This window comes from Bos grunniens, chromosome 12 (genome assembly GCF_055505025.1).
Source record: "Bos grunniens cultivar Pamir isolate PY7600 chromosome 12, Bosgru_T2T1.0, whole genome shotgun sequence".
Classification (NCBI taxonomy): Eukaryota; Metazoa; Chordata; class Mammalia; order Artiodactyla; family Bovidae; genus Bos; species Bos grunniens.
The window spans coordinates 18,337,991-18,410,079 of record NC_141176.1 but is presented as its reverse complement, the minus strand read 5'-3'; the positions used below and the strand labels follow the sequence as shown (position 1 = coordinate 18,410,079).

Sequence of the window (72,089 nt, the reverse complement as noted above, 5' to 3'; positions counted from 1 at the left end):
TTCACATATAAGTGCTGAGCTTCCAGAGATGTCTCAAAGGAAGAACAACTAGTTGAGCTAATAGCAGGGGCTTTCATCCTAAAGACTGTAACTAAGAATTTCCAGTGGTTGAAAAGATTAACTCTTGGTTTCTAAAGCCCCAATTCCTATTAAATTTCTTACACTGAAAGCTTGAGAAGTGATTGTCCTATTTCAAAACTATAAGATAGGACAATGTACCATATATTAACTGTCAGATCTCTAAAATGAATGGGCAAGAGACTCTGACAGGTACTCCTAAGTAAAGAGTTTGATGTAATTACTGAACTTCAAGTCAGGATACCTGGGTTTGCCTCTGATGCCCATATAACTCCTCTCCTGTTTTCTCCTCTTCTGGACCATGTTTTTCCAGTAAACCTGATTTCTTCATGTTGAACTATCTGTTCAGAGACTCCAAAATAGCAGTGTTCACCCCCATGTGTCGTCTACACCTGTACACTTCTTTCCCCATTGTCACCTCCCCTGCAAAATCATACCCCATGGGGTCCAGTTTTTACCACTTACAAAGCTCTTTTAAAAATGTTTTATTTGTGTTTGTTTGTTTATTTGCTTGCCCAGGTCTTAGCTGCTTCAGGCAGGATCTTCAGTTGCATCATCTGAACTCTTAGTTGCAGCATGTGGGATCTAGTTCCCCTTGGAGGGATCGAACCTGGGCCCCCTGCTTTGGTAGTGCCGAGTCCTAGCCACTGGACCACTAGGGAAGCCCCACAAAGCTCTTTCATGTATAGTGATTCACTTCTCTCAATAATTCAATGCTATGTGTTTTATTAAACCCTTTTTACAGTTGATTTGAGGGCTCCCCTGATGGCTCAAAAAACTGCCTGCGATATAGGTGACCTGGGTTTGATCCCTGGGTTGGGAAGATCCTCTGGGGAAGGAAATGGCAACCCACTATAGTATTCTTGCCTGGAGAATGCCATGGACAGAGGAGCCTGATGGGCTACAGTGCATGGGGTTGCAAAGAGTCAGACAAGACTGAGTGACTAACACTTACAGTTGATTTGAAACTGAATTTGAAGAGGTTAAGAGATTGTCCAGGGTCACACATCTATTTATGGCAAAGCCAGAAATTCAACCTGGATTGTGATTTCATGTCTAACATTCTTGTTTTCTCACCTCAGATAAAATTCCAGTTTCAGTGGTCTATAAAGTGTCCTTCCTGAATATGCTAGAAAAACAGGAAATCCCATGGAGTCAGTATGAATATCATAATGAAAACAAAAGAGATGTTGGATTTTCATCTATTTTCTTTCTTTTTCCTCTTGACTCTCTCTTCCAGTTAGAAAGAGGATTTCTCAACCCTTCTTTCCTATTTCCTTTTTTATTCCCCCAAACATCTTTTATTCTCCTGCTAGTTCAGTAGAGACCCACATCTCACTCAGATCTGCTTCTCAACTGCAAAACTAGGTTAGGGGATACTATTAATAAAAGTAATGGTTTCACTTTTAGCTCCCAAACCCAGCTGTGTTAGAAATAATAACTTTATTTTCCTCTGAACTATTTTCTAGTTAGAGTCCCCACCCTCTAAGTGGCAAAAATTTAAATTTAGTCAACATACATCCAAGACATATATCTAATTTCTGGGGTGCATGTGGAGTGTCAAAGCATTGGGTATTGTGACATCTTTGGCTTGGCTTCCATTTAGCCATCCATCATCTGGTTTCATCTTTGTTTACTGGACATATAAGGCGATCACTGCATCATCCCCATGAGCCCATTAAAAAGGCCCCTGCAGGTTTGACAATTATTCTTTTAACTTCTATACAGACTCTAGGGTGCAAAAAAACTCATTTCAGTGCCAGGCTGAGTCAAGGAAACTGTGGGGTGCTCCCTGAAACCCCATCCACTCCTGTGGCACTCTCAGGCCACAGAACCAGCCATCTACCACACTGCATCAGATGGGACTCTATAAGCTGTCCCACACTTTAGACTTGTCACACAGCCCTTCAGCCTCTGAAATCTTGGGTCTCCTTGGGCCTCTTTCTAAGAACACATGTAGATTGCCTCTCCTCTTGGATCCCATAAACTTACCCGATGTTTCTGTCATTCTGCTCCTCCCCACTGGGAACAGGATCAGTCTGTCTTCAGTGACCCATAGAGCAAGTTCTTCTCTTGTTCTATTTGCCATCTGGACTTTCCCTTTCCTCTCAACCCAAACGATCTTTAATTTTCTCTGATTCATTAACTGAAGCTTTTCTCTGATTCATTATCTTCTTCTACTTAATTGCTTATGCCCTGAGTCCTCTCAGGGTTTATGAAAATTCCATGAGACAAGTAAAAAAGTGTTAACTGGGGAAATGAGTTGGGACTTCCCTGGTGGTTCAGCGGCTAAGACACTGCACTCCCAGTGTGAGAGGCCTGGGTTCAAAACCTGGGCAGGGAACCAGATCCCACATTCACCCCTGAAAGATTCCACATGTGGAAGGAGGTCCCACGTGTGGCAGAGCACAGCCCATGAGCCACAACTAAGACCCAATGCAGCCAAACAAGGTTTTTTTAAGAATGAGTTAAAATTGGCCATAATAGAAGGTTAAGTCATAGGGACTTTTTTAAAATTAATGTTAATTTTTTAAAAAATTGTATTATTTTATTTTAGCTGCCCTGAGCAGCACCTGGGATCTTACTTCACGGCCCAGGGGTTGACTTGTACTCCTTGCAGTGGATGCGCAGAGTCCTAACTACCAGGAAGTACTCCTTCACGGACTTTTTAATCCAGAGAAGCTTTCGAAAATAAATTTTCCATTAAAAAGGTGCTTCCTGAATCTGTCATCTTTCCATTCTGAATAGTAACTTTTATTTACTTTATTACTCTATTTAGTCACAGTTAGCATGGCTTTTATTTCTACTAGCTAGAGTACAGGTTTACCTTCTTGTTACAGCCTTCATTTTCCTTTGTCATGTCAAGAAATATAATTTTAGAATGTACAGTTTTGTAATAACTTCTCCTAAGGATTAGTTCATTTTCTTTCCCTTTTCAATTTAACTTCTCTTTCTGAAAGCAATTGAGAAAAAATTTGTTAAGTCCCTCTTTATGCACAGGTATGGGAAGAATATAAAGAAGAAAACCTATAAACTCTCTCCTCAAGCAGCCTATGATCTTTTAATAAAGCAAAATCCATAAGTGAAAGTTAAATAGCAAGAGAAGGGTATGAGTGAAAAACATGCCTTTAGAAGATCGTTCCAAGTTGTCTGAGTTTTTATTAGAATCTCTAGGAATTAGACTTTTGAGAAATTTACAATTCTTAAAGAAGGGCTACGTTATTTTTTGATTGACATTTTTTAACAGAAGGGGCTAGTTAACAGATCTCACTAAATAAAGAAAAAAGGAGGGAAAAGTATTTTTGTATATTTCAAGAAGCCAAAGTTCTAAACCTACCTTTGCCATCTGTATGCTGTGTGTATGAATACGTGTGTGTGTGTGTGTGTGTCCACGCTTGCTTTGGTATTTTGAGTGGGCCAGAGGGGAAAAGAGAGAGACTTAAGAGAAAGAACTAGAGGAGAAGCCAGGCACCCACTCCTGCAGCTGTCTAGTGTCTGCATGTCATATGCAAGAAAAGATTCATCACAAATGTGATAGAACTGTGTATTCACCAGCTGGTGAGGCCTTCAAGAGTAACTTTCCCATATTTTTTTTGTTAATTTATTCATCCAGTAAATATTTACCAAGCCCCTACCATGTGGATACTCAGAGGGGGAGCCTTTATAGGCCGAGATTCTGCCTTCATGAATCTTACCAGCTGATTGGGAGGAAGACATTAAAAATTACTCAGATTTATAATTACAGACTAGGAAGGAATGGGATGTAGGGTAAAAGGTAAAATGAGGGAATTCATCGGGGGACAGAAGGGCAGCTTTCCTGAGAAAGTCACATTTGAACTGAGCTCTGAAAGATGAGTGGGAATCAATAAATTAAAGAATCAAAGAGAATGGCATGTGGAAAGCCCTCAAGGCAGAAGGGAGCGTGGCATATGAAGAACTAAAAGAAAATTGGAGCACAGCACAGGAGGAAGGTGGCGTGGGATAGAATTGGAGAGGTTGGCACGGGTGTACAGGGCCTTTGCAGGCCACAGTGTGGGAGACAGGAAGGGATTTTAAATAAAGGAAGGACACAGTCAAATTTCCTGACTGCTGGGTGGAGACTTGAAAAGAGGAAAATAACAGACAGGAGGAGGTCATTTAGGAAGTCATTGCATTAGTGCCTGATGTGATAAGAGCATCCTACTGTTCTTTTGTCTGGGCCTCCAAGCTCAAGGCCCGAATGAAAGAGGAGAAGCCTTTCAGAAGATCCTTCCATCCCCAGGTCAGTCCTTGTCCACAAGTCTTTCAAGACAGTGAAGTCCCCTAGTGCACCCAGAGCTCTGATGATCTGTGTGGGGCAAGAGTTCTGCAAATGGATTGCAGGAAGCACAGTGCCAAAGACAGAATGGGTCGAGGTAAGAGAGACAGGGAGCTCTGCCTTTGGAGCTAGGGCCATTTGACAGAGACAGACTGAGCCTCCTGTGGATGAATGGGCTGCATTCACTCACTCCTGGGTGTCAGATTTAGGGGAAAGAATCCTCAGAGACGGAGGGGTAGGGATGTCAGGCTTGAGTACTTGAGATCTGGATAAAGGAAACTTGAACTGATGTCAGGCTTTCACTGCAGCTGGTTTTATTGCCGGGTTCAATTAGGGAAGTTGCTGCCACTGCTGTGGGTGAGATCCATGAATCACTCCTTTGCCTTTCTTTTTTAGTATTATTTTAATTGGAGAAGAATTGTTTTACAGTGTTGTTTTAGTTTCTGCTGTACAACAACGTGGATCAGCTATCATGAATTAATCTTGAAACTACTCACATAGTAAAGTCTGTGGTAATCTCTTTTTGTGTCCGGGAGATGAAAGTTATAGAACTGTGGTGAATATAAGCATGGAATGTTTACCAGCTCTGGTGGATCACTAAACTCCTGAAAACCCTATGTAAAGGGCTCTATCGGGAACTCTAGTTATTTCATAGGAAACCAACAGTCTTCATTTCACTCCAACAAAAGGCTGATTGTGAGACTTTGACCACAGCTGTAGGATGCAGGGCCACCTGTCAGCTAAATAAAGGAATCTGGGAGTGGCAAACTGCTCAAGACTCTACATAAGGTTTGGCTGATGGCAGAACAGCCAAGAAGTCTTGCATCAGAACTGTGGGGCCTGCGGACAAGTCTTTTCTTTGTGCCAACATGGAATTTTTCCAGCCTATACGGTGGCTAGATATGTGATTAGCTTCTCCATTATTTTAGTGGGGAGAAACCTAGGAGTTGGCAGCGTAAGTCCTAGGAAGAAGCAGGAGCTGGCAGCATGGAAGGCAACTATCACAGACAGAGGCAAGTAGCAAGTTCAGTCTATTGTCCAAGAAGCAGAGGAGATAAGTACTGCAGAATGCTCTGGGCAAAGGTCAATAATCAACACAGAGCTATTCCAATTTTCCATAGTCATTCCAAGTTCAACTGAATTAAGTGCTTTAACAGTAGGCATTTTGAAAAATAAAACACATCAGGGCCTCCCTGGTGGTCCAGTGATTAAGACTCCCCCTTGCAATGTAGAGGACACAGTTTCATCCCTGCTTGGAGAAATAAGATCCTACATGCCGTGCAGTAACTAAGCCTAACTGTTGAACCTGAGCTCTGGAGCCTACACTCCACACCTAAGGAGTCCAGAAGATCCTGCAGCAAAAAATCCCGCATGATGCAACTAAGACCTGACCCAGCCAAATAAGTAATAAATGAGTAAAAATTTAAAAAATAGAACACATCCATTTAGTGGGTATTTAGACAAAACTCAAAATCTAGACAAGAGATCAAAACCTTTCTAATATCCCACACACTAGCATTACTTTGCTAGCGTGTAAGATGAGTGCAATTGTGCGGTAGTTTGAACATTTTTTTGGAGAAGGAAACGGCAACCCACTCCAGTATTCATGCCTGGAAAATCCCATGGACCGAGGAGCCTGGTGGGCTACAATCCATGGGGTCGCAAAGAGTCGGACACGACTGAGTGACTTCTGTGTGTGTGTGTTGAACATTTTTTGGCATTGCCTTTCTTTGGGATTGGAATGAAAGCTGGAATGGGAAGTCAAGTGGGCCTTAGGAAGCATCACTAGGAAAAAAGTTAGTGGAGGTGATGGAATTCCAGTTCAGCTATTTCAAATCCTAAAAGATGATGCAGTGAAAGTACTGCACTCAATATGCCAGCAAATTTGGAAAACTCAGCAGTGGTCACAGGACTGGAAAAGGTCAGTTTTCATTCAAATCCCAAAGAAAGGCAATGTCAAAGAATGCTCAAATTATTGCACAATTGCACTCATCTCACACGCTAGTAAAGTAATGCTCAAAATTCTCCAAGCCAGGCTTCAACAATATGTGAACCGTAAACTTCCAGATGTTCAAGCTGGTTTTAGAAAAGGCAGAGGAACCAGAGATCAAATTGCCATCTGTTGGATCATCGAAGCAGCAACAGAGTTCCAGAAAAACATCTGCTGCTGCTTTATTGACTATGCTAAAGCCTTTGACTGTTTGGATCACAACAGACTGTGGAAAATTCTTCAAGAGATGGGAATACCAGACCACCTGACCAGCCTCCAGAGAAATCTGTATGCAGGTCAGGAAGCAACAGTTAGAACTGGACATGGAACAACAGACAGGTTCCAAAATCAGGAAAGGAGTACGTCAAGGCTGTATATTGTCACCCTGCTTATTTAAGTTCTATGCAGAGTACATCATGAGAAACGCTGGGCTGGAGGAAGCACAAGCTGGAATCAAGATTGCCAGGATAAATATCAATAACCTCAGATATGCAGATGACACCACCCTTATGGCAGAAAGTGAAGAACAACTAAGGAGCCTCTTGATGAAAGTGAAAGACGAGAGTGAAGAAGTTGGCTTAAAACTCAACATTCAGCTCTTTGGGCCGTGCTCTGCAGCAGACCGCCGCCATGGGCCGCGTGATCCATGGGCAGAGGAAGGGCGCCGGCTCCGTGTTCCGCGCACATGTGAAGCACAGAAACGGCGCTGCGCGCTTACGCGCCGTGGATTTCGCCGAGCGACACGGATATATCAAGGGCATCGTGAAGGACGTCATCCACGACCCGGGCCGCGGAGCACCCCTTGCCAAAGTGGTTTCCCGGGATCCGTACCGTTTTAAGAAGCGGACAGAGCTGTTCATCGCTGCTGAGGGCATCCACACCGGCCAGTCTGGGTACTGTGGCAAGAAGGCCCAGCTCAACATCGGCAACGTGCTCCCGGTGGGCACCATGCCTGAGGGCACCATCGTGTGTTGTCTGGAGGAGAAGCCTGGTGACCGAGGCAAGCTGGCAAGAGCCTCCGGAAACTATGCCACAGTCATCTCCCACAGCCCTGAGACAAAGAAGACGCGAGTGAAGCTGCCTTCGGGCTCCAAAAAGGTCATCTCCTCTGCCAACAGAGCTGTGGTCGGTGTGGTGGCTGGAGGTGGCCGCATTGACAAGCCCATTCTGAAGGCCGGCTGTGCCTACCACAAGTATAAGGCAAAGAGGAACTGCTGGCCACTGGTGCAGGGTGTGGCCATGAACCCTGTCGAGCATCCCTTCGGAGGTGGCAACCACCAGCACATCGGCAAACCCTCTACTATCCGCAGAGATGCCCCTGCTGGCCGGAAAGTGGGTCTCATTGCTGCCCGCTGGACTGGCCGTCTCCGGGGAACCAAGACTGTGCAGGAGAAGGAGAACTAGGGCTGTGGCTCAATAAAACTGGTTTCTTTTCACACACACACACACACAAAACTCAACATTCAGAAAACTAAGATCATGGCATCTAGTCCCATCACTTCATGGCAAATAGATGGGGAAACAATGGAAACAGTGAGAGACTTTATTTTTCTGGGCTCCAAAATCACCGCAGATGGTGACTGCAGCCATGAAATTAAAAGACGCTTGCTCCTTGGAAGAAAAGCTATGACCAACCTAGGCCGCATATTAAAAAGCAGAGACATTATTTTGCCGATAAAGGTTTGTCTAGTCAAAGCTATGCCTTTTCCAGTAGTCATGTATGGATTTGACAGTTGGACTATAAATAAAGCTGAGTGGTGAGGAACTGATGCTTTTGAACTGTGGTGTTGTAGAAGACTCTTGAGAGTCCCTTGGACTGCAAGGAGATCCAAGGAGTCCATCTTAAGGAAATCAGTCCTGAATATTCATTGGAAGGACTGATGTTGAAGCCGAAACTCCAATACATTGGCCACCTGATATGAAGAGCTGACTCATTTGAAAAGACCTTGATGCTGGTAAAGATTGAGGACAGGAGGAGAAGAGGACAACAGAGGATGAGAAGGCTGAATGGCATAACCAACTCAATGGACATGAGTTTGGATAAACTCCGGGAGTTGGTGATGGACAGGGAGGCCTGGTGTGCTGCAGTCCACGGGGTCACAAAGAGTCAGACACGACTGAGCCACTGAACTGAACTGAACATCTCACTTGTTATTGGGGACTCAATCAGATTTAAAACGAAGAAAAGGGGATGGAATAGATAAGGCAATGAACTCTTATTTCCACTATCCTTCTCTGGGCTCCTTCAAGGTTCTTTTGTACTCCTTCATGCATGCCACATTTGAATCAGCTTCTGCTAAGTCACTTCAGTCGTGTCCGACTCTGTGAGACCCCAGAGACAGCAGCCCACCCGGCTCCACTGTCCCCGGGACTCTCCAGGCAAGAACACTGGAGTGGGTTGCCATTTCCTTCTCCAATGCATGAAAGCAAAAAGTGAAAGTGAAGTCGCTCAGTCGTGTCCGACTTCTAGCGACCCCATGGACCGCAGCCCACCAGGCTCCTCTGTCCATGGGATTTTCCAGGCAAGAGTACTGGAGTGGGGTGCCATTGCCTTCTCCCGAATCAGCTTCTATATTTATGTATTTATATGGCCCTTCATTCAGCTATCCCATGCATGCATACATGCTAAGTTGCTTCAGTCATGTGGGACTTTGCCACCCTACGGACTATAGCTGCTAGGCTCCTCTGTCCATGGGATTCTCCAGGCAAGGGTACTGGAGTGGGTTGCCATGCCCTGATCGAACCCGTGGATCTTACGTCTTCTGCATTGGCACGCAGGTTCTTTACCACTAGTGCCACCTGGGGAGCCCTAAGCTATCCCATAAGTCAATGCTAAATTTTAAGATTCTAGTTGCTTTTTTTGGCAAATGTCTAGCCTGCAGATTTTTAATTAGAGGCTAGAGGGAGATAAAGCACCTTTCAATTTTCCCTTCCACAAAGACCATAGATTGACTTGCAGCTATGTGCATTCTGATTTCAATGACTGTCTAACAAATAGCATATATATGTACTATATATAGTAGTGGACATTTATTAAGTCTATATTTATGTGTTTAATTTTTAGATTACACGTCTGTTATTTAAAATAACCTTAGTAGTATTAAAATAATAGCATACATGCTATTGTTTTTGAATTTGATAAAAGTTAGCCAAATTTTTCCTAAATCTTCAAAGCAATATGACAAGCTGTTTATAAAATTTATATGGAAATGAAAAGGGACAAGACATGTTCAGATATTTTTGAAGAAGGCAACTGTGGAAAGACTTGATTTACTAGGTGTTCAGTTCAGTTCAGTTCAGTCGCTCAGTTGTGTCCAACTCTTTGCGACCCCATGAATCGCAGCACACCAGGCCTCCCTGTCCATCACCAACTCCCGGAGTTTACCCCGACTCATGTCCATCAAGTCGGTGATCCCGACTTGGATGAGATCCATCCATCTCATCCTCTGTTGTCCCCTTCTCCTCCTGCCCCCAATCCCTCCCAGCATCAGGGTCTTTTCCAATGAGTCAACTCTTCGCATGAGGTGGCCAAGGTATTGGAGTTTCAGCTTCAGCATCAGTCCTTCCAATGAACACCCAGGACTGATCTCCTTTAGGATGGACTGGTTGGATCTCTTTGCAGTCCAAGGGACTCTCAACAGTCTTCTCCAACACCACAGTTCAAAAGCATCAATTCTTCGGTGCTGAGCTTTCTTCACAGTCCAACTCTCACATCCATACATGACCACTGGAAAAAAACATAGCCTTGACAAGACAGACCTTTGTTGGCAAAGTAATGTCTCTGCTTTTGAATATGCTATCTAGGTTGGTCATAACTTTCCTTCCAAGGAGTAAGTGTCTTTTAATTTCATGGCTGCAATCACCATCTGCTAGGTGTTAAAGATTACAAAGTTAAAATAACTATAACAGTGTGGTATTGGCACAGGAATGAATAAAAGGACAAATGAAACAGAATAGAGATCCCAGAAATAATCCAAACATGTATGGATATTTGATATGTGACAGAGGTGGGACTGCAGAGCAGGGAGAGAGGGAAGGGTGTGTGTGTGTGTTAGAGAGAGAAGAGAGAGGGAGAGAGTGGGAGAAGAGACTAACTAACTTCAAAAAGCAGTGTTTATAGAAGAATTATATGATACTAAAGATTTGCTTCAAAATAATCTACAGGAAGGAGAAAAAGATAAGACATGATCGCTTGTTTCATAATTGTTTAAAATGAATATTTAATTTATGAAGGTTTATTATAGTGTTTTCTTTCCTTTTCATATGTTTGAAATCTTTTACAATCAGAACTTAAATAAGGAGATGATCTGAATGTCAGGGTGAGGAGTTCTACAGACCTGCTCTCTAGTGAAACAATCCTCAATGGTAAAAAATTATATATATATTTAAAAAAAAAATTAAAAATCTCTGTAAATTGTCCTAAAGTCATACAGCAAATGAAATGTTTACTCAAGAAAATCTACTAAACCTCAGTAAAAACAGTCAGAGTGTATGGGACTTGAGTGACAACCCACTCCCCTCTTCACCCCTCTCCAGTTCAGTATAAAGAAATTCACTCTGAGCAGATGTGGCCATGAATCAAGATTCAACTATATACTATTTACAAGGTACTTCTGATTCAAGATACAAAGAAGTTGAAAGTAAAAGTATTAAAAAAGATATGTAAATAAGCATAAGAAAGCTGGAGCAGCTATATTAATATCAGACAAAAGACACTTTAAAATTATTTGCTATTGATAAAGAGTTTTATGATGATTAAAGTGTTAATATATTAGGAAGATGTAATAATTTTAAACATGTATACTTCTAACAACAAAGCCCCAAAATGCATGAAGCAAAACCCGGCAGAATTTAAGGGAGAAATAGTCAATTCAAAAATAATAGTGGGAGAATTCAATATCCCCTTTCTATATGGATAAAACAACTAGATTGAAGGTCAGCATGAAAACAGAAGACTTCATGGACTTTGTAAACCAACTAGTCCTAACACATCTATAGATCAACTCTACCCAACAAAAACAGAAAATACATTCTTCTTAAGTACACATAGAACATTCTCCAGAACAGATATCTGCTAGGCCTTAATACAAACTCAATAAAATTAAAATGATTGAAATCTCACAAAGTATGTTTTCTAACCACAGTGGAATGAAAATAGATATCGATATAGAAAGAAATTTGGGATACTAAAAATTATGTGAAAATTAACAGTGTACTCCTATATTACCAGTAAAAGAGGAAATCACAAGAAAAACTAGAAAATACTTTGAAGGATCTCCCTGGTGGTCCAGTGTTTAAGACTCTGCGCTTCTATTGCAGGGGGCATGGGTTTGATCTCTGTTTGAGAGACTAAGACCCCACAAGCTAGAAATAATACCCAATTCAGTAGCAATGAGCATGTTTTGTACCCTAGATTTTCATCTCCAAATTTCTCAGTAAAACGAATTAGAGATCCTTAGAAACTGGCCAATTCTTGATCTGGAGAAGAAAATATTAATAAAAGAAGCCTGGAATAGCTTATCGTTCCAGAAAGCAAGAAAGCTATCAAAGATTAATATGACTATTTCAAAAGGAATCAAGAGTCAAATTGAGAAGTCTCCCACTGAAAATATGTGACAACTTGAGCACAAATAAAATTAATAACTAAAATGAATTGAGATACATCAACCATTTTTTTCCCATTGAATTCATGGTGTCCTTGGACTTCCCTGGTGGCTCAGAAGGTAAAGAATCCATCTCCAATGCAGGAGACCCAGATTCAGTCCCTGGGTTGGGAAGATTCCCTGGAGGAAGAAATGGCAACCCACTCCAGTATTCTTGCCTGGAGAATTCCATGGACAGAGGAGCCTGGCGGGCTACAGTCCATGGGGTCGCAAAGAGTTGGACATAATTGAGCGACTAACATTTTCACTTTCATTTTCATGATGTGCTTATAGTAAAACAAAAAAGAAAACATATTTTTCACTATTGGAGGTTACTAAGGAAGTAACTCATTTTGAAAATTGTTAAATTAAGGGAAAGAATCAAATATTTATCCTATTTATGAACTCTAAGATAGTTAATTAATTGATGATGATAAGTTTCTCTAAACAGAATTTTTCCAATAAATAAGAAAAGGGAGTGAGAGAGTTAAAATATCACTTTTTTGGTAACCTTAATCAATGAGTGGAAGTGAAAGTCGCTCAGTCGTGTCTGACTCTTTGCCAGCCCATGAACTCTACAGTCCATGGGATTCTCCAGGCCAGAATACTGGAGTGGTTAGCCTTTCCCTTCTCCAGGAGATCTTCCTGACTCAGGGGGATTCTTTACCAACTGAGCTATCAGGGAAGCCCTTTATGAATGAATAGATCCTGGTAATTATTGTTCAGTGGTGACTACCATCACATCAGAAAGGATACCAGATAATATGTGTCTCCTGATGTGTTTATATCATCTGTGAAGTATTCTTGCTAAAAAAAGAGAAAGAAACCAGAATCAAATCACATCTTTAGAGTGAGCTACCAACTTAAGGGAAATGCAGTGAAGAGAAACAGGGAAACTTGTTAAACGAAACTACAAGGGTTCTAGTAACAAAACCCAGCCTGTGGGACAAACAACTCAGTTTCTTCAACAAATAAATTGCAGGAGAGGAAATGAAAGCGATAGGCAGAGGATAGCAAAAGAAGAAAGTGAAGGATCTATGGATTAAAAGAATTTTAAGACTTTTACTTTACACCAAATACAAAGATTAACTAAAAGTGGGTGAAAGACCTAAATGTAAGAGCTAAAACTGTAAAAACTCTTAAAGGAAAACATAGGGGGAAAGCTTCATGACCTTGAATTTGGCAATGGTTTGTTGGATACGATACCAAAAGCACAGACAACAAAAGTGAAAGTAAATTGGAATACATCAACATTTTAAACTTCTACAACATCAAAGTGAAAGTCACTCAGTCGTGTCCGACTCTTTGCGAACCCACGGACTATACAGTCCATGGAATTCTCCAGGCCAGAATCCTGGAGTGGGTAGCCTTTCCCTTCTCCAAGGGATCTTCCCAACCCAGGGATTGAACTCAGGTCTCCTGCATTGCAGGTGGATTCTTTACCAGCTGAGCCACCAGGGAAGCCATCAAAAGACACAATTAAATTGAAAATTTAACGTATGCAATGGAGGAAAATATTTGCAAATCATGTATCTGAAAAGGGATTCATATTTAGAATATATAAAGAACTCCTACAACTTAACCGCAAAAAACAAACTATTTTAAAAATGGGCAAAGGACTTGAATAGATATTTCTTCAAAGAAGATGTACAAAAGGCCAAAAAGCAAGTGAAAGGATGCTTACAATTAGTTATTATGGAAGTACTGATCAAAACCACAATGGGTTACCACTTCATGCCCATTAGGATGGCTACAGTCTAAAAAAAAAAAAAAAAAAGAAAATCAGAAGATAACAAGAGTTGGCAAAGATGTAGAGAACTTGGAACCCTTGTGCGTCATTGCTGGAATGTAAAGTGGTGCGGCCCCTAAGGAAAATGGTATGGTGGTCCCTGAAAAGAAAAAAAAGTAGAATTACCATAAGATCCAATAATTCCTTTTCTGGGTATATATCCAAAAGAATTTAAAGCAAGGTCTGGAAGATATTTGCCCACCCATGTTCATGGAAGCATTATTCACAATAGCAAAGAGGTGGAAGCAACCCTAGTGTTCATCAACAGATGAACAGATAGATGAAATGTGGTATATGCATACAATAGAATGGTATTGAGCCTTGAAAAGGAATAAAATTCTGATACATACCACAACATGGATGAACCTTGTGACCATTATATTAAGTGCAATAAGCCAGCCACAAAAAGACAAATGTTGTATGATTGCACTTATTTGAGATACCTAGAGTAGTTGAATTCATAGAGACAGAAAGTAGAATGATGGTTGCCAACCAAGGGAACAGGGAGTGGGGAGTGCTGGTGTAATGAACATAGAGTTTCAGTTATGCAAGATGAAAAGAGTTCTGGAGATGGATGGTGATGATGGTGGTATAACAAGATGAATACACTAATACTACAGAACTGCACATTTAAAAATGGTTAAGATGGTAAATTTTATGTTTTGTGTATTTTACCACAATTAAAATTTTTTAATTTTAATTTAAAAAATATTTAAGAAACAGCCAACTGCAATGTATGGATCTTACTTGGATTCTGTTCCATACATATGAACTTAAAACAAAGGAGGAGGGATTCCCTGGTGGTCCAATGGTTAGCACTCAGCTCTTTCACTATTGGGGTCCCAGGTTCCATCCCTGGTTGGGGAACTAAGATCTCACAAATATAATGGGGAAAAAAGTAATGAAAAAGATCTCACAAGCTGTGCAGCCAAAAAAAGAAAAAAATTTCAATAGTAACTGTATATTTAATGAATTTTTATTATCCAATTTTTAGATGAGATATAGTATTATGGTTGCTTTTTAAAAAAAGAGTTCCTGTCTTGTAGAGATAGGTGCTAACATATTTATGGATAAAATAATTTGATGTCTGGAATATGCTTTAATACAGTGAAGGCAAGGGAATAGCTGGGGACAAAATAGATCAGCTAAGAGTCGATAATTGTTGAAGTTAGTTGATAGGTACATCAGTGTTCCTTCTCCCCCATTATGTATTTTTTTTAAATACTTCTTTGAGTTGAATGTTGGTGGTAGTTGATATTATTCTTTACTACTGGATATACATATAGGAAGGATACTACATTTATGCCAATTTATTCTCAGCCTTACAATGACAGGCTTGTTTTCAATCTCGTCTAGCAAATCTGTTCCCTTCTGTCAAATGCTGTGGAACTAAATAGTTCCCCACATTCCAATTTCTTAGAAGCCAGAATAAATAGCTATATACCACATGGCACCACCAGTCCCTGTTCACAGTCTAGAAATATCATTAGAAAATGGGGAAGTAACGCACGTCTGTCAGCTGACGGTACCATGTGAGCCACAGTGTCAAAAACCTGTGGACTGATCATTGCCCTACACACAGGACAGCGCTGGAGACGCCAAGACTGATTTTCAGGTTAAATTTATCCATGAAGGAAACAGAGAGGCGATGTTTATACAAAATGGTAGGAAACTGGATATGAAACACATCATCTAGCTGCTTCAAACCATTGTCCCAAGAGCTTGTTATTGAGTGAACAATTAGTTATTTCCTGCCATTTATTTTTAACTTTCATGTTTGCATTTTAAAGTATAGCATAATAAAATATTTTTGCTTCAGTTTTCCCTAATGAGTTTTACATTTTTATATTTTTCTATATTTCAGTATTTCTAGAATATGATACATAATATTACAAACAAACTTATATTCTTCTACTTTTATTTGGGAATTAAAATGGCTGTAAAAGGCACATTTATTTAAACTTTTCCTGCAGAGGATTAAAGAAACTACAAAAAAAATATAATCATAGCCTTATTTAAATATGTTTTATCTCCCTGTCTGAAGTCCTTCTTTGTATCCTGGTCCTCAGCTTACACAATAGTAGGAAGCCATTCTTGGCACATGTTTTTGCAACTGTAGGACACTTCAGAATCCGGTAAAACCAGTGCCCACCCCAAGTGTAAGGAAAAGATTGTTCAAGCATTTCCTTCAGTTCATAGAGGGAAAAATTTTCAAAATGGGTTAAACTCACATAATGGTGATCGACCATTTTGCCTTTTTGCATTTCTTTTTCTTGGGTATGGTCTTGATCACTGCCAAAGATCTGAGTTCAAATCATGACTTGATATCAAAGCAGTTGAGACTGTTTGCCAAGTCCAAGCTTGCTCTACTTGCCCCACACAGGCCAGTAACATCCAAGAGACAAGGTGCTGAGGCACGGAATATGAGTTTATTCAGAAAGCTAGCTGACTGAGAAGATGGTAGACTAGTGGTCTCAAAATAACCATCTTATCAGGGTCTGGATGCCAGCATCCTTCCTAGAACAGAGAGGGGGAGAGGTGAGGTAAAGCAGAAAGGGGCATTAATCTTACAAATATCTCCTGAAATGGCTAGTCTTGGGGAGGGGATGTGTTAATTTTGTCCTTCCTGTAGCCACCTAGAAGTGGACAGGGTCCTGAACAAAGGCATTTTGGTTTAACACTCAGATAGAGAAGCAGGGTTCCCTGAGGCAGGCCTTCATGTATTGACGATGTCCTTTTAGTAAACAAAAGCAAGGAGAAGCAAAGGTTAAAGTAAAAGAAACAGATGCAACAAGGAGTCAGTTCTTCCCTGTAACAGAGTGACCCGAGGAAAGTCACTGAACCCATTGCGGCTTTAGCCTCTTTGTTATATATTAAGAATGTTCCAGAAGATCAGCTTTAAAATACCATCCAGTTCTAAAATTCTGTGCTTTGAATTAAACCATGCAACAGGTTATATATTATATATGACAAGATTTATAGATGACCCCAAACCCAGTCTCCCCCATCACAGATTTTTATCCACTTTTCCATTCTTTTCACCTACTTTAAGTTAAAGACTATCATGAGAAAAGATGAGTGTTACTCACTCAGTCGTGTCCAACTCTTTGCGACCCCATGGACTGGGGCTTGCCAGGCTCTTCTGTCCATGGCATTCTTCAGGCAAGAATACTGGAGTGGGTTGCCATTTCCTTCTCCAAAAGATCTTCCCAACCCAGGGATCAAACCCAGATCTCCAGCATTGCAGGCAGACTCTTTACCATCTGAGCTACCAGGGAAGCTCAAGAAAAGCAAGAAATAATAAAGATGAAGAACACAGAAAACATGTAAAACTTTTTTCTAATCTCTGAGAAATGGAAAACTTTCTGCACTTTGTTTCTGTATGCCTAAATGGGTTTGCCTTACTAAAGATCAGATAAAATCTCTCAAACATGTTAAGCAATGATTATATTTTATTGTGCCCATCAAGTACATATTTAACTGACTAGATAGAATGGCCCTGTTTGATATCAGTATCACAAAATTGAGGAAGGAAATGAATGTTTGGACTTTGGATTTGAATCAGAAGACTTCAAGAGTCTGGGCTCAGAGTTAAAGATTCCAGGAAGCCTGAGTGTCAATCTCCTCTTTAGTTAAATGGGAGTATAACATTAACACCTCTCTTCACAAGGTCATTGTGACAATAAGTAAAAAATAATGTAGAGAACACCAGCTGAGAGCGGACAGGAGTACCTGATCAGAGGAAAAGAGTATAATGAACCACGCAAAACTCGGTAGCACGAAGGAACTCGGGGGAGAAATAGGAGTGTTAATAGGACTTGACCTGCTCTCAGTGGGTCAGAGAACTGAAGCAGGGGTCGGATTCCCACATTGGGGCAATTACTTGAGTCAGAGGAGAAACATTTAAGGCTGAGTGAAACAGCTGATCTGTGGCAGCCTAAATAGAATGAGAATCAGGCAGTCCTTGCCACAGCCATACCTACCCCGGACAGGGACGCAGAGTTTGGGGATTGTGGAGCCATCCCAGGGCGAGGGCTGCTGTTGACTGTGGAGAGACGGATCAAAAGGAAGTGAGGGAGGAGACTGTGGTGGGAAATGCCTGTGGAGGAAAGCTGTGCAGCCATGGAAGCAAAGCGATACTGCTGAGTCACGCGTAAGGGGTGGAGCCATCACCATAGCCTCTCTCTCCCCACAGCCAGTATCAGCAGCTGAACAAGAAAGGCTGGCCCATCAAACGCCTGATGCACTGAACTACAGAGTAGGACCCCAGCCAGGGGGTGCCCTCTGTGTGCCTGACTTGCTGAACAATAGAGAAGGACCCCAGGCAAGGGAGCCCTCTAAGTACCTGAACAGGTGGAGCACAGAAAAAGACTGAGGAAAGAAGCCTTCTGATTGCCAACTACAAGAGGCTTGAAAAAAGACTCTGATAGGGCCATAACTCCTGCGGCGGAGGCAGTCCATGTCCCTGCACACTTGGCGCCACCAGGGTCCACGCAAGTCAAGCAGATGCCCCACCTTCATGCTCAATTCTCACTGGGGCAGAGCTGCCACAGGCAAAAACAGTCTTGGATCTATGCGCACAGGGTCACTTCAGTAGTGTCTGACTCTTTGCAACCCTGTAGACTGTGGCCTGCCGGGCTTCTCTGTCAGGGAGGGGTTCTCCAGGCAAGAATACTGAAGCATATTGGCCAATACGGGTTGCCATACCCTTCTAGAGCACCCTTCTTCTGCTGCCCTGGCCACCAACTCCCGTGAGTATCTGGTGCTGCCAGAACCCCTGCGACCTAAGCAGCTGCACCACCTCCACACCTGGCCCTCACAGGGGCAAACCCCAGTGGACAGCCCATATCCAGAGGTGGAAATAAAACCACAATTGAAACCCAGGAGCAGTGTGGCTAAGGAAGAAGACCCAAAACCTTCCCACCAGCTGTACAAGCTGCAGATTAAATCCACATGATCAACTAGGCAGACTCTGTGTCTATAGAATATATAAAATGTCATTGAAAGCTCCCACAAAAGAAAATGCACTAGTTCTGATAGCTGTGGACATTGGAGGCAAGAACACATAGGAGTAGGAACAGATGAGAATCTGAGCTGCCCCCACAGAAGGTCCAGAGATGGGCGCAGTGTTGGCGGTCACCCTAGGGAAGGGAGGTGGACTGTGACTCCCGGTGAGGGAGATTCTGACAGCAGTGACTCCAGAAAAACACTTATTATTCTTATGTTTTGACTTGTTCTGTAGATTCTTCTGGATTTTTTTTCCTTTTTTTTCTTTTTTTACCCCCTCTGTTGTAGTTGTTGATTTTATTGGAACTATGAAATCTAATTAAGCTTTCGAGCTTTTTTATTTCAGTCACCTTTTTTATTGTTGTTATAAACCTCTGCCTCTACGTTGAGCTTTTGCAGCTCTGTGGAGGTTTTTTTTTCTTTCTTTCTTTTAGTTTTAATTTTTTAAACCTATTACTATTTTTTCTACATTTATCCCTTTGTTTGTTTTTCCTACTGTTCTTTTCCCCTTGCAGTTAATCTAATATATATAAATCTTCTTTATCTACCTCTATGTAACTTTGCATATCTATGCTTTCTTTCTTTCCTTTCCTCTCAACGTATTAGTCAGTTTTATTTTCATTGCTTTATTCCCCACTTGGCACCTTGCTTTCGTTTTATTTTCCAGTTTGTGCTTAGTTAGTTTTGTTCTAGTAGATATAATTTTTGGTTTCCTTTGTTTGTCGGGTCAATCTATAGTACTTTATTTTTGTTGGACTGTTTTGATTTTGCTTATGGGTGTATATGTATATGTGTATATTCAGTCACACTTTTTATTGTTGCTATAAACCTCTGCCTCTACATTGGGCTTTCGCAGTTCTGTGGAGTTTTCCTTTTCTTTCCTTTTTTCTTTCTTCTTCCATCTTTTTTTTTCCTCTTTTTGATATTTAAATTAAAAAATTTTTTAAACCTAGTATACTTTTTCTACATTTATTCCTTTGTTTGCCTTTCCTATTGTTATTTTCCCCTTGCAGTTAATCTTTAATGTATGTAAATCTTCTTCATCTACCTCTGTTTAACTTTGCATATCTATTCTTTCTTTTCTTTCCTCTCAACATATTTGTTAGTTTTGTTTTCATTGCTTTATTCTCCACTTGGCACCTTGCTTTAGTTTTGTTTTCCACTTTGTGCTTTAGTTTTGTTCATAACTGGTAAATATAATTTTTTATTTACTTTGTTGGCTGAATCAATCTACTGTACTTTATTTTTGTTGCACTGTTTTTACTTTGCTCATGGGTGTATATGTATATATATTACATATGTATATGTAGTGTATTTTCCATTATTTTAAACTTGCCTGATTTTGTAAATGCCATTTGTCTTAGGTTCATCTTTGGCTTCTCGTTTTTGGATATTTGTTTTAATCTCACTTAATGCCAAGCCAGGCTTCAGAAATACGTGAACTGTGAACTTCCAGATGTTCAAGCTGGTTTTAGAAAAGGCAGAGGAACCAGAGATCAAATTGCTAACATCCGCTGGATCATCGAAAAAGCAAGAGAGTTCCAGAAAAACATCTATTTCTGCTTTATTGACTATGCCAAAGCCTTTGACTGTGGATCACCAAAAACTGTGGAAAATTCTGAAAGAGATGGGAATACCAGACCACCTGACCTGCCTCTTGAGAAACCTATATGCAGGTCAGGAAGCAACAGTTAGAACTGGACATGGAACAACAGACTGGTTCCAAATAGGAAAAGGAGTGCATCAAGGCTGTATATTGTCACCCTGCTTATTTAACTTCTATGCAGAGTACATCATGAGAAACGCTGGGCTGGAGGAAGCACAAGCTGGAATCAAGATTGCCAGGATAAATATCAATAATCTCAGATATGCCCATGACACCACCCTTATGGCAGAAAGTGAAGAAGAACTAAAGAACCTCTTGATGAAAGTGAAAGAGGAGAGTGAAAAAGTTGGCTTAAAGCTCAACATTCAGAAAACGAAGATCATGGCATCCGGTCCCATCACTTCATGGCAAAGAGATGGGGAAACAGTGGACACAGTGGCTGACTTTATTTTTCTGGGCTCCACTATCACTGCAGATGGTGATTGCAGCCATGAAATTAAAAGACGCTTGCTCCTTGGAAGGAAAGTTATGACCAATCTGCTGCTGCTGCTGCTGCTAAGTCGCTTCAGTCGTGTCCGACTCTGTGCAACCCCATGGACTGTAGCCCACCAGGATCCTCCATCCATGGGATTTTCCAGGCAAGAGTACTGGAGTGGGGTGCCATTGCCTTCTCCAGAACTAACCCTAGGGAGTATCGAATAGTGAGAACTCACACAAAGGAAACCACTGTAATACAACACCTGGCATCACCCAACCACCAGTAGCACCCCATGCAGGACGCCTCGTCTAAACAACAAACAAAACAAAAATACAAACCAAATCACCAGTATACAGGATTACCACCTCACTCAATCTTGTCCATCAGAGAAAAAACAAACAAAGAAAAACTCAGCACAAATCTCACCCTATACGAAGCTTACAGAAACCACTGGACCAACCTTAGGAGGGCAAAAGTCAAAAGGAAGAAAGAATTCAACCTTGAAGCCTGGGAAAAAGAAACCTCAAACATAAGTTAAAAAAAAAAATAAAGGCAGAAAAATACTACACAAATGAAGGAACAAACTAGAAACAGAGAAGTCCAAATAAATGAAGAGGAAATAGGAACTACCTGAAAAAGAATTCAGAATAATGATACTAAAGATGATCAAAAACCTTGAAAACAAAATGCAGAAAATGAAAAATCAATTAACAAAGACCTATAAGAATTAAAGAATAAACATACAGAGACAACACAATTACTGAAATTAAAAATACTCTAGAAGGAATCAATAGCAGAATATCTGAAGCAGAAGAATGAATCAGTGAGCTGGAAGATAAAATGGTGTAAATAACTTCTGAAGAGCAGAATAAAGTAAAAAGAATGAAAACTGAAGATAGTCTCAGAGACCACTGGGACAAAATCAGATGCACCAACATTCAAATTACTGGGGTCCCAGAACAAGAGGAGAGAAAGAAAGCATATCTGAAAATTTTTGAAGAGATTATAGTTGAAAATTTCCCCAACATGAAAAAGGAAATAGTTGATCAAGTCCAAGAGGTGCAAAGACTCCCATACAGGATAAACCCAAGGAGAAACATACCAAGACACATACTAATCAAACTAATGAAGACTAAACACAAAGAAAGAAAATTAAAAGCAGCAAGGGAGAAGCAGCAAGTAGCATAGGAGGGAAACCCCATGTGCTTAACAGCTGATCTTTCAGCAGAAACTCTGCTGGCCAGAGAGAATGGCAGGATATATTTAAAGTACTGCATGGGAAAAATCTACAATCAAGGTTACAGTACCCAGCAAGGATCTCATTCAAAATTGATGGAGAAATTAAAAGCTTTTCAGACAAGCAAAAGTTAAGAGAATTCAGTACCACAAACCAGCTTTACAACAAATGTTAAAAGGACTTATATAGTCAAGAAATACAACAGAAGAAAAAAAGATCTATATAATCAACCCCAAACAATTAAGAAAATGGCAATAGGAACAGATATATCAATAATTACTTTAAATGTAAGTGGATTAAATGCTCCAACCAAAAGACACAGACTGGCTGAATGGGTACAAAAGCAAGACCCATATATATGCTGTCTACAAGAAACCCACTTCAGACCTCAAGACACATATAGACTGAAAGTGAGAGGATGGAAAAACATATTCCATGAAAATGGGAAGCAAAAGAAAGCTGGAGTAGCAACCCTCAGATCAGACAAAATAGACCTTAAAATAAAGAATATTACAAGAGATAAGGAAGGACCCTACATAATGATCAAGGGATCAATCCAAGAAGAAGACATGACAATTGTAAATATCTATGCACCCAACTCAGGAGCACCTCAATACATAAAACAAACACTTACACATAAAAGGAAAAATTGAGAGTAACACAATAACAGTAGGAGACTTTAACACCCCACTCACACCAATGGACAGATCATCAAAACAGAAAATTAATAAGAAAACACTGAGTGCTATAAAACTGAAAATATTTGGCTAGAAAAAATTCCTTAGTAAGAAAATAAATATTCAGAATAATAGTTTCATATAACATTAGGTCACATATAACATTAGGTTGGGGCTTCCCTTGTGGCTCAGCTGGTAAAGAATCTGCCCACAATGTGGGAGACCTTTGGTTCGATCCCAGAGTTGGCAAGATCCCCTGGAGAAAGGAAAGGCTACCCACTCCAGTATTCTGGCCTGGAGAATTCCATGGACTGAGTCTATGTGGTTGCAAAGAGTCAGACATGACTGAGCGACTTTCACTTCACTTCACTTCAACATTAGGTTTTGCTTAAAGAAACATCAAGTTTATCTAAAATTCAGACTGGATAGAAGGCAAGAGAGGAAAGTGCTTTAACTGTAATTTAAAATGTAGGTTATAAACATTTTTCCAAATTTAGAAGATATTTGGCTAAATGGTAAGTTCATAGAACATATGCTCTAAAGGGCTGGGCAGGAAAAACAAAATAGGTTTTGATGGGAAGTTGTTTAAGTATACTGGTAAATATATTTTGTTTTTTCACCTGAGAAAAAAAAAAAGAAAACACAAGTCTTAAATGATACATTAGATGAGATGGATCTCATTGTTTTCTTCAGGGCATTCCATCCAAATGCAGAAGAATACATCTTCTTCTCAAATGCACATGAAACATTCTCCAGGATAGACCGTATCTTGGGTCATAGACCAAACCTCAGTAAATTTAAGAAAATTGAAATCGTATCAAGCATCTTCTCCAACCACAACACTATGAGACTAGATATCAATTACAAGAAAAAATCTGTAAGAATCACAAACACATGGAGATTAAACAACACGTTTCTAAATAACCAACAGGTTACTGAAGAAATCAAAAGGGAAATAAAAAAATTTCTAGAAACAAGTGACATTGAGAACACGACAACTCAAAAAAAAAGAAAAAAATCTATGGGCTGCAACCAAAGCAGTCCTAAGAGGACATCGAATAGACAACCCAACTTTATACCTAAATAGACAAAGCAGTCCTAAGAAAAACATCGAATAGACAACCCAACTTTATACCTAAAACAACTGGAAAAAGAAAAAAAAAAAAAACCCAAAACTGATAGAAGGAAGGAAATCATAAAGATCTGAGCAGAATTAAATGAAAAAGAAATGAAAGAAACAATAGTAAAGATTAATAATACTAAAAAAGTGGTTCTTTGAGAAGATAAACAAAATTGACAAACCTTTGGCCAGACTCATCAGGAAAAAAAGAGAGAAGAATGAAATCAGCAAAATTAGAAATGAAAAAGGAGAGGTTACAACAGACAATGCAGAAATATAAAGGATTATTAGAGACTATTATGAACAACCATATGGCAATAAAATGGATAACCTGGAAGAATTGGACAGATTCTTAGAAAAGTTCAATCTTCCAAGACTGAACCAGGAAGAAACAGAAATTATGAACAACCCAGTTACAAGCACTGAAATTGAAGCTATGATCAAAAATCCCCCAAAAACCAAAGCCCAGGACCAGACGACTTCACGGGAGAATTCTATCAAACATTTAGAGAAGAGCTAATGCCTATCCTTCTAAAACTCTTTCAAAAAAATTGCAGAGGAAGGAACACTTCTAAACTCATTCTATGAGGCCACCATCACCCTGATACCAAAACCAAAGACAACACACAAAAAAGAAAACTACAGCCCAGTATCACTGATGAACATAGACACAAAAATCTTCAACAAAATTTTAGCAAACAGAATTCAGCAACACATCAAAAAGCTCATACACCATGATCAAGTTGGGTTTATTCCAGTAATGCAAGGATTGTTCAGTATATGCAAATAAATCAATGTGATACACCATATCAACAAATTGAAAAATAAAAACCATATGATCATCTCCATAGATGCAGAAAAAGCCTTTGACAAAATTCAGCACCCATTTATGATTAAAACTCTTCAAAAAATGGGCATAGAAGGAACCTACCTGAACATAGTAAAGACCATATATAATAAGCCTACAGCAAACATTATTCTCAATGGTTTGAGAATAATGAAAGCATTCCCTCTAACATCAGGAACAAGACAAGGGTGCCCACCTTCACCACTATTATTCAACATAGTTCTGGAAGTCCTAGCTACAGCAATCAGAAAAGAAAAGGAAATAAAAGGAATCCAGATCGAAAAAGAAGAAGTAAAGCTCTCACTGTTTGCAGATGACATGATACCGTACAATACCGTACGTAGAAAACCCTAAAGATAGTATCAGAAAATTACTAGAGCTAATCAGTGAATTCAGCGAAGTTGTAGGATACAAAATCAATACACAGAAATCACTTGCATTTCTATATACTAACAATAAAAAATCAGAAAAATTAAGGAATCAATCCCATTCACCATTGCAACAAAAAGAATCAAATATCTCGGAATAAACTTACCTAAGGAGACAAAAGAACTGTACACAGAAAATTATAAGACACTAATGAAAGAAATCAAAGATGACATAAACAGATGGAGGGATATTCCATGTTCCTGGGTAGGAAGAATCAATATTGTGAAAATGACTATACTACCAAATGTAATCTACAGATTCAGTGTGATCCCTATCAAATTACCAATGGCATTTTTCACAGAACTAGAACAAAAAATTTCACAATTCATATGGAAACACAGAAGACCCCGGATAGACAAAGCAGTCTTGAGGAAGAAGAATGGAGCTGGAGGAATCAACCTTCCTGACTTCAGATTATACTACAAAGCTACAGTCATCAGGACAGTATGGTACTGGGACAAAAACAGAAATAGAGACCAATGGAACAAGATAGAAAGCCCATAAATAAACCCATGCACCTATGGGTGCCTTATATTTGACAAAGGAGGCAAGAATACACAATGGGGCAAAGACAGCCTCTTCAATAAAAGGTGCTGGGAAAACTGGACAGCTACATGTAAAAGAATGAAATTAGAACACTTCCTAACACCATACACAAAGATAAATTCAAAATGATTAAAGACCTAAATGTAAGACCAGAAACTATAAAACTCTTAGAGGAAAACATAGGCAGAACACTCAATAACATAAATCAAAGCAAGATCCTCTATGACCCACCTCCTAGAATAATGGAAATGAACACAAAAGTAAACAAGTGGGACCTGATTCAACTTAAAAGCTTTTGCACAGCAAAGGAAACCATAAGTAAGGTGAAAAGACAACCCTCAGAATGGGAGAAAATAATAGCAAATGAAACAACTGACAAAGGATTAATTTCCAAAATATACAAGCAGCTCATACAACTCAATGTCAGAAAAACAAACAACCCAATCGAAAAGTGGGGAAAAGACCTAAACAGACATTTCTCCAAAGAAGACTTACAGATGACTAACAAACACATGAAAAGATTCTCAACATTGCTCATTATTAGAGAAATGCCCATCAAAACTGCAATGAGATATCACCTCACTCCAGTCAGAATGGCCAGCATCAAAAAGTCTACAAACAATAAATGCTGGAGAGGGTGTGGAGAAAAGGGAACACTCTTGCACTGTTGATGGGAATGTAAATTGATACAGCCACTATGGAAGATGGTATGGAGATTCCTTAAAAAAACTAGGAATAAAACCACCATATGACCCAGCAGCCCTACTCCTAGGCATATACCCTGAGGAAACCAAAATTGAAAAAGACACATGTATCCCATTGCTCATTGCAGCACTATTTACAATAGCTAGAATATGGAAGCAACTTATATGCTCATCAACAGATGAATGGATAAAGAAGCTGTGGTGCTTGCTTAGTCACTCTAGTCGTGTCCGACTCTCTGTGACCCCATGGACCATGGCCTACCAGGTTCCTCTGTCCATAGGATTCTCCAGGCAAGAATACTGGAGTGGGCTGCCATTTCCTTCTCCAGTGAGAAAGTATGAAGTGAGTGAAGTTAGTGAATTGAAGTTGCTCAGTCGTGTCCAACTCTTTGCGACCCCACGGACTGTAGCCTACCAGGCTCCTCTGTCCATGGGATTTTCCAGGCAAGAGTACTGGAGTGGGTTGCCATTTCCTTCTCTGAAAGAAGCTGTGGTACATATACACAATAGAATATTACTCAGTCATAAAAAGGAACACATTTGAGTCAGTTCTGATGAGGTGGATGAACCTAGAACCTATTACACAGAGTGAAGTGAATCAGAAAGAGAAGGATAAATATCATATTCTAATGCATATATATGGAATCTAGAAAAATGGTACTGAAGAATTTATTTACAGGGCAGCAATGGAGAAACAGACATAGAGAATAGACTTACGGACATGGGGAGAGGGGAGGAGATGGTGAGATGTATGGAAAGAATAACATGGAAACTTATATTACCATATGTAAAATAGATAGCCAACGGGAATTTGCTGTATGGCTCAGGAAACTCAAACAGGGGCTCTGTATCAATCTAGAGGGGTGGGATGGGGCAGGAGATGGGAGGGAGGTTCAAAAGGGAGGGGATATATGTATACCTGCAGCTGATTCATGCTGGGGTTTGACAGAAAACAACAAAATTCTGTAAAGCAGTTATCCTTCAATAAAAAAATAATGTAAAAGCACTGCTACATAGCAGGTGCTCAGACTACACTCTTCCTGCCTTCCTTTCTTCTTTCTAATATCATTCACAATAATAATAATAGGTATCCCAAAATATTTGTTAACTGAAGAATTTATTGGATGATATTTTAAAAGGCAGCATAAGACTAATAGGGAAAGAAGGGAAAAACTTTCAAGACTGATCAAACAGAAAAAACTTAGAAAGACATATGCCAAATGTAAATGGTAGTCTTCTTTAGATTGTGGGAATGCACTTATTTTTTATTTTCATATTTATTGCCATCTGTATTTTCTAATTGTTCCACAGGGAATGTATTATATCATAATTAAGAATTTTAAAAGAGTTTTATTTAAAATAAAGAATTTTAAATAAAACAAGATTTTAATTAAAAATCTACCTGAACCCATCAGTCAAGCTGATCATCACTTCCTATTGACATGATGTTATAGGAAGATTACAGCACAGCCAATGAAATGCTCTTGCCAAAATAAGTAACCTGAATTTAATTCCTCATCCAAATCTAACTCAGTTTACAAAAAATACAAGAGATACAGGAGAATTTTAAATGATTTCATGGACATGCAATCAGAGAAGTCCAAAATTTAAGAAATACTACAGGACACTTGACCCAACTTTTCAATCAATGAATGTTAGGAGAGTGGAGAAGGGAAGATGAAATCATATATTAAAAGAGATGTAAAGGATATAACAGTTATTGCACAGCAGAAACCAGCACAACATTATAAAGCAATTATCCTCCAATTAAAAAGTTTTAAAAAGGATATACCAATTAAATGCAAAGTATGGACCTTGCTTAAATCCCAGTTCAAACAAACCAACTATCAAAAGCCATAGATTTAAACATACATTAGTTGATTAAAAAATAACATTAATTTTGTTGAGGATGTTGATTTTTGCTAAAAAAAGAAAAAAGATAGTATTGATGGGTAAAATGATACTTGTTTGAGATTTACTAAAATACTCCAACAGAAATAAAAGTAAAACAAGGGAGGGATAGATGAAATGATAAAGAAAATATTGCTAACAGGTGGTGCTGGAGAAGACTCTTTCAAGTCCCTTGAACTGCAAGGAGATCCAACCAGTCCATCCTAAAGATCAGTCCTGGGTGTTCATTGGAAGGACTGATGCTAAGGCTTAAACCAATACTTTGGCCACCTTATGCGAAGAGTTGACTCATTGGAAAAGACTTTGATGCTGGGAGGGATTGGGGGCAGGAGGAGAAGGGGACAATAGAGGATGAGATGGCTGGATGGCATCACCGACTTGATGGACGTGAGTTTGGGTGAACTCCGGGAGTTGATGCTGGACAGGGAGGCCTGGCGTGCTGCGATTCATGGGGTCGCAAAGAGTCGGACACGACTGAGCAACTGAACTGAACTGAACTGAAAGCTCAGTGATGAGCTCATGAGAATTTATTATACTTTTGTTTCTATCTTTGTATCTGTACTGGAAATTTTTCATAATTAAAAGTCAAAGATGAAGACTTCCCTGGTGGTCCAGTGGCTGAGACTCCAAATTCCCAATGTAGGGGGTCCGGGTTCAATCCCTGGTCACGGCGCTAGATCCCACATGCTACAACTGAAGATCCCACATGCCTCAATGAAAATTAAAGATCCTGCGTGCTGCAACTAAGACCAAGCACAGCCAAAAAAGTCAAAGATGTATGTGATATTTAAAAGACAAAAAAGTAGTGGTCAACAGCAAAATGTCTCTTCTGTTCCTGCTCTTTCCTTGCTGTTCTCTCAGCTTGGTCTTCTGGTCCAGTCACATAGCATGTGGCCGTACAATCTGTATGTCTAAGAAGGGATGGCTGGGTCAATAATATTGAAAACTGAGTTTCAAAGTCATTTCCAAGAGATCTTAGATTTTTAAAGTCATTCCAGGAAGCCTGTGACTTCTGGGTAAAGGTATGACTTACAGAGAAAAGGAGCTTCCATTTTCTAAAGATTGATTCTTTGTGAAATAACTGGTCAACAAGTCATACCTGGTCTCAAGCTCATCTTTCTAAGTGAACTGCATTGACAGTCATCAACTTTGAAACAAAGAAGTTTCTACCAATTAGCTTGTGTTTTCCTCGTGGGTTTTTGTTTAATTGTATGTTTTGTTTAGGGTTTTTTTCTGGTCTGAACTCTTTCACCCTGTGATTTTTCTGCTCTGGTTTAAGTTCTCCCCACCTGCAATGCCTTGTTTGTGTGGCTCTGTGACCAAATAGAGCCAGCACTCTTAATCCTTGGCCAGACCCCTCTGCCTAGAGTTAATCTATTCCAGACTTGTTTAATTTAGCAAAGTCCTTCACAGAAACCACATAAATATTTGACTTTGCACTTTCAGTTTTTATATGTACATGGCTTCTTAAAAAGCCGATTACTCTGTTTTCCATATTTATTATTTCTGACCAGAATTTGGTGTGGAATGCCCTTTTCTTACAAAAGCCATAGTAACCATCTTCCTGACCATGGTCTCCGAGTATCTGGGGAAGATGAGTCAGGTATACAAGATTCACTACCCTCCCAGACACGAGATCCACCCTTGGCTCCAAACTGAGCTGATACACCATCGAAGTGATATTATATCACTCTCATGCTGCTGCTGCTGCTAAGTCGTTTCAGTCGTGTCCGACTCTGTGCGACCCCATAGACGGCAGCCCACCAGGCTCCCCTGTCCCTGGGATTCTCCAGGCAAGAACACTGGAGTGGGTTGCCATTTCCTTCTCCAATCACTCTCATAAATCCTATCAAAATCTGCAAAACAAATTTTAGCTGTTTCTGAAATACAAAAAGAGATGATCTATAAAACAGTTTTATTAGTCAACATCTTTTCTTCTGCTGGAAACAGTGAGACTTATAGGGAAAGAGAGGGAAGCTTATCATGCTCCTTTCAACCAGTACCTCCAGGCAGACAGAAATTGCATACTCCTTTAGGTCAGAGCTTAGTGCTGTAATCTGCACACAAGAGTGCTCACGAATGTACTTATTTTCCACCAGGGATTTGGATTTTCTGGGTCATCTAGCAAAAATAGTTTACTATAGAGGCACTGTTGACTTAAAAAAATAGACCACAAGTAGGATTACATATTTGAAGGGAGTCTCTGTTATACTAGACCCTTGATAAAATTATATGTTGGACTGAATCGATGAGCAGTTACGGTTTCTGTTTTGAGTCTCCATACCACTCACACTCATTCAGACCCCAGAATATTCAGAGTTGAATAAGCAGGACCTTTCTCAGAATGTTGCTTCCAAGAGGCCTTTCACTTGTCAATTGGACTGAACTTCAGCCTTTTATTGTCCAATGTGATTCAGCCTTATCACATTCAAGGGATCCCTAGATTAGAGGCAATTTGAACTTTAGACATTAAATAAGAAAATAAATTTTCTTATACTCTGGCTGCTGAAGACACAGTATCCAGCTCACTGTCCTAACATGGCAACAAAACCAGGGCCAAGTCTGAGGTGTACGTGGCTTGCATTCCCATGGTCATGAAAAGAAAGTGTTAGTCGGTCAGTCATGTCCGACTCCTTGCGACCCCATGGACTGTAGCCCGCCAGGCTCCTCAGTCCAAGGGATTCCCCAGGCAAGAATACTGGAGTGGGTTGCCATGCCCTTCTCCAGGACCCAGGAATCAAACCTGGGTATCCTGCATTGCAGACAGATTCTTTATCGTCTGAACCACCAAGGAAGCCCATTCCAACCCCTAAATGACACTCTGAAACTCAAAGGGAAGAAAAAAGCCAAAAGAGAGGTTTGGTTTGACAATAATAGCTGCTAAAGTCTTTACAATGATACCAAATTTGGGGGGAGACTACATAGAATGATGTTAAATGCACTGAACAAAATTCATTCAGTAAATCTTTATTATTTACGATGTGCCAGCTGCCATTCTAGGTACTGGGGAGGGGATATAGCATGAACAAAAAGAGTCGAGTCTCTGTTGTCAGGGAACTTAACATTTCACTTGGGGAAACAAGCAACAAATACGCATAAAAATAAAGATATAATAGGTTGGGTGATAATAAGAATCATGGAAAAAGTAGCATTATGGTAACTCATGGCTTCTAAGAGGACAGACCAGAAAACTCTTAGACCCTGTGGAGTGCAGGCAGAGATAAAAGGAGATTATCAAAGCCACAAAGTCACCCACGCACAAGGCCCTGATGATTGGTCTCACTGTGCAGCAGCATGATAAGACAGGTGGTTTCCAGCTGCTGGATGCCGGGGGGTGAGGGGAGGCGGGGAAGGCAAAGCCCGCAGTTCTGTGCTCCTCGACCCGAGTCAACACTCCAGGTGGCCTGAGCGGACCACAGAATCCCAGAGGAGCTTCCATGAGAAAACAGGGGAGGCTGTAGAGAGTGTTCCTAACCACTTTTTAAAAAATAAATTTTCCTTTTTAATATTTATTTATATTTGGCTGCTCCAGGTCTTAGCCGTGGCATGAGGGATTTAGTTCCCTGACCCAGTCTCCCTGCACTGGGAGCTCCAGGGAAGTCCCCCCAGTCACTTTCTTACTGCTTTCTTCTTTACATTACTTATTGGCTGTTTTAAGAGCGTTGAGTCAAGTTCTTGTCATCATTTTTGCCCTTCCTTTAACTGGAAGCAGTCTTCGTGGTCTGGCCTGGGTTGGGCTAAGAACACAGTACAAATTGACATTGCTGGTGTTGAGGGTGGAGGTGGGATTCACTTTAGAAAAGGTGCTCAGACCAGACCTATCCAATGAAGTGACGCTGAGGAAAGACATGGATAAAGTAAGGCAGTGAGCCTTGGGCTGTATGTAGGGGCTGGAGGTAGGAAGAGTGGAATTCCTGACCCAGAAATAGCAAGTGTTAAAGTTCTGAGGCAGGATTGCTCCAGGTAGTTTAAAGAAAGGCGAGGCAGCCTCGTGACGAGAGGAGCAAGAAAGGGGAGAGAGAGCCAGTGAAGGGGAGGTCAGGGGATTACTTCTGGCCTTGCAGAACATGTGAGAACTTTGACTTTTATTCTGAATGAAAATGGATTGCGGTGACTGACGTTAAGCGAGACTGGGGAAGGACCACTCTAGCTGCCCTGTTTGGCAGGGACAAAGGCTCTAGGGACCAAAGACAGAAGCAGCAAGACTGCTTAGGAGGCTGCTTCACTGATCCAAGCAAGAGCTGACAGTGGCTCTGACCAGCATGTTAGCAGTAGGGAGTGAGAAGGGGCTGGCTTCCTGACAGTCTGTATTTTGAGGATAGAGCACGCCAGATTTGCTCCTTGATTAGGTGTGAGGTTTCTGAAAAAGAGAGGTATCAAGGATGAAGACACATTTTTAGCTTGAGCAATTGAGAAAAGAGTTGACACGAGAATATGGAAGGGCTAGATTATTATTTTTTTTGCAGAGGTGGGTGGGGCGGATAAAATTTTCCTTTGAATATGCTGAATCTGGTATGCCTACTGGACACATAAAATGAGGATGTGAAAAGATAGCGACTATGGCTTTGGTGCTGTTTAGTTGCTACATCATGTCCGACTCTTTGTAACCCCATGGACTGCAGCACACCTGGCCTCCCCATCCCTCACTATGGGCCAAGTTCATGAATCGGTGATGCTATCCAACCTTTAGCTTAGGGGGGATTTAAATGAGAAGTTTCCCAAATGACAGATGTTTATTTGAAGGGATAAGTTATGTACTTGCCTTGGCCTTCAGTTTCAAAACAATCGGAAACTAAAATTTATAAGTTGTTTTTAGTGTTTATGATATAAATCTAATACTGGGACTGCTATATTTTCACTCCCCCTCCCCATCCAGATGTGAGGTTTACAATAAAGATACTTTCACAATGAAAACATTAAACAAAGATTTTAAAACATGAGCTATCCACAAAGAACTATGCATGAATGCTCGTTCCAACTTTATCCGTAATAGCCAAGCATTGGAAATAACTCCATATGCAGGAGAAATGATAAATTATAGTATTTATTAAAAAGTAGAATTGTTGTTCAGTTGCTAAGTCATGTCCAACTCTTTGGCAACCTCATGGATTGTAGCCTGCCAGGCTCCTCTGTCCATAGAATTCTCCAGGCAAGAACACTGAAGTGGGTTGCCACTTCCTCCTCCAGGGGATCTTCCCAAGCCAGGGATTGAACCCGTGTCTCCTGCTTTGGCAGGTGAATTCTTTACCACTGCACAGCCTGGGAAGCCCCTAGCAATTAAAAAGAAACTACTCAGCAACTAAAAAGAAACACTGATTCATGCAACAACGTGGATGTCAAAAATATCGAGTGAAAAAAGCCAGACTAAACGATTACAAGTTCTATGACTCAAGTAAATTTCAAGAACAACCAAAAACTAATCTAGGGTCATAGAATTCAGCAAGTAGTTGCATCAGATGGAGGAAAAATTGATTGGAAAGGAGTACGAGGAAACTCTCTGGGGTAATGAAGTTGTTCTGATAATTGTTAACCCAGACATAGAAAATTGTCATAATTCACTGTATTGAATACATGTACATTTTATTAAATGTAAATTCTATCTAGAATACACAACAGGACATAAGCCAACTACTGAAAGGGTTATATACTACTGAAAAACCTGGGCAGAAAGCAATTAATCTAACTGAGCACAAACTGGGAGCTCTGAGTTTTCCAGCAATCAAAGCAAAAGGGAAGCATTATTTAGCTCTATTATCTAGTATCAGCATGTATAAAATAAAAAAATTTTCCTATCACTACATTTTAAAGAATATCCAGGGGCATTCCCTGGCAGTCCAGTGGTTAAGACTCAGCACTTTCAATGCAGAGGGTATGAGCTCCATTCCTACTCCGGGAACTGAGATCCAGCATGCCAAAGTGCAGTCAAAAAACAAAAAAGACTATTTAGATAAAAATATATTACAATTTTTTTGCAATAAAACCTTCATAAAAGTTGAAGAAACATTCCAGGCTCATTTTTATTTCTGTGAGTCCTCAACAGAAGGAAGAGAATATTAAGTTATGGGTCCATGAAGGAGGGCCTCCCTGGTGGCTCAGTGGTAAAGAATCTGCCTGCAATGCGGGTGACATGGGTTCGATTTTTGGGTCAGGAAGATCCCCCAGAGAAGGGAACGGCTACCCACTCCAGTATTCTTGCCTGGAGGATTCCACGGGCAAAGAGAGCCTGGCAGACTACAGTGCATAGGGTTGCAAAAAGTCGGACACTGAGCAACTTTCACTATGAAGGAATTTCTATGGGAAACCTGAAGGAGGCATTCAAGGTAGCTTTCTAGACTGCCACCTAGCTGCAAGGATATAATCTAGGGACTCATTCTTGAGAAATAAAGGATTCTCAGATTTCATAAGCTCACTTTTCTGCATGCCTCAGCTGGGTTTGTGACAGGAGTTGGATATCAGATAATTAGGGGTTAACTAAAGTGGAATGTTCTCTGGAGTTGGTTAAAACCATATATGTGGAGTTCAGCTACTGAACTTGTATCTGGTTAATTATATGTTTAAGAACCTTTCTGGGACGTCCCTCGTGGTCCAGTGGTTAAGACTTTGACTTTCAATGCAGGGGTACAGGCTGGATCCCTGGTCAGAGGAGCTTAGATCCCACATGCCTCTCAGCCAAAGAACCAAAACATGGAAACAGTATTGTAACAAATACAATAAAGGCTTTAAAAATGGTCCATTAAAAAAAAAAAAAAAAGCCTTAAAAGAAAAAAAGTTCTAAGAAGCTGCCATATTCACACCCACATAGAAAACCATGCCTGGGTCTGCTTCGTTGGGACTTAATCGATAACTTCATCTCTGGCATTTAGGTACCTCTTCTGCAACTCCTTCCTGTGCTTCCCAGCAGCGCTGTAATTGACAAAATTAGGCAGGAAGTACTTTGTTAGGGCTTTCATGGTGGCTCAGCTGGTAAAGAATCTGCCTGCCAATGCAGGAGACAGTAAGAGATCCAGGTTCAGTCCCTAGATTGGGAAGACCGACTAGAGGAGGAAATGGCAACCCACTCTAGTATTCTTGCCTGGGGAATCCCACAGACAGAGGAGTCTGGCGGGCGACAGTCCGTGGCGTCACAGAGTCGGACATGACTGAGCACGCACACACACACAGTACTTTGTTCAGGACTCCCAGCTTTTAACACATTTAGCATCCTTGACTCCACTCAGGAAGTACAAGTAGCATCCATAGCCTTAAGACAACCAAACAGTCCTGCTCTGTTTTTAAACTTAGCATCACCCCTTTCAGTAAACACTGGGGCTTAAAACAAAGTTGGTATCCTTTTGAATGTGGAAGAGCATCTGATCCCAAATTCAGTGGAATCACATGACACAGAAAAAGATATAAGCTTGGTTTAGGGGAAACATTTGGGGGACATATAATATCAGTTATCCACGTCTGTCATACAAAAACTTGAATACAGTTCTCACAGAGCATTTTACTTAGAACAAGGCTATGTCTTTACATGATGAGCCTACCAGGATGAAACAGCAAGTAAAATCCTCAGCAGCTGAATTAGTTGAACCCACAAAATGTTGCTCATTCATTCAATAAATATTAATTGAACTGTCCATTCGAATGAAGATTATCTGCCCCAAATACTTTGGTTATAATAAAATTGATGTTAAAACTTTTTGTTTTCTAGATACAACTGATCAGGAAGTTACTTTATTCCTTCATTCAGTGTTAAGACCTATTACCCGCCAAGCAGAGAGGACACAGTGGTAAGCTTTGCTGATAGTCTACTAGAAGGTTTCAGGGAAATAGATAATAAATACAGAAATTATTAATATTAGAATTAAAGAGTTATAGTGACTTTTCCTGAGGAAATTTTAAAATTGAGATATAAAGGATGAATAGAAATTAAATGTTTTGTTTGTGGGGATCAGGAGGGGTTTAGGGAGAGAGAAAATTGTTTTAGGCAGGGGCACCAGATTATACAATAGCCAGAACAGGTTAGCATGAACACAGAAAAGTGGTGCAGACAAATCTAGTGAGTGCAGAATGTTAGGGCTTGGAAGATTTCGACCTTTCTCCTAAGTGTAGCAAAACACCATCATAAAATTTAACAACAAAAAAGACACGATCAGACTTACGTTTAACCCAACTCATTCAGATCCAGAATGGATAGATTGGAGAAAGCCAACTTAGATTTTGGAAGTGACAGCTAGACAACTGGGTGGGCAACGTTATTACGTAGTAAAGGTGATGGTGGGCAAGACAAGGGAATGAAGGTGGAACAGGGAGGAATGATTGATTCACTGAGTAAGTAATTAAGAGCTCCAACTATATGCCAGCGGCCTGTTAAGATACTGACGAGTCCAGTGGGGGAAATAAGCAAGAATAACAAAACAAACTTTCAATCATAGTACCATAAAGGAGAAATACGTGATACTATGAAGTCGTGAAACTTTTCCTAACGTTTCAGGTCTCTTTTGAGAAAGGGAACTAGATTCTGCAGATTGACTAGAAGTCAACTACAGGGCATGGTGAAGAATGAATAGGAATAATTTTCAAGGGAGGAAAAACAGCATTTACACTGTAAGGAAGCCAGTGTGAGAGACTCCAAAGAGCAAAAGGGGAGTTTGATGAAGACGAGGTTGCAGAGGTGGGATAGCACTGTATTATGCAGCAGTAAGGAATCTGTCCTTTATTCTAAGAGCTAGGGAAAGCCTTGAACATGTTTTAAAGCCGCGTGTATTATTATTAAAACACACATACACACACATCAAATTTGCGTCTTGAAGAGATTGTTGTGGCTGCAGTATGAAGAATAGATTGCGGGGGTGAAGTGGATATTAAGCCATCTCTGCAAAAACCATGAAGATGCTGGGAGGTGAAGGACTTGGTGACTGGGGAAAGGATGGGGTTTCTGGGTTGGGCTTCTAAAAATACGCTCCCAGTTCATGACAAGTAAGAGCACATCATCTGACTAGAAGTTTTTTTTTTTTTTTTTTAATATTTATTTGGCTATGTCTTAGCTGTGGCATGCAGGATCTTCCGTCTTTGCTGAATCATTTGTTGCAACATGTGGGGTCTAGTTCCCTGACCAGGGATGGAACCCGGGCCCCCTGCACTGGGAGTGTGGAGTCTCAGCCACTGGACCACCAGGGAAGTCCCTGTTCTCACCTTCTTACTCACTAGGGCAAGAATTACATCTTGCCCTGGTCATCTAAAAATTACACGCTACATTCGCATTCAACTGTCAACAATGGTGGGAATGGGACTAAAAAGGATGGTAGAAAGAGGGGCGCATTCGCTTTTTACATCAACATTTCTATATAACACGACTTTTACAATAAAAACGTGAATACAAATGTAAGCTGAAAATTGAATATAGAAACCCCATCAAATTATTTACACATATAAGCAAGAAAGCTAGGATTACCTTGTTTTATGCCACTTAGAAATGGATTTTGAGCTCTCAAAAGCCCACTCCCACCCATCTGCTTCTTGGGACTCATCTGCAATAGAAGACTGGAGGGATTGAGTCCACACCAAATAAAGCCTACAGTATACGCAGGAGATGCAAGGTACGCAAGTTCAATCGCTGGGTCAGGAACATCCCCTGGAGAAGGAAATGGCAACCCACTCCTGTATTCATGCCTGGAGAATCCCATGGACAGAGGAGCCTGGCGGGCTATAGTCCATGGGGTCGCAGAGTCAGACACGACTGAGTACACATACGTATTTTTTAAATCTTAAATTGTGATTAATATTTTGTCAGTAAGATAAAAGCCTAACAATAATCAATAGTGAGAGAGCAGACTAGACTATGACTAGGGAAAAGACTAGACTTTTCCCTCACGTAATATTTGAATGAGAAAGACCCAGAGAGAAGACAGCTACCCCTGACTTTGGACAAGACATTTAACCAACTGACAGCTCTGTAGTTTTGTGGAGCTGAAACGATGTCCTTTTTATACACACATACACATGAAGTCCTCACCTGGGAAGCTGAACCCCAAAGAGTTAAACATGCAAGGACTGGTGCCCATCATTCAGAGCAGGATTCATATAATTCCAGCCAACAAACTCCTCTCTAGGTGGGAAGGAGGTGTCCAATGAACTATTAAATGTGCACTTAGCAGGATGTTAGCCATTCAGCCAGCATTAACTCATAACCGCATTCAAATGTGGAATCTGGACTTTTTCCTTCCAATAATCCATTTGCTTCTTGTTTTATTATTAAACTGCCTTTGAGTTTCTTTATAGTCTACACCCCACTTCCGCTGTTTGAGATGAATACCCTTGAGAACACTGTTTTGTTTTGCTTTGTTTTTGCATCCTACTTATTTTAACATGGATGTGGAGAATCTAAAATGGACACAGCAAAAGCAGAAAATTTAAAAACATGCACTGAAAAACAGGATCAGTGTTTACTTGCTAACACGTACCAGTGACGGGGGTTCCCAAAAACCTAGATAGGGGTTGCCAACAACTAGACGGCCCTGTACAAAGCTTTCACATTTATTATTTTGTTCCATCTTCTGCCACAGTGATCGGACCAGAGACCTAACGACGTGCAGAGATTTTAATCTTCTGACGTGTGCTCTTTATTCAGCCATGCAATAGGATGTTTCTGGAAGGGAGCTGGATTAGAGCAATCGTAGATAAACAGGCACATATACAAGACGGAGAGCCTCAGGGAAGTCAAGGGGAGGGAAGCATGTATGAGTCTCCCCCGCCCCCCCAGGAAACTGGGCAGTCCTCTCTGCCTGGCTAGTTCGGTCATCTTCTCACTCACTTCCTCTGCCTTCTGCTTTCCCCAAGCTCATGACCACACCACGACTGTAGTCTCAGGCATGGCATATGAGGGTACATATGCCATGTATGGCGTATGGCATGTATGGCATTCAAAGGGTACAACCCTGAATCTCAGCTGGAGCTCCAAAATTCCTGGGCCACATCTGACTGACCAAGCTTGGGCGAGAGGGACACCTCTGGTCAACTGACTCTAAATAAGGGATACACAACTCAGCATTTTTAATGGCAAAAATGTCATCCATTACCGAAATGTCCAACAAGAGAGCACTTACTAGAAAGTTACACCACACCCACAATAAATATAATGCACCCTTTAAGATGCACAGTGTTCAATGACCTGGCAAAGTGCTTACGTTAAGTGGAGGAAAAGACTACAAAAGAGTGAAGACACAGAAGTGCATACACCAAAATAACAACAAAAAACATAGTCAGTTCTTGGTAGGGAATAATTTCCCCTTTTCCTTGTGTTTCTATGTATTTTCCAAATCTACAAAGAGCATGCTGCTATTACAGTAAGATGATACAGTTTTCAATATACACTCGATTCCTTATTATGATTATTGCTGGGTAATGGAATTACAGAGGATCTTTATTTTCTTATGAGTTTTTTTTTTTCTTTCATTCATTTGAACTGTCCACTCGTGGTAAAAAAAAAAAAAAAAGACAACGCTTTGTGTTCAGCACATCATTTTGGTCCTCTTCCTGGCCACACCTGATGACTACATTCCCCACCTCCCTTACCACTGGCCTGAGGTCATAGGGCTGGGTTCTGGCCAATGGAAATGGGGAAAAGTGATGCGTACCCTAGCAGGCCCGCCCATAAACCCCTGCAGGATCTACCACTCCCCAGCTCCTCTTCTTCCAGGGCAAGTCTGAGGATTCAAAGCTGGCACTGTCACAAGATGGGCAAGTCTGGGTCCCTGGGAACCTTTTTGCCACATTCAAGTAATGATGAAAACAGACCAAAGTCCTGCTGTCCGAAATCACTGAGATGCTGGAATTGTTACAGCAGTTCATCTATCCTATTATCCTAAAAACTAAGATGCTCCATCCAGAACACAAACCTTCACTATCAGTCCATGATCTGTTAGAAAGAAGTCCTCAGGATGGCAGAAACGGCCACCATAACCTGGTCTCATGCACTTCACATCCCAAAAATCTCACTGACCCTTCTATGCTAAGTCACTTCAGTCGTGTCCGACTCTGTGTTGACCCCACAGACGGCAGCCCACCAGGCTCCCCCGTCCCTGGGATTCTCCAGTCCATGGGATTCTCCAAGCAAGAACACTGGAGTGGGTTGCCATTTCCTTCTCCAATGCATGAAAGTGAGAAGTGAAAGTGAAGTCGCTCAGTCATGTCCGACTCTTAGCGACCCCATGGACTGCAGCCCACCAGGCTCCTCCATCCATGGGATTTTCCAGGCAAAAGTACTGGAGTGGGGTGCCAAGGCTTCTAAAACGTCTGGACCCAATCTTCCCCTATTCCAGCACCAATCACAACTGTGTTACAATTAGTTGGTTATTAATCAACTAGTTCCTTTCATGAGACTGACAGTCTCTACTAAGGCGCAGTTGTCTTTGTTTTTCACAGGTATAACTTTAACACTTAATGCCATGTGCTGGGCATATAAAGGATGCGACGTATCTGCTCAATGGATTAATAATGTGTTCCTAAGTGTTCATAGCCCCTAAAAACCATGAAATTTTAGTGTCTTGGAGGCAGGGAAAAGCAATTCTCATTTCATCAGAATATATTCTCTTCTAAAACAAATTTCAATCCCCAAGTATCTGTCTACCAGCCTAAAGCTTTTACAGTATTACTGAAAGGAAACCAAGAGCCAGGACTCAAAATAATATCCTTGTTAGCCTAGTACTGGTTCCTAGACTAAATCCTTTATGGGTTTGTAAAGCTTTAAAAAGTCTGACTTCTTAAATTCAGAATTGGAATTTGTCTGAAGAATTTACAGTGAAATTACTCTTAGATATTTTAAATAGAGGTGGATTCTAAATTATTTCAGATAGGAAACAAACTTAGAAATATAAGAATCACCACTGTAACTCAAAATGCTCCGTTTGTGAGGAGATATTCCCAGGAAAGCACTTTAGTTTATGCTCCTTGGAAAGTTTAGGTTTAATGACAGCCCTTTCATTAAATACAAAAACATTCCTTCAAAATGTTTAAACAACATCTTGAGTCTTAGATGTTACTTGAACAGTATCCATGAAGAATATAGTTATAAAACCTATGACTTTACCCACTGTATATAGAGAACTGGATTTTTAAGAAATAGTTTCTTCTTTAATATGGATTACCTCAAGATATGAAGAACCAAATTACTCTTTGGTTTTATTATATGGGAAAAACAACACACAGTCCTTTAGTCAAACAACTTTGTGATATTTATATTCCATTGCACAGGTAGAGATTATACAAATTAGTAATACAAGTTATTTCCTTAAATTCCAAACAGTTTCTAAAATATCATTACACCAGATGCCTAGAATATTAAAACATCGAGGTGGAAATCATATTCTAAGTAGTTAAATATGACACTGAAAATATTACACATTTTAATTAGAGGAGAAAATTAAAATGTGTGCTAAAATGCTCTAACAAACTAAGTAGCAGGGCAACAGCTACAAGTAAGTCCCCGTGGTCCATTTTTACGTATGCATATATGTGATTATTAGAGAACCTCTCTTCTTGAAAATGCATAATTAAAACAAAAAAATCTGGATACATGGATTAATGAAATTTAAACATTTCCTAATACCTAAGCTCTATGATGAAGTGTACTATTACCTATGACTTCATATAACTAATTCAAGAGAAAAGACACCACACTTGGAAAGAAAAAAAGATTTTTAAAGATAATGGTTTTAATTGAGTTAATGAGATGAAAAAATCGTGAAGCCCTATGTGCTACTTACATGAAAGAAGATTTTTTAAAAAATAATCACTGCACAAAATACAAAGGGTGGGGTTATGCTGTGGTATTAAATTTCTCTCCATTATGTTTTTCTTGACTGTTCAAGGGCAAATTAAAGTTTCCACGGCAAATCTGTTCTCAAAATGCCGAATTGTAACACAGACATCAGCTGAACGTTTCTGAATACCTGTTTGAAAAGAAAAGTTTTTAAAATTTCTGGTTCTTTGGTAATAAATATTCGTATTAATCTTCACAACTATTATTCAGACATATACAAATATTTTACTCTATCTGTAGTCCATTAACTTCTGTAGTTTGATTTAATATGGCAGAAAATAATTTCTGCTCTTTTCTAAACTAAGTATCTTTACAGAGGTTGATAACAGTAACAATGCCATACATACAAATTTGTGACCTTGAAGGTAACAGAAACATTCTATATCTTGATATGGTGGTGACCTGTTGAAATTCAGAACTACACACTAAAAAAGGGTGAATTTTATTATACGTAAAATTATGGCTTTAAAAAAATTATGAACCATGAAGTTCATTTCACAATGTAAGACGTCAAGCCTCAGGTTTCAGGTAACTCATCATCAAAGTATCATCAAACAGCAGATCAGAATCATCAAAAGTGCCAACAAAAAGCCAGGAATGCATTTAACCAGGTGCCACAATTTCAAAGAAATCACATCATAGTGTATCTGCGTGGCATGTCTTACTTTCTAAAGCTCCGTCACCTGTACTTTCATTGTATTTTTTGAATGATCTTGAAAAGAAATGAGGAGATAACATCATCACATGAGAAAACAAAGGTTAAGCGATTTGGCAAAGCTACCGTAGTTGTGTCAATGCTTTTAATTCTTCAGTCCAGTTCCTTTCTAAACCACCTGACTGATTATCTTCAATGTGATCCAAAAGGCACACTCTGCTTAGAACCTGAGTGCACACCTGAGAGCTACTTTAGAGACTCTTTGGGTAAGCAGAGCTTGCATAGTGTGGCTGAACCAAAGTGGGAGGGTGGAAAGGCAGACAGGGGGACCATATGGAAAGTGAACTAATAGCACATCTAGGAAATGAATTTCACATTCACCTATGCTCTACATCTGAAAAGACGAGATTTAGAATTAAGATGATTCTTCAGCAATCTAGAAATATACAGTGTACAATATAGTTTTATTTCTTACTCATGGCCAATGTATTGGTAACAATGACAAGCTTACAACTAAATCTAACTTAACACAATGAAGTGAAACAAACTTTTCTGCCAACACTCTAACATTCAAAAGTATTACCTTTAATGGTTTCTCTGCGTTGCAGTTTATAAGTTTCCTTATCATGGCACAGTCGATAAATATAGAAACCCAGGTGATCAATGTTTTCAATGCGATCAGTGATGACCATGTGTTCATGAATCAGATATGACTGAGGCAAGTAGGTCCCAGCCTACATTTGGAAAAGAATTACATTACATGGATATCTCAAAACATACATTGAACAGACAAGGAAAACAAACAAAATTTTTAGAGATTGTAATACAAAACAGAGATTGGCAAACTATTATCCACCATCTGTTTCTATACAGTTTAACTGGGGACTTCTCCGATGAGCCAGTGGTTAAGAATCTGCCTGCCAATGCAGGGGACACAGTTCGATCCCTGCTCTGGGAAGATTCCATATGCCATAGGAAAACGAGGCCCAAGAGCCATAACTACTGAAGCCCATGCACCCTAGAGCCCATGCTCTGCAACAAGAGAGAGCCTGCACACTGCAACAAAGACCCAAGTGCAGCCAAAAATACATAAATCAATAACTTTTTAAAAGTTTTATTGGCGTATAGTTGTGCCCATCTGTTTACATATTGTCTATGGTATCAAAATTGGATAGCTGCAACACTGACCTTATTTCTTTAAAGCCTACTATTTATTCTCTGGCCCTATGATGTAATTTAAGAAATCACATTTTAATTTCAATAAATAAAATATTAAAAGAGACAAGGGAAAAAAAACCCAAACCACCAGTCTCAGTTACTTGTCATAAGATGGTTATTAGCTATACTGTCATTAAGATAGGCTCCTATAGGGCTAATTTCTCAATAAGGAATTCCAAGATCCTATAACAGCATCAATAAGAAGAAGTATCTGAAAGTTTTATACCTTTATGTTAATAAGTAGCTCCAATAGGTTCTTGGGTGGCATGACAATGGAGGTGTTCAGAGGAATCACATAGCACTTATCCAGGTTAAGATCCAAATAGGCGGTAAGTTTCTGGGAAGAAAAAGATGATATTTTTGTTAGATTGATGTATAAATATTACAAATATACAAACAGGCAGCAACTGGATTTTTAAGAACAATTTGTACCATTAAAATGGGTTGGCTTTACAATGTGTCAATCACTTGCATTTCAACAAATCAAGAATTTGGTAGGATAGGAATGGAAGTAGTAAGGGGAGAGGAAATTCTGCTACTAGTCAGTATTTACATACTGATCAGGTAATAACAAACTATTAAAACTAACTCCAATACCCTATCATCTGATTAAGAGACTTAGTCCCTGCACTTATAAACCATCATGCCCTCCAAGGCATCCATCTATTGTATATAAAAATTAACTTCTCTCTGATGCATCTAGAAACTATTGGCTAGTTACTACCATCCACCAGAGAACTGGATGAAACTGACTGAAATAAGTCAATTGAATAACTCTGTTCTTGTGGTTCAAATGAGAAACCATGATTGAGAAAGACTAACTCAACAGGATGGTTCTAAGGATTAAAATGAGTTAAACCAAAACATGTAAATATTTAGATTTCTAAAAGCAATTTAACAGCAGAGAAGGAACAGCATCTGGTGTGCATTAAGACAGACAAGGAAAGGGGAAGAAAAAGTAGGTTCCCTGAGGGTTGGCCTCAGACAAAGAGCCCATCAAATGTTGGAGTTTTTCTTGTAGGGCAGAAAAAACCCAAGGCCTTTTTAAAAACTTTCTTTTCAAACAGTAAACCGTAAATAGAATAAATTAGCCAATATTAAAATTAAAACTACAAAAGCATCCATCAAGGGACCTGCATTCTTTTTACAGTTCAGGGCACCTGGCTCACCTTGTTGAAGTCATGAACGATATTGGCAGGGTCACTATCTGCAAACTCTGGGACAGGCACGCTGATGAATTCAACCTCGTCTTCCTCAAAGATCTTGATATTTTCCTCAATGGTCTGGTAGCGAGAGGCTGGGGCGTCTGCAGAAGGCTCATTTAAGACGACATCATCTTTGATGTACTTTATTCCACAGTAGTAGACGTCATCTGGCTATAGAGAGTTTAAACACTATTTCAGCAATGCAGTGGGAGACAGGTTTTTAAATGTTAAGTATTACTTAAGCTGCCACCTTTATCTAAATAGCATTTTGCTTGCAAACTCCTACTTTTAGATGACAAGTCAGACAGTTTAATTACAAAGTGAACACATTCTTTAAGATCAGGTGTTGAAGTATTGTAAAAAAAAAACCAGTTTCAGAAGGAAAAAAGCAGTTGATTTCTCCTTTACTTTTTGTATTTGATTAAAAATAGACTATAAAAGCAATTATCCATCTGGTGACAAGTAAATTTGAAGAAACACACACCTCTTTCTACCTGCAGACCTTAATTTTATAAAAGGAATATATTCAGAAACCAGGAATATTTTTCTTAAAGAATATACTTTTAATTTTGCTGTGATTCACTGATTACATGATTTTTCTCTTATTAGCCAAAAAAGGGATGGTTTTTCTGTCACTTCTACAGGCAGCTCTCATTTTTCCTTAAAATATACCACAATTAAATGGAAAATATCAGATTACAGCAAATCATTATAAAGATTTTTTTTAATTAGGCATATATAATAAAGATTATGAGTATATAACAAAAAGATAGATCAACAAATATCTCTTGACAGTGGAAGTGCAATGACTTTTTATGTCGAAAATACATTTCTTATAAAAAACTACATTAAGAAAGATGACTTGTATTTCACTAATGTCTATCACCATGCTATTATCTCAAACATACAGAAAATGAGCACAAAACTTATACATGCACTATAGAATGTTTCATTATTTTAATAAAATCTATTTGTCAACAGTTTCTCCAAATTCTGGTATATTAAATGAAATAAACCTACTGGATTAAATCCAGAGAAATAAGTCACAAAAGAGAAATCATAAATCTTAATAATTGTAATCAGAAGAAAAAAAACTATGTCTCAATCCACTGGGATTCCTATTCTATAATAAATTACAAACAACTTTCATCCTAAATTACATCAGCATTATTGCCAAAGTCCCAATTCTTACGATAACCCAATGGCTAAGAAAGAGGCAGAGAGAAATGCAACAAGTGTACTCTGGGCCCAGAAGCAAAAAGCTACTGTGGGGAAGCCCAAAATGTCGATGCAATAAACTATAGTTTTTCAACATGACATCTGAGGCTGGTATATTTATTCAATTGGCAACTGAAAAATCCTATAACTTAGCTATTAATTATGGTAGGAAAACTGAGGGTTAGTCAGTTTTGAAAAATCATCCAGCAATCTATATCTTTCAGTCAGCAGCATTTCAAAACAATGTTATTCTGCTTTTAATGACTGTCTACTAGGTTCAGCGAACTTATGCTCAGGGAATTTTTGAACATAACCAAAAACAGAACCACCACTCTGGCTAAAAGGCCACGGACAAAAAGCACAGGCTTAGAGTAAGTTTGGGCCAATCTTCTAGTACAGGTGACAGAAAGGCAGAAGTGTCCTTAGCATTCTCCCACTTACTTGAAATGCAAAGTATTTGTACAGGTACGCTCCCCCCAGAATGACACCTGCGAGCATAAACGCCAGTCCAAAGCACATGCACCAACACCAAGCTCTTCTTTGGCCAACCGGAACCACTTCATCTGGGTCCTGAAACGTGAAAGACTGAGGGTCAGTATCTTATCTCCAGTCAGAACCACAGAAATGTCAGGCCTGAAAGAAACCTTAAGAATTAACACTTTGTAAACAAAAATACAAAAGACCAAAGAAGTCAGATCGCTACTCACAATTCACCAGGAATGATTCAGTGGTGGCACTGGGCCCCAGCACGATGCCTCCTGAGCTGAGACACCAGGCCCTTGGGAGAGTTTTCTTCTGACGTTTAGCATCCCACCTGCCACCCATACCTCTAGAGCAATCAGTAACATACTCAACAATTTCTACTTTCTGTGCATAATTTTTGTGGTTAAAATATCTTCTAATATTTAAAAATTCAGAAAAGGCTACAACTTTGTCATGCAAAATTATGGTGCTGAGTCATGTGTATCGGGCTTCTCCTATGGCTCAGTGGTAAAGAATCTGCCTGCCAATGCAGGAGATTCAGGTTAGTCCTTGGGTCGAGAAGGTCCCCTGGAGAAGGAGATGGCAACCCACTCCAGTATCCTTGCTTGGAAAATGTCATGGACAGAGGAGCCTGGCAGGCTATAGTCCATGGGGCCACAAAAAGTCATACGTGACCAAGCACGCATGCACATCTTGTGTATTACAACTTCAGGGTATGTGAGGTTATTCATAAAATTATATGTCAGCCTGCTGCAGGTAGTTAATATTTCACACTAGGTACAAAGCCATTCCTAACCAAACACAAGAAAAATTAACAGGAAAACTGGGACAGACCAAATAATATTAAACAGATTCTTTAAATAATCCGAATCTCAAAGAAGTAGGACAAATATATTCAGAAATAATTCCATTAATGCATTGCTCTACCCTAAAGAATCCCAGTTTAAGAAAGTTTTTCACTTTAAAGATAGAAGCAGTAGAAAATTGAGGAAAGACTCAGTAGGAAAAACTTAATGATTAAGAGACATACAACTAGTATGCAATTGTTAGAATTCTGATTCCGACCCATTCAAGGAGGTAATTTAGCCCTGAAACATCACATCACCAAGGATCAGGATATGAACAGTCCTTAGATACACTTGCCTTCTAACTCAGTCCTTCCACCCTGCCACGTCAAAGTTGCAGCTAACTTATCTGTACCCAGGTTTATGTGCAAAGAGCTAACAAAAAAATGAGATTAGCTGCTGGTGTTATATAACAAGTGGCTCAAAAAACAGTACAGACAGCAAAAGAGAGGCTCCAATGGACTTGGAACCAACATAATAAAAGATGACCTAGTAAGTAGGATGTGTGTGCAGCCTCTCAAGTACTATACATAACTCTGACCTTTACTTGGAAAACTCACTATTGGATGGGTTAAAGGACAAAGTAGACTTGATCCCACAATTACATAGATAAATAGGATATAACTTATAAGTTAGGAATGAAAACTGTATGAACGATGCTGGAGGGAATTCTCTGGTGGTCCAGTGATTGTGACTCCCAACTTTCAATGCCTTGGTCCGGGATCAATCCCTGGTTGGGGAACAGGGATCCTGCAAGTCACGTGGCACAGCCAAAACAAAACAACACAACAAAAAAAACAACACTGGATATAGTTGAAGCAAGAGCTCAGAGAGGAAAGAATGAAAGCTAAAGCTACGTTTTCAATTCTAAGATGAGGAATCTTAACTTGCTATCACTCGGGAAAAGCCCAAGCCCATGTAACCCAGCCAACCAAGGACAATTTTAAGGCACCTGGGTTGGTTTAAGTTTAAACACTGTAGAAAAAATGTCTCTAATTCTAGGGATTAACTCAGATGCTGTGAGATCATCACACTTTGCTGTGGTAGGTGTACCTGTCAACAGACTGTATGTATACTTACAGAGGACGACAAGTGCATTGCAAGAAGTAGTGTGTACCAGAGAATACACCTAAGGAATATATCAGCTCAGGTAAGACATCCCATCTGTGAACAGAATTCCATGGAGTCATCAGGCATTATGAAACCCGAATACCAAAGAACATACAGTGTTTTGCTTGAGCCCTTGTCTGACACCAATATCTAAGAAGACAGGAAACAGTTCCAAGGATAATTAATTTTAGGGTGGAGGCAGGGTGGGGAGATGCAAATGACAGATGGACAACAGTGAATTCTACATATTTGGTATCAGCTGCTGAGACCGTCAGATGTGTGTGTAACAGCCCCCTGTTTTGGCAGGCCCTCTTCAGTAGCAGCACTTCAAGGAGCAGCCAGAGAGCACGCGCAGACCCTCGTACAGGAATACGCAGTCCCAACTGTTAATCTGATGACAAGTTTCCAGGCCTTTTGCTCCATCATTTCTAACGAGTCAACAAGCAATATTTTCAAGACTAAATTATAAATGTCCACTATGGGCCAAGTGCTATGGGTATATAGCCACGGCCAAGAAAGAGAGCATTCAGGTCAGCCTGGAAAATCAATCTACAAAAAAGAACATAAATATGATACAAGCTCTAATAGGAGAAGGTAGAGAACACAGGAGGACTGATTTGGGAAAGACTTCTCAGGGGAGAAAATACTGGAGTGGAATGAAGGACAAATACTCATTAACGCAGAAGGTGGAGTTAAAGGGCATCATATGTAGGGCAAAGAATGAATAACCAGAACGCGCTACTTCTCCAGAGCCCCCTGGGGTATGGCTAGAGTGCCCAACGTGGTGGCAACTGATGCAGAGATGAGAATGGACAAGCTACTGGGGCAGCTCACAAAGGTACTTTATGCAACATGCTATCTCTTGTTCATTCAAAAATCACATTTCAGGACTACGGCAATAAAAATTTAAATTTCCCCAAAGAATCTAACTTCTACAATCATTTATTTCTTAAAAGAGGTACCAGGTCTTCAAAGTCTAACTAATCTCTTGTTTTCTCTAAATTCCTGTAAGGTTAGTATGGTAGCACCAACCCAACCTTGGCATTTAGTGGGCACTCAGTAAGTAATTGATGAGTGGATAAAATTTAAAAGCTTTAAAACTTGGTTATTTTTTAATGACCCCCAAAGTTACATCAACAGCCAGCATGGTAATGAAAGGTGGGGGCAACATAAGAATTTATTAACCCACAAGAGACTGTGGCTCTTTAGCGAAGAATAGTAGCCCTAAGTGGGAGAAGGCAATGGCAACCCACTCCAGTGTTCTTGCCTGGAGAATCCCAGGGACGGCAGAGCCTGGTGGGCTGCCATCTATGGGGTCGCACAGAGTCAGACATGACTGAAGCGACTTAGCAGTAGCAGCAGCAGTAGCCCTAAGTACTTAGCCCAGCTCAACATTAAGGGCCTGTTACTTGCAACGTGCTGTGCTACATCCTGTGGGAAATTCAAATGTGATTAAGACATGGCTGAGACCTTAAGCAATTTACAGTTAAAATTAACAGTATGCATGACAGTTAAATGATGTTCCTTTATTACAGTCTCAGTCATGGAGAAGAGATGAAAATATACTCAAGATAGAAGAGTTTTTAACCTAAGTGACTTAAAAATGTATTTTAAATAACTAAATTTTAAAACTTGAAAGAGTAAGCTCAGAGGGAAAAAAAAGCCACATATAAGATTAAAGAAAAGCCCCATGACCATCTCAAAATACGTAGGAAATGCATTTGATAAACTCTGACTCCCATTCATAATAAAATCTTTTCAAACTAGAACAGTTGAAATTCATTAACATGAAAAAGGTTAATGATCAAAAATCTGTCCCAAACCTCATATGTAACAGTTAAGCTTCAGAGTTAAACCATAACCTTTCAAGTCAGGAATATGAGGACGCTCACTGGAAATGATTCTTTTTGTTCCAACGCTGTACTAGAGATCCTACGTAGCTCAAAAATGACAGAACGTGGACAGAAAAGAAGATTAGGAGAAAGAATACAAAGCTGTCATTACGTTAAGTGATATAACTGTCTCTGCAGAAAACCTGAGACAGCCACATTATTCAAACTAATTAGAGTTCAGCAAAATTGCTTTAGATCAGTAATTAAAAATCAACAGGTCAAAGATTTATACATAAATAGTCAGAGCATCACTATTCGTAATAGCCCCAAAGCAGAAACAACAGAACTATCCACTAACTGACGCATGGATAAATAAAGTGTGGTTTAATCACACTGAATCTCAAAAACATTAGTGTGAAAAAATTCCAACACAAAAGACTAGCTATGAAAAGGAAAAACTACAATGACAGAAAGCAGCTTAGTGGCTGTCAGGGTGAAAGGAAGATAGAAGAGCCCTGGGGAAATTTTTTAGAGTGATGGAAATGTTTCATATCATGAGTGGTGGTGGATATATGACTTTACACAATGACCATAATTTCAATCAAGTTATATACATAAAACAAGTGCATTTTACTGTCTGGAAAGTTGTTTCTTTTTCTTTTTGGCTGCTCTGGGTCTTCGTTGCTGTGCGTGGGTTTTCTCTACTTTTGGGGGACGGGCTTCTCGCTGCAGTGGCTTCTCCTGTTGCAGAGCATGGGCTCTAGGGTGCACAGGCTTAGCAGTTGAGGTGCACGGCCTTAGCTGCCCCTTGGCATAAGCAATCTTCCCAGACCAGGGATTGAATCTGTGTCCACCACACTGGCCGGTAGACTCACTAGTTCACCAAGGAAGTCCTACTGCCTGTAAAGTTTATTTCAATATGGGGAGTGAGAGAAAAAAATATCAACTGAGTTCCCATACTGTCAGCAATAAAAGAAAGTCTAACAACACCAGTGCTGGTAGAAGTGTGGAACAATGCGAATTGAGAACTTTCGCACAAAGACAGGAGCTGGTACAAATGTTTTGAATGACAGTCTGGCAGGATCTACTACAATTAAAGGTATGTATATATCTTACAAGCCAGTAATTCCATTCCTAGCACTATAACCCTAAACACTTTTGTCCACAGAAAGAGGCTCAGTAATGATAACTGCAGAATGGTCATTAAGAAAAAAACTGGAAATAAATGTCCATCAAGTAAAAAATAAAGTATTACAGGTTCATACAATTGAAGTCTAAATGAAGCCAACTAGCACTGCTGACTTTGAGATTAATCTTAGAAACAGAATTCTGAACCCAAAAAAGTCAAGTTGGATTAAAAAATGATACCACATATTCAACACTTAAAAAACATTTAAAAAAACATAAATGGTACTCTAAACTCTTCTTTTTTTTCTGGTATGTTTGGATTATTTCATAATTAACCACAACAGTAAGAAAAAGGAAAACCACTCATGAACAAGAACATCTTCACTGAGATCTGTAACTTCACTTGGCCTAATTTAAATAAGTAACAGACATTTCCTCCCCTGGTACTGCAATAAAACTGGTGCACCTTAAATTATGCTGATAAGGTAAAAGAACTCCCACAGGTGCTATACAATTATCATCTCATTAATCTTCCTAAAACCTCAAGTTTTATCCCAGTTTATAAATGAAGATGCTGAAGCACACGCTGGCCCAGAATCACCCTCGTCACCCTCCACAGTAGGAACAGAAAGAAACTGCTTCAAACGCATTAGCACTCTGACACTACTAATCTGGTTCAAATGAATCTTATCACCGTATTATAAAGTCAAATTATTTAACCAGTTATATCTTAAGCAAAATGAAGGATAAATTCAGTTCTGGTACTTCAATTAGTTAAGAATTAGGTCATCTCAATGAGTTCCCTAAGAGGCTTTAGTAAATGTGCTTCAATTATAAACTGATCTCAGACAAGATGCAAGGGTTTTCATACACTTTTTATTCTGTTCCACACTAACAACTCACTTCATGAGCCTTCTTTGCAGAATGAATGAGGAGACATTTTTTCAAAGCTCCCAGAAATATTACTTTGCATTATTAGAGCAAATGCAACAACAATGCTGTAAGAACCAGAATTACCAAAGAGGAAACTATCTCTCAGAGTTAAAAAATCATATTACAAAAAAGAAAAAGAACGTGATGGTGTAAAAACACTTTAATATAAATACTGACATTCAGGGGAAAAAAATACAATTTATTCAACTCAGAATAGCATCAGAAGTAGATTTAGTTTATTTCAAAATATGTACTTTTTAAAACACATTCAATAATATGGATAAACATGGGGATGCACAGTCTGGCTGCCCGGGGGTGTGCTGTTTAGCCTGTACACTTTTTTTACAAAATATAGAATTAGCTGCCAACATTTTAAAAAATCTAATAATTCAAATTTTCATAAATAAACTTCTCATCTATGTTCTACTTTTCTCAACTCCTCCTTCTTCATTTTTCTTCCTCAGTTCAGTCGCTCAGTCGTGTCCGACTCTTTGTGACCCCATGAATCGCAGCACGCCAGGCCTCCCTGTCCATCACCAACTCCAGGAGTTCACTCAGACTCATGTCCATCGAGTCAGTGATGCCATCCAGCCATCTCATCCTCTGTCGTCCCCTTCTCCTCCTGCCCCCAATCCCTCCCAGCATCAGAGTCTTTTCCAATGAGTCAACTCTTCGCATGAGGTGGCCAAAGTACTGGAGTTTCAGCTTTAGCATCATTCATTCCAAAGATATTCCAGGGCTGATCTCCTTCAGAATGGACTGGTTGGATCTCATTGCAGTCCAAAGGACTCTCAAGAGTCTTCTCCAACACCACAGTTCAAAAGCATCAATTCTTTGGTGCTCAGCTTTCTTCACAGTCCAACTCTAACATCCATACATGACCACTGGAAAAACCACAGCCTTGACTAGACGGACCTTTGTTGGCAAAGTAATGTCTCTACTTTTGAATATGCTATCTAGGTTGGTCATAACTTTCCTTCCAAGGAGTAAGCGTCTTTTAATTTTATGGCTGCAGTCACCATCTGCAATGATTTTGGAGACCAGAAAAGTCTGACACTGTTTCCACTGTTTCCCCATCTATTTCCCATGAAGTGATGGGACCGGATGCCATGATCTTCGTTTTCTGAATGTTGAGCTTTAAGCCAACTTTTTCACTCTCCTCTTTCACTTTCATCAAGAGGCTCTTTAGTTCCTCTTCGCTTTCTGCATAAGGGTGGTGTCATCTGCATATCTGAGGTTATTGATATTTCTCCCGGCAATCCTGATTCCAGCTTCTGCTTCTTCCAGCCCAGCGTTTCTCATGATGTACTCTGCACAGAAGTTAAATAAACAGGGTGACAATATACAGCCTTGATGTACTCCTTTTCCTATTTGGAACCAGTCTGTTGTTCGATGTCCAGTTCTAACTGTTGCTTCCTGACCTGCAGACAGATTTCTCAAGAGGCAGGTCGGGTGGTCTGGTATTCCCATCTCGTTCAGAATTTTCCACAGTTTATTGTGATCCACACAGTCAAAGGCTTTGGCATAGTCAAGACCAAACATACTAAGTTCTTTTCCACAGTCACTTAGTTTTGAACTTCAATCTTCACTTCCATACCTATGACTAGGTATGTATGATTCCTTCTGAGTATCTAATTTTAAACCACTTCTCCACATAAAAGGATTTAGAGTTCTGGGTTGTGGAGACTAGATTAATATGGTGAATAAAGCATCTTAATCCTTTAAATGACAGAACAGGTATTCTTTGGCAAAGAATAAATCCAAGCATGAATGGCATAAGCAAAAATGGTGACAGAGACGAGCCGGGTATTGGATAAGCTCAGAGAAAGCTATGGTCCAAGAACTGTGGGCATCAAAGATGTTCAAGATGACGCCCAGTTCTCAGGACAGGAACAATGAGAATGAAGGACAGCCACTCCCGGTATAATACCATCAGTATGAGGTTCTGGAAAAGGTAAATTATAGAAACAGAAAACTGGAACAGACTACAAAGTGATATGATCACACAACTGCATATCTTGGTCAAAATTAACAGAACTGTACAAAGCTCGACGGGCTGAAATTTTCAGTATGTAACTAATACTCCAATAAATCTGAATTCCTCTCCTTTCCCAGCTTATGAGGAGCAAGGAGAGGATTTTTTCCTAAGACCCCATAAATGAAAGATTGAAGGCAGCAGGAGAAGGGGATGGCAGAGGATGAGATGGTTGGATGGCATCACTGACTCGATGGACATGAGTTTGAACAAGCTCCAGGAGTTGGTGATGGACAGAGAAGCCTGGCGTGCTGCAGTCCATAGGGTCGCCAAGAGTCGGACACAACTGAGCGACAGAACTGAACAGCAAAGTACTGAAAAAGCCAACTGAAAAAGACATTACTAGAGAGGAAAAGAAAGTGACTTCCTATTCCAATAAGAATTAAAAATAAAAACCTTGGTCATCACTGAAGACCTATTTTTAAATATTTCCAAAATAATTTCCTAACTAGACCCTTCAAACCACTGAAGTAATATAGGCAATTGCTCCATCTGATTCCTATCATGTGGAATAGGAGTGTCATTCATTTGCCACTAGCACTTGTTCTAAAGTCACCTGGCTTCTACATTAGCTTTCTTTCCCATCATGGAAGCATCAAAAAGACATGATCCAGCAACCTGTTCACCATTAACAGCATTAACTGGTTACCAACTATATTCCGCTATATGTAAAACACAAAAATCTACGGCTAAGAAGCTAAAAAATCTATAAAGCCACCAAACATCTGTCTGCAGTTTCTGTTGCTTATTTAAATAAGTAAAACTGAATTTTATCTCCTCATTTGATTTTTCAAGTAAGCAAGACTGCTACTATCTCAACCATGTGAGAAAGTCCACATGAGAAATCTTATGTACGAGATGCAAAAAGGGAGCAGCTTTCCAAGTGATTGGCATTATATGGATAATAAGGTTATTGCATTATTTTACACTTGAGTAGGGAGAGATTTTTCAAAACAGAAACTAATCTAAAATTATAATGTCTACAAAACCAATTTCTCTTTAATGTCCTTTATTTGTTAACAAATCCTATGACACAAAGAGCAAAACAGGAATTAAAAAATTAACAATTTAAATCCACTGCATAACAATTTACGTGAGAAATACGAAAATCTGAACCAAATTATTGGCATATGTAAAATTAGCACAGGCCGAGGTTAAACAAAAAAATAGGCCAGAGCTATAAAAAAGAAAAAGATCAGGCTGTAAATGCTTTTAGTGATGGATTGTCACTTGATCACTTTTTACATGATTAGGAGCAAGCAGAGTACCTGGTACATAGCAGAATATTAATATAGGAATACCTTAAAATCTTCTATTCTTTTTTCTACTTATTTTAAAAGATGACCATTTCTATACAGCATTTATTCCATTTACACTGAAGAGAAGTATAATATTTCATCAGGTTTTCAAATTCATATTAGTGAGATATAAAGGTAGTGGGTAGTCAAAAGAAAAACCTAGACTAGCAGTAACAGGAAGATGTTTGTAAACAACACTATTATATACAAATGACATTTACTGTTAGTAACAGTCTTTACTAGGGATAGACAAATTGGTCAAGACAGATTTCTTCTGCTACTGGTTGAATCATGAGTTCATACTGTTCTTAATGAGAGTATCAACCATCTTCCAAAGATTTTCAAATATGATAGGAATGCTCTACTCTATAATTCATCATAGAATTACGTGTCAAGATTAGAGGAGGGGGAAAGGAAACCTGTTCTGGACTCATTTTTGTATACATCTTTGATTTTAATGTCATTCAACAAGATAATTATACATTTGTATTCAAATATGAGTCATTCCATCTAAAATGCAGAATTTTTGACAAGAAAATTCCACGTATAGTCTTTTAAAAGCATAAAATAATTCAAAGGTGGAAAGCTGTATCTTCCATCCAAGTTCAGAAATTCAGAAGTTATACAAAATGACTATTGGAAAAAAATAATTCCAGTCCTGAGGTCACAGATATTTGTATCTATATAGTGAATACACTGTAAAACGTGCTTTTCACCTACGCCTAGCACCAAATACACGTACAGTAATCAGCCAGCAGTCATGTGATTTCACTCCCTTATCCCCCTACTCGCCTCACTCTTGGATCCAGGAGGGTTGTTTTCTCGTGAAAACAGATACAGATATTTAAGTAGGTTGTGATTAATTTGGTTTACATAGTTGGTCGGTCTCTCTGAGTTACACTAGGGGTTTTTTGAAGGTTGGGCGTTCAGTAAATTTTAACTTCTTAGTATAAGGTCTGGTCATGCAACAGTGGCCTCTGACTGTGTGATCAGTATACTTCTTAGAAAGAAACGATCCTCTCTACAAGAGCCATGAGAGGTCCTTTAGTCCAATACGTCATTTTACAGATAAATATCCAACCAGAAATGACCGGAGTTTCTCCAGCTTTCCCCTACCATAAGAGGTTTACTCAATTGAGTCACACTCACAGGAAGCACCACGTGTTAACCGTTACAACAGTAGTGTTGTTGTCATTAACGTGCTGACGAAGTTAACAGAATTTTTCTCTATTACTCAACAAATTCACAAAGGATAGTAAGAAAAAGTATTTAAAGCATATGCACATGAAGGAAGAACAATGAAGGAAAATAACTCAGGCTCACTAGGATATAAACATTTCAGAGATGAAAAAGGCAAGATGTTATTACAAAAATGAAGCCAGTAAAGTTACAGAAATAAAGCCACAAAGCAAAAATCATGAAGTTGGCAGTGAGGGAGTTGTGTCTAAAATTACTCATGAAAAGACAATTTTGGAATATTAAAAAAGGAGACAAACAGATGCCTCTCTATAGGTTATCCTGTCAGACCTTAAATTGATGCTAATAAAAATGAACATGGTTTCCCATTATTATCTACTATTCCTATTGTTTTCTATTATCATTAAAATTCCATTTTCAATGTTAAATAAAACGATCTAGTAAGTCTTAAAGCTACGAAGACAGCTGAGTTGAAAGTCCTGTTATTGATTTCCAGTTAAACAGTCATCTTTACTTCCTCCTGAAAGCTCAACAGAGTGATAGTAAAGGGATAAACAAATAAACCATAAGCCAGAAAATGGAAATGACAGAAGATAAAGTATGTCAATAGAAATTTTAAAAGCTGAAAACATAAGGGAAAAAAACCTCAAGCTTCCTGAGGAAAAGTAAAACCAAAGTGGTCATATTCAAAGAACCAGGAACCAGAATGGCATCAGACTAGAAGATGGAGCAACACCATTAAAAGCTGAAAGAAAATTACAGCTAACCTAGAATTTTATGCCCAGATAAATTATCAATTGAATGTAAAGACAGAATAAAGATTCTCAGACAGGCTTAAAAAAAAATTCATCTAAATGCTGTTTCTTGGATTTATAAAACTGAAGATCCAACAGAGGATGGAGGCAAAGGCAGAATAATTCGAGGATAATAATTACTCTCAGGACATCTGTGCAGCCACATACCTAGAGTACAACCATCTGGGTGGAAAGATTGAAGAATGACAAGTGAAATATCACCAAGAAAAATAGAAAACTCAGTAAATTATCTGATAAGTTTGTAGATATGAAAGTTTATTATCTGAAAGTTTGTCAGAGACATTGAGGATGAACTAACAATACACAGAAAATTAAGTAACCCTCTTTCGACTCAAGAAGCCAATTATCAAATTCAGGGAAAATAATGGCTTTGTACAAGAAAGGAAGTAGAAAAAGTTATACTACATTACTCCGATCTAAGTTTCACGTCAATTACAATAAAAGCATGGATCAGCAATTTAACCAGACATTACTATAACTATACCAGGAGAAGAGACTATGTATATACTATATAAACAAATAAAAAAGGCTAAATAGTCACTTCGTATTTAGGAAGGTAAATACCTACCTTTAGAAAGGTATTACCAGTAGGTAATACAAAAATTGCAAAAAACAAAAATGAAAACAAAAACCATGAAATAGCAAGTATTTAGAAGTTCTCCAAATGCACTCTAGGGACAGACACCACAATGTGAGGGGGGTCCACAATGTCAAAACTAATTTCGTAATAAAAATAAGACTCCCCCCCAATTCTCATTCTCTGGACAGTGTACAGTGGAGTTTCCCAGAAGCTGAATGTGTGACACAGCACAGAAGCTAACTGGAGAATTCAGCTGTCTTCTATTAAGCCACTCCATAAAGGGTAAAAATTTAAAACGACATTGCTCTTACTGTTCTTAAAGTCTGTTGGTTATATGGAAATTTTTATTTATAAATGTTATTTTTGCTAACATGTTATAGGTTTTGTATTATTTTAAATCTATAAATATTGTTTTAATTTTGAATACCGTTAATAAATATAACCAACATAAATCAAAAGCTCCTTGGGACCCTCAACAATTCTTAAGAATACAAAGGGGTCCTGAGACCAAAAAGTTTGAGAACCATTAATGTACAAAGTGGGTTCCCCAAAAAATGTGCGTTCTTCAGAGATAGGGCAGGACAGTTATTTGCATTTTAAAACTAAGTATTACTTTGGTTAAACCCCAAATTAAATTTATAAAATTATATAACGTTCTATTCTGTAATAAGAAATACTTCTATACAAAAATGGACATAGCTACTGAACGCTAAGGATTTTTATGTTGCAGGAATGACTCTCTGGTAGAGTATCTCAGGGGAGCAGGGTGTTATGCAACAATACTGCAATTTAACTGACATGTGAAGTAGGGATGAGCAATAACAGTAACACAAGAAGTAACATTCCAACAGAAGAATGAGGAGGGGGGTAAAAATGGGACTTTTAACAGATGGGGATTTGGGGGAAAGTGCTAACATTTAATGAGTTTCTATGTACCAGGGACTGTTAATTCTACCACAAGAACACTGTTTAAGGTCAGTGCCATTATATTATTTTACCAGTGAGGGAACTGGGGCTTGGGAGGTTCTGGGACTTGCCCAAGTTATCAGAACCAGGTAGTAATATTAATCTTTGCCAGTAGGCTCTAACACTATCTGAAAACAGTGTTGAATTTGAGGTATTAGTCTATAAAAAACAGTATAAAATGAGTAACTGCCCTGCTTCATTAATTTTCTTCTACCTGGCTTCCCCTATGGCTGAGAGGGTAAAGAGTCCGCCTGCAATGCAGGAGACACAGGAGCCTCAGGTTCGATCCCCTGGAGGAAGGAGGAAAGGGCAACCCACTCCAGTACCCTTGCCTGGAAAACGCCATAGACAGAGGAGCCTGGCGGGCTACAGTACATGGGGTCGCAAAGAGCTGGACATGACTGAGCACTCAGGGACATCCACCCTGAAGTCTACTTCCAGAAATCTTGCAGTGGTGCCAAATAAAAGTTTGAATCATTAAAAAAAAAAACAAACTGTAGTAGTAATAACAGCATCTACTGAGTCATACACTGTACCAGGTATTGTGATACACTTTTTACAAGTTATCTTATTCCCCAGTTAGCTGATGGAGGAAGACACAGAGAGTTGTAGTAACTTCCCCAAAGTATTGCAGGAGATGGTAGAGACAGAATCTAAACCCTTCAAGTATAAACTGCATAGTCTGAGTTCTCAATAAGTAGACAGTGTGGCTTCCCAAGCGATACCCCTTTTTCAACTGTGAGGGAACTGGGGCAAATGGAAGAAATTGATTATTTCTCCCCAAACATCTAAAAATGTATTTAAAAAAAATCATTCTTAGCTCATGGGTTATACAAAAACAGGCAGTAGGCCATAATCTGCCAGTTCTGCTCTCCACTGTAAAGGAGACTGTAAAACGGTGGCCTGTGTCCGTCATCTGTGTCTCTGCATGAAATTCTTGTATGAATTAGTTGTTAATATTTAAAAATCAAGTTTTAAATGAAACTGATTCCAGCTTGCCTTTAAAACCTGGAGGATCAAGCAACATTGGATCCTTCACTTTTTAAATGAAAATGAAGAATAGTCTAAGTTGCTTAATATGCAAAAAAATGAAAAAAGAAAAAAGCTTGGCTTCACTAAAACATCTACTTGGGCCCAAGAGTATTGAATTTGCCAACTCTGCTTAACATGCCTAGTTTTTGCTCGAGCTAAAACTGATGGAATTGGGAAACTCTTCCTAGCATTAAAATGAAAGCAAGGTAAAATAAATTGAAGAGAAAGCTAGAAAATGAAAAATGAAAAAACTGCCATGGTATATACAGCAGAAATGAGATACTAGAGAGGCTGGCTGGAAAAAAAAATGAATTTTAAGAAATGCAGACCTAGGTTCCCGAGTGGCCTAGTGGTGAGGATTCCAGGCTTTCTTGCGTGGCCAGGGTTCAAATCCTGGTTGGGAAAGCAAGATCCCACAAAACCCACACAGTGTCCTCCCACCCCCCAAAAAACTGCAGACCTAGATGGACTGACCTTGAAAAGTCATTTTTCCAAGCATAAAGATGATTCTTCTTCTGGATGTTGCAGTACGTGACTGAATAATGCAACTTACCTTTTAGGTTTTTATATTACAAAATTTTAAACATCATAATCATAGTTAAAGCAGAGAAAACAATCCAAGATTAATTTTGGCATTAAAAGTTAAAAACATCCAAGCATACAAAACTTCGTTAAACCTTCTTTTTTAAAATATGAAATTCAACTATGCCAAAAAAGGTTTATGCAAGTATTTCAGAATATGAAAGTACTAAACACCTCACACCCACTTAGCATGAATTTTGCAAATAAACTCCCTACATTTTTAAACTGAAAATGTTTAGGATTTATAAACTGTGCAAATTTAATTTCAACATTAATTTATCTTTTGACAAATATATCTTAGCTCTAGCTCATATAATTACTGCTAGAAACTTATCAATGTTAATATTATCATTTATCAATAAATATTGATAATTAAATGAAAGATTAGAATATCTATCATAAATACAAGAGTAATTTTGTCACTTTTAAAGAATTCTTCTGTATAAGTTTATGTTCATTTTACTTGATTTTCCCCCAAATGACAGAATTATAGAAATACTTCATTAAGTTATTAAGTTCTTTTTTTCCCTTTGATGAATTCAAGAATTCAAAAAAACTTCAATTGTTTACAATTTTGCTCAATTGTTGGTAACATAAAATAGGATTATTTAAAGCTATTAAGTATATGTGTCATAAACACTGATTAAAAGGGAAAATCACAACTGAATGATTTTTAATGATATTCTTAGGGTGTATCTGTAAAAAAATTTCTAATTTTCAACTTTCAGTTGTCTACCCTGTAAAATTTTCATTATTAAGCTGTGCAAAGTAAATAGGAAAGACAGGAAATAACTACACATAAGCTTCTTGAAAACATAACTCCAGTGTTATTGCTTTCTACAGCATTTTGACAAAAACCACCACATTCAGAAATTCAGCACTGTCAAAGCCTTTATTTTTAACAGGCAGCAGCTATGGCCTGAAAAAGTCCTTTGATGGCAAAGTCCTTAACTCCTTTAGTTGAAGCTCTAATAAAAAGTGACAAGTTTACCAAAAAGTTTAAGAGGATGGATTCACTGATGTCATTTTGAAAAGACAAATTTTTTTCTGGCTCTTCCTCTGCTGACACTGTGATAAACGAAAGAGTTCCTGAAGTTCTAGTTGTGCCATGAATTCAGAAAGCATTTTCCTTTGGGGGTGGAGGGGGGAGCGGAAAATGCCTTTTAAACAGACATTCCAGGTATTTAGGTTAGAGTATGAAAGAACAAATAAGAAATAAAATGTCCCACCTTACATCAAGCTCTAGCAAAACACGTTGAAAATTTTTAAGTTAAATTCTAAGTGAATTTAAATAGGCCTGTACCATGTGTTCCGAGAGATATTTCTGGTTAAAGTAATACTTCTATGCACCTAAATCTCTAATATGGCTGAGATGAATTCCAAAATGTCTTACAGGTTGATGATTTTGCCAAGGATAATATATTCGGTTCTATCTAGTCCGAAGAAGATTATGTTTAAGGTGACACTGGGAAGACCCCAAGCAGGGTCTTGGGGCAGTTTTCAGCTGCACAACATACAATTTTTCCACCCTCTGGAGCAGCAGCTGCCCATGAGGCATGTGGACACAAGAGATCCTGCCAAGGTCACTTGGTATGCACAGGGGCAATTAATTTATCTCCCAGCACTAAATCCTCACTTCAGATATCAATACCCTCATAAAGAACTAAAATGCAGCTACTGTAAAGTTTTTGCTGGTCAATGGTTTACCGACACTAAATTATACAACGGGGTAATGATATGGAAGCAAGCTCCCCATCCCTTCTCTAAAGACCAAAACATTTCAGTATATGGCGTCAGATTTTATGTTCCTCCTCCCCTCTACCTCCCCCCCAAACAAAAAATAAAATGAACACCAACATCACCAAAAAGCTAAATGACCAGTCCTGTTTTATGCAGAGAGAAATGCCAGAAAGTGAAAAGAATTAGGAGGGAGATAGCCGTTTTGTGATGGGTGACTCAGAACTTACTGGGTTAGTAGTCCTTCACTTAGGCTTCCCATCCTGCCCTTTCTTTCCCCTCCACAAGCATTTCACTTTTCCTTTTAAGGATGTCTACAACTACGATGCACTGCAGAGAAGGGGCAACATTATCAGCAAAACAATTTACAGGGATACCTAGGAAGAAAACTTGAGCTTCTTCGAGGCCTGATACTGGAAAAGGCATTTCATAATCAGGCATGACAACACGAGTTATTGACAGCTACTGTTCTACAGTGAGGTAACCCAAAATGAAAATTTAGCTTATTACATAATACCTCTAGCCATCTCCTTTCTCCGTGACCCACAGCTACTTAATAAGAGGAAGGCATGTAACAAGCTGAACAAGGGGAGGAAAAAAAGGAACAGTCAAGTTAGGGTGAGAGGGGAACTATTATTTTTCACAGTTAAAACAATCCGACTCCTGCCAAATATAATTATGTAATTCTTGCCATTTTCATAGAATTTTAAAACTGGAAGAGTCCTCTACAGACCATCTGGTCCCACCCTGTCATCTTATACATAAAGAACTCTTCAAAAAAAAAAAACCTTAAACCCAAGATCAAGCAGTTGTGCACTGACAAAACTGGGACTTCTGACTCAGGACATTAAGTATTTTCTTTGATATTTACACGTATATAACAATGTGTCAAAGTTCAAAGTAAAAACACAAAAGTTCATGAATGAATTGCTGCCTCTCACATAAAACATTCATAATTTCAAATTCACCTCTATTACATAAAACCTAGGGGGAAATGTAGAGAAAGAATAATAAACAGCAAGCTAGTTGAGACAATATAACCCACAGATGTGGCTGCTGGGATTAATAGCTACTGAAAAGACAAATCTAAAAGATAGGACAATGCAACAGCTTCCAGAGAAAAGAGCTAAAGAAATGGCCAAAGACAGGAGCAGTGTAAAAGTACTGGAATGTGAGTTACATAAGCCAGCCGACTGGAGGGATCAGAATTCTTTACTGCAGAAGGTCTGAAGAATCTGCATTTTTAAACCAGAATCCCAGGTGATACCAGGTGATCCTTAAGGGGACATCTGGAGAAACAATGGTCTTCAGGACACTGTGGTCTGGGAGAGTTAAAGATACTCAAAATTCTTGTTTAGGAGTTCTTGCTCATAACTAGCTAAACCGGATCCTCTAGACCAACCAGGCAAGGAAATGCCCCAGGCAAACACAGGAAGGCTGATTCTGTGCAAAATTCGGAGAGTCAAACTCAGTGGTCATGATACCGTCACCCGAAGGAGTCAGAGAACATTATGTAATCACTGTCCCAGCTCTAAGAGACCGTCTGCAAATGCCTGTTACTAAGTAAGGTTTGCTTTTACTGTTAAGTGACTGACGAGTTATAATGATTCTCCTTCTAATGTACAGCAATATTCTGTCACTCACTTAAGAGGTCTTTGAGTTCACAGCTCAAAAAAGTATTGGTCATTTTATATCTTCCAGTTCATCCATGACTGCTGTGTGGTTATAAAGGAAGACAGGCCCTCACAGCTTAGTTCCAGTATTTTTCTTTGGATATGGGGATCTGAGAAAACAGAGCTAGGAATGGTTACTTTTTTTTTTTTTAACTGCTGCTGTGACCACAATATTTGAATATGGTGAAATTGTGAGAATCTGAAAACACAGTCACCGTTTCAGAAATGACAATAAATGGCCAAAATCAGATTTACAGCTACCCAGCAAATTATTTCTGATTTTTTCAAATCTCCTTCACAACAGGAACACGGAAAAGCTATCTGAAGTGACATCATTGGATCCTTTCTTCCTCTCTTTTTTAATGAGAGGAATTGTATTTGTTCATAGGATTTTTAAAAAGATATGTAATAGGATTAAAATCTACCTAATCTCTATATATGTATTTCAGTCTGTTATGATGGGGTTCTTGAATATCAATCTAATTTAGGTACAATGAATGTTAGACAAATACAGAGCTCTGATAATAATTTGCTGCTGGAATTATCCTCTGTGGATTCCAAACATTTTCTCTAAAACGTAGACTCTTTGCAATGGATTCAGGCAAACAATACCAATACCAAAACGCTTAATCCTTTTAGGGAATCTGTTCACTTCCTATTTCAAGGCAAAACAGTCATTTAAAAATCAACTCCTGACATTTGTGTTTTTAACTAGAACATTTTCAAAAACCCAGTACAGGCACGTGCAGATTAACACTGTATTTTCAAACATTTTTCACACTGCGTTTCCCAGTAGTAGTAATATATTAAAAAACAGTCCTTATATCTGCCCAAGTTACTGGGTTTTTTAAAGTTAAAACTAAGTTTACCCTACTTATAGCAGGTCTTGAAAAATGCTAACAAAAAAATAAAAAGTTACGATCATAAATAATTCTACAACTAATTTGTATAGGATTAAATTTTTGCAGCCTGAAGAAGATCTGGTAGAAAGGTTGTGAACCTTTCCTGTTTATTCAACTTCTGAGACAATTACAATCACATCCTAAATGAGTATTACTGTAGCACGATAACAGTTCCTCTCCGGATTTTTGCTTAGGGCTAAAGGGGGGATTTTGTAAAATAAAGAAAAGTTGTTGAAGGGACGGAGGACAATTTTAAAAGGGATGAAGGACAATTTTGAAAGAGACGTAGAACAAGTTCGTTTAGTTTCACTTAGCTTAAGGGGTTCTCGTAAAGTTGCTGATATAATTTAAAAGTGAACTGTCGGTTTTACACTAACATTCAGATAGCTATCAGTAACCTTTACTGGGAATATTTCAGTTACAAAGTGAACAGCCAGAACCTATTCTGAGCAGACCATCACCTTGCCTTCTCCCCTCGCCCGCTTCCTCCCTCTCCAGACCCCAAGGCGAAGTTCACCTGCCGCTACCAAAAGGCCGTGGAAAAAGAGAAGGTTGAAAAAAAAAAAAAAAAAACGCTTTTAAAATTAAGAGGCTTACAGGAGCCGGACTTAGTCCCAGTGCAGTTCAGCCTGGAAACGAAAGTAAGGAAGCAACTGCGGTTTAGGCTTGTAATGATGTCAGCCATCTTAGGGACATTATTTATACTGGGAGGACGTGCCAAACTCTTGCTGTTGTTTTGTCGTTTTGCATGTCGCCGCTGGTCTCCAGGCAGAACGAACCCCGGCCCGGACCCACGCACATTCCTCGACTGCACCAAGCACCGTGCACTCGGTCCGGTTCTCCAATCCTCCCGCCCTGGAGGCCCCCAAGCCCTCGATCGCGCGCCGGGCACCGCTTTCTGCACACGCACTTTCTTACAAAGAAGCTGCGCCGGACAAGAACGGAGAGCAACCCGAGAAAAGGGAGCGCTCGGCCCTCTCGGGGACCCCCGTCCCGCGCGCGCCCCGCGCTGTCCCGGGGCGCACAGCCGCCCTGGCCCCGCGCAGCTCTCCCGGGGCCCCAGCGGGCCCACTTCCCAGAGCCCCGGCCCTCGGACCTTGCAGTCCACGGCAACGGCGTCCGGAGGAATGATGAGCGCCTCCTCGCCGCTCTTGGACTCGTCCTTCTTGGCCTCCTTCTGGGCCAGAGCCGAGTTGAACGTCACCTTCACCATGGCGCGGCCTGGGGCGCCCTCGGAGGGCGGTGGCGGCGGGCTCGGGGCACGGGCTGCGGGCTCCTGGCGGCGGCGGCAGCCTCCTCGGCAGGGCTCCGAGCGCGGCTAAGCGGTGGCGGAGGTGGACCGGCAGCTGCGCGGTGGCCGAGGCGGCGACTGCGGCACCAGTCCTACAGCCTCGCAGCTCGGGGGCGAGGGCGGAGACGGCTCGCTCCCCGCCGGGGGCGGGCCGATCGATGTGGGCGGGGTCAGGGGCGGGGCCGGAGGCCATATGGGCGGGGTCCCGCAGTCTGACCCCCAAGTGACCAACCGATTGCTGGGGGCGGCGAGCCCTGCTCTCATCCCGGGTCGGAGGAGGGGATCGGGCAGGGAAGGAAAGAGGGGTGCTCCTGCGCGAGGGCCTGGATTTTGCAGTTCCGATTTCGCTTTCCAACCCTGTTTACCTCTGCGCACAGGATTTGCAGCTTTTTAGCAAAATCAGGTGAACTTTCCTGGATCCGCCCGGACCGTGCGTTAACCTCTGGCAGAACCAGGTCGACCCTTCCCTGCCTGCTGCCCCCCACCGAGAACCTAAAGGCTGTGGACTCTGGGGGCCTCCATACCTCCACTGTCTAACTTTATTATGGATCCGACTCAGTGGAACACAAATGTTCAGTGCTCTCTACCCTTGTGATCTCACTTATCTTTCCCGGGCCCACCCAAGGGCGTTACCTGGCTCACACTTGCCTTGTTTTCTCCCCCCGCCCCCCCACCCCGCGCCGCCCTCGCAAGGTCCCAGGCTGCCCTGCCTAGTCCCAGAGCAATACGGAGGAAGGTTCTTGGCAGATTTGCATTTCATACGTATCACATTTCTAAAACAAAATGTTCCCCTCTTGTGTAGACTTGGACAGAACCCACATGCACACGGGGCTGATTTGTGATTCATATTCGCTGATGAGTCTTTAGCGGCTTTCTGCAAAAGTAAAAAAAAAAATATGGATAAAGCAAATTTTGTTTTGAAGAGATTTCACTTACAACTAATTCAAGAGAGGATACGGGCCTGCAGTGATAACCGAGTTAATGACGGTCAACAGATGACCCTTTGGACTAATGGTTGATCTTGAATCCTTGTTCCACTCCACTCTGTCCACATTAAGCCAGAGATGTGGGTGTACTCTAGAATGTTTCAGCTGTGTCAGCTCTGCTCTGAGTCAACCGTGAAGAAAGTGGGTTGAGTGTGAGGTTCTGGGGAATTTGGTTCTGTTCAAGGAGGGGGTTAGGTCTCTTAGACTCTCCACAGAATCAGACCATGCCTGAGTGCTAAGTCCCTTCAGACGTATCTCTTTGCAACGCTATGGACTGTAGCCCACCAGGCTCCTCTGTCCATGAGATTCTTCAGGCAAGAATACTGGAGTGGGTTGCCATGTTCTCCTCCAGGGGATCTTCCCCATCCAGGGATGGGAGTTGTGGTCTCTTACATCTCTGCATTGGCAGGTGGGTTCTTTACCACTAGGGCCACCTGGGAAGCCCATAATCAGACCATAATTCCCTGCAATCATACCAAGATCTCAGAATCTTCCAGATCATATATTTCCAAGAGTCATCCTGGACTGAGGTAGAAATCCAGCTCAAAACTTGAGTCTGCTTAAGCATTCTGAAATTCGAGTACAAATGAGTTATGTGTTCAGTTGAAAATACTAAGAGATAGGTTCAAGTCCTGGCACATATGACCTAGCTAGCCATATGACTTGCAGTGACTTATTTAAACTCACTGGGTTTCCCTGGCCCAGGGATCAAGTCTGTGGGGTTGACTCTGTGAACTGACATAGTTTCAGAGATTTCTTGAAACTCTACAATTGAAGACCAATAAATTCTGGAAGCAAGATCTAGATAATTATAAATGGTTGTACATACATCCTTCCTGCTTCCCTTTTAATGATACTAGAATGGTGGGAAAATACCCAAGGCATTTTGCACTATAGAGAATTGGGGAAGAAAACAAAATTATAAACAGCACTGTTAAACAAATTAAGAAACTGAGGCAAAGAAAGAACAAAGATGTTTGACGGAACCGAAAATTAACTAGCCCCTCCCATTTCTAGTCTAAAAACTCAGGAATAAAACACTGTTCCTTGTTTTGTGTACCAGCAGCAAGCACTAATTTAAAATCAGCTGGCAAGCAGTCTGGGAATAATCTGGTTTTGTTTCTCCACTTTATCTGGTGTGTCTATAAAACTGTGTTGTACACAACAGAAGAGATAATGAAGAAGCTGGAACAAGACCAAACAAAGCAAATCCAGTCCCGTGATTTATAAAGGGTTGCCCAATGACCCTGGAAACTGAGAGGGGAGGAGGAGTCAATGACTCCACAGAAGAAAGTTGAAAACATAGTCATAAGTTACCACTAACTACTGAATGTAAAGAGAGTCTTGGAAGACCTCTGTTTTCCCTTTTCATGTTGATTTTGAGAGAGTGATGGGAGGACAAACGAGTCAGCAAAATAAATTCAAGGATCTTAGATCATTTAGATTTGTGTGATGTGCTGGAAAGGGAATCTGAGGGGCCAACACCCTCCCTGCCCCACCCCCTGTCCCTGCCTGCCCCAGGGTTCTTTTACATCTTCATACTTTCTGTGCACTCTCCTTCAGATTTAGCAGTTTGATTAGGAAAACATTTTTGCAAATATAGGACCCTTAGTGAAATAACATCCCTGAATATGTCCTTTAAAATGTCTTCTTGACAATGTCCCTCTTAACCCAATGTGTGACTATAGCTGAACAACTTGTGGCTTTGTCTTAGCTTTTATTTATTTATTTATTTATTTAAAGGTGTTTCTTCTAGGCAAAAGGTGAAGGCATCTACTTGCTTCTCTCTAGACTTAGGAAGCATCACTACAAACAAAGCTAGTGGAGATGATGGAATTCCAGCTGAGCTATTTCAAATCCTGAAAGATGACTCTGTGAAAGTGCTGCACTCAATATGCAGGCAAATTTGGAAAACTCAGCAGTGGCCACCAGGACTGGAAAAGGTCAGTTTTCATTCCAATCCCAAAGAAAGGCAATGCCAAAGAATGTTCAAACTACCGCACAATTGCACTCATCTCACACGTTAGTAAAGTAATGCTTAAAATTCTCCAAGCAAGGTTTCAGCAATACATGAACCATGAACTTCCAGATGTTCAAGCTGGTTTTAGAAAAGGCAGAGGAACCAGAGATCAAATTGCCAAGATCCAATGGATCATCGAAAAAGCAAGAGAGTTCCAGAAAAACATCTACTTCTGCTTTATTGACTATGCCAAAGCCTTTGACTGTGTGGATCACAATAAACTGTGGAAAATTCTGAATGAGATGGGCATACCAGACCACCTGACCTGCCTCTTAAGAAATCTGTCTGCAGGTCAGGAAGCAACAGTTAGAACTGGACATAGAACAACAGACTGGTTCCAAACTGGGAAAGGAGTATGTCAAGGCATTATATGGTTACCCTGCTTATTTAATTTATATGCAGAGTACATCATGAGAAACGCTGGGCTGGAAGAAGCACAAGCTGGAATCAAGATTGCTGGGAGAAATATCAATAACCTCAGATATGCAGATGACACCACCCTTATGGCAGAAAGCGAAGAGGAACTAAAGAGCCTCTTGATGAAAGTGAAAGAGGAGAGTGAAAAAGTTGGCTTAAAGCTCAACATTCAGAAAACAAAGACCATGGCATCTGGTCCCATCATTTCATGGCAAATAGATGGGGAACCAGTAGAAACAGTGTCAGACTTTATTTTGGGGGGCTCCAAAATCACTGCAGATGGTGATTGCAGCCATGAAATTAAAAGACGCTTACTCCTTGGAAGGAAAGTTATGACCAACCTAGATAGCATATTCAAAAGCAGAGACATTACTTTGTCAACAAAGGTCTGTCTAGTCAAGGCTATGGTTTTTCCAGTGGTCATGTATGGATGTGAGAGTTGGACTGTGAAGAAAGCTGAGTGCCGAAGAATTGATGCTTTTGAACTGTAGTGTTGAAGAAGACTCTTGAGAGTCCCTTGGACTGCAAGGAGATCCAACCAGTCCATCCTAAAGGAGATCAGTCCTGGGTGTTCATTGGAAGGACTGATGTTGAAGCTGAAACTCCAATACTTTGGCAACCTCATGCGAAGACCTGACTCATTGGAAAAGACCCTGATGCTGGGAAAGATTGAGGGCAGGAGGAGAAGGGGACAACAGAGGATGAGATGGCTGGATGGCATCACCAACTCGATGGACATGGGTTTGGGTGGATTCGGGGAGTTGGTGATGGACAGGGAGGCCTGACGTGCTGTGGTTCATGGGGTTGCAAACTGAGCAACTGAACTGAAATGAACTGAGACTTAAGCAAGCACTGTTTTCCTCACTCCTTCCTAATTTCAAAATTGTTGTTGTTGTTCAGTTGCTCAGTCATGTCCAATTCTTTGTGACCCCATGGACTGCAGCATACCAGGCTTTCTTGTCCTTCACCATCTCCTGGACCTTGCTCAAACTCATGTCCATTGAGTGAGTGATGCCATGCAACATCTCATTCTCTGTGGTCCCCTTCCTCTCCTGCCTTCAATCTGTCCCAGCATCAGGGTCTTTTCTAATGAGTTGGCTCTTTGCATCAGGTGGCCAAAGTATTGGAGTTTCAGCTTCAGCATCAGTCCTTCCAATGAATATTCAGGGTTGATTTCCTTTAGGATGGACTGGTTGGATCTCCTTGCAGTCCAAGGGATTCTCAAGAGTCTTTTCCAACACCATAGTTCAAAAGCATCAGTTTTTGTTGCTCAGCCATCTTTATGGTCCAACTGACACGTCTGTACAGCTACTGGAAAAACTATAGCTTTGACTAAATGGACCTTTGTTGGTAATGTCTCTGCTTTTTAATATGCTGTCTAGGTTGGTCATAGCTTTTATTCCAAGGAGCAATCATCCTTTAATTTCATGGCTGCAGTCACCATCTGCAGTGATTTTGGAGCCCAAGAAAATAAAGTCTGTCACTGTTTCCATTGTTTTACCATCTGTTTGCCATGAAGTGATGGGACCGGACATCATGATCTTAGTTTTTTTGAATGTTGAGTTTTAAGCCTGCTTTTTCACTCTCCTCTTTCACTTTCATCAAGAGGCTGTTTAGTTCCTGTTTGCTTTCTGCCATAAGGGTGGTGTCATCTGCATATCTGAGGTTATTGCTATTTCCCCCAGCAGTACTTCAGATAGCCTTTATTGTTTCTAAATTTCTTACCTCCCAAGTTAATATATTTTATTGCCTCCCCACCTCAATTGTTGTTT

At 39.9% G+C, this 72,089-nt stretch overlaps 1 protein-coding gene, 2 long non-coding RNA genes and 1 pseudogene across 4 annotated transcripts; 1 reads left to right on the top strand and 3 right to left on the bottom strand.

The window, feature by feature from the left end:
• The first annotated feature begins 6,963 nt into the window (after window positions 1-6,963).
• LOC147361447 (large ribosomal subunit protein uL2 pseudogene) lies at window positions 6,964-7,803 on the top strand (annotated as a pseudogene). Its single transcript, XR_015137922.1, has one exon. The product of XR_015137922.1 is annotated as a large ribosomal subunit protein uL2 pseudogene (transcript).
• Window positions 7,804-9,917: 2,114 nt separating this feature from the next.
• LOC147361445 (uncharacterized) lies at window positions 9,918-17,862 on the bottom strand. The gene is made up of 2 exons (XR_015137926.1): window positions 17,780-17,862; window positions 9,918-10,092 (listed from the first exon to the last, which is right to left on the bottom strand). It is a non-coding gene; the product is annotated as an uncharacterized LOC147361445 (long non-coding RNA).
• LOC147361446 (uncharacterized) lies at window positions 13,614-17,023 on the bottom strand. Its single transcript, XR_015137925.1, has 3 exons — window positions 16,886-17,023; window positions 16,028-16,313; window positions 13,614-13,896 (listed from the first exon to the last, which is right to left on the bottom strand). It is a non-coding gene; the product is annotated as an uncharacterized LOC147361446 (long non-coding RNA).
• Window positions 17,863-41,549: 23,687 nt separating the features above from the next.
• ITM2B (integral membrane protein 2B) lies at window positions 41,550-66,996 on the bottom strand. Its single transcript, XM_086329049.1, has 6 exons — window positions 66,700-66,996; window positions 46,897-47,025; window positions 45,202-45,408; window positions 44,259-44,369; window positions 43,398-43,548; window positions 41,550-42,289 (listed from the first exon to the last, which is right to left on the bottom strand). Exons 1-6 carry the CDS (start codon window positions 66,814-66,816, stop codon window positions 42,204-42,206), a joined length of 801 nt encoding a protein of 266 aa, XP_086185175.1. The 5' UTR covers window positions 66,817-66,996; the 3' UTR covers window positions 41,550-42,203.
• Between the last annotated feature and the right edge of the window lie 5,093 nt (window positions 66,997-72,089).

Bases quoted from the DNA above. Each gene is read 5' to 3' on its own strand.
- ITM2B (XM_086329049.1), bottom strand. From the start codon at position 66,816: ATGGTGAAGGTGACGTTCAACTCGGCTCTGGCCCAGAAGGAGGCCAAG. The intron at 47,026-66,699 runs GTCCGAGGGCCG...TTCACGTTTCAG, and splicing joins CCGTTGCCGTGGACTGCAAG to GACCCAGATGAAGTGGTTCC. The intron at 45,409-46,896 runs GTAAGTGGGAGA...AACTCTCTATAG, and splicing joins ACAAATACTTTGCATTTCAA to CCAGATGACGTCTACTACTG.